Here is a 72,089-nt window from a genome sequence, read left to right on the forward strand (position 1 = left end):
TTGACACTAGGTAAAAACAGCCAACGAGTTCGACAGATACAACACGGCGCGTAATGTGTCGGTCTCGTGGGCCTTGTTGGCTTAGTGTCAAACTCATAGGCTGTATGACTTGTGAGCTGTATAACTCATGGGCTGCATGACTTGTGAGCTGTATGACTCGTGGGCTGTATGACTCGTGGGTGTCGGTCTCGTGACGTGCACCCGATGGTTTGCGTGGGATACACATAACGGGAGATGATATTGTTTGGACCATCCAAACTTGATGGCTCAATATTCACCTCCTGGGAGATAAAAACTTGACTATCAAATGTCTCTTTGTCCCCACATTTCAAACAAGCAGAAATTGATGAAGATTGCTAGGCTTATCAAAGGATTGCCCAATCCCCAAATAAAAGAGAAAATAAGTACACAATAATCCCAGCAGAAAACAGTAGGCCTATATTCTCATTCCCATTAAAGTAAAACACGATCTATTCGCGGCATGAAAATTTTGCGAATTGGAGCCGACGGCCTTTCTCGCAGCATGAAATTTTCGCGACTTGCCACTGGCATCCAATGCATATTGTATAGGAAAAAACTTTCGCGTGCATTTTAATTTCGCGAATGTTGCCACTTGCGAAATTCACGAAATTAAAATGCACGCGAACATTCCTCGTTTGACAGTATTTGACATGGTATAAGTAGAAATATGACATAAAAAGGGCTTTCAATTTGTCTTCAGATATTGCAGGGCTACTTCTCTAGTTCTCAGTTGTGAACAGATCTAACTGTCTAGATACTTGTTGATTCTTGTACAGGAACCCCAGGCCCCCCCCCCCCAAGCTTAGACAAATCAATGTCATGAATACATTCTATTTGCAAATGGTAATTGTAATTTCATGCGCTATTCTAGCCAATGAACACTCTAAATGCATAACTAGTCCTTGTACAATTCCATTTCACCTCAGCCTCCAACCTCAGTGAAATAAAACTGCACTTGAGCTAATTATTGTAAAACGAGGAATGTTCGTGTGCATTTTAATTTCGCGAATTTCGCGAGCCAAGATTCATGAAATTAAAACGCACATGAAAGTTCTTGTTTACACTACTGCATTGAATATTAGAGGCAACTCGCGAAAATTTCATGCCGTGAAAAGGGCCATCAGCTCCAATTCGCAATAATTTCATGCTGCGAAAATATCATTCTTGTTTTACAGTATATATTTGTCATACAAGTAAACTAGTATGGTGCACTCAAGATCACATACTACAAAATGTATACAGTAAATCTTGTGCAAGTCCTCAAGCACAAGCCCATAGAAATTGGTTAACTTCTGTGAATGTTGACGCTTCAAACTACATGTATGTTGATTTGCAGAGTACTAGTAAGTCAACACCACATAGATCTGAACCACACTGCCTATGATCTAGCATTCATGTTGTCATGTTTTCTATTGTCAGTTACCACAGAGAAAATACCTAATCAGGAGGTTGTAGGTTTGAATCCTGCTCAAGTACGTACACCGATGTATGGCAATTTGTCAATCAGTTGCAATAACAAGAACTTGATGCAAGAATTTCATCTACCTGCTGACTATGCTAGGCAATTGTATAGACGACTACCTTTAATTTAAAAAAATAAATAAAAAATGTCCTGGGACCAACAGTTATCAAAATTTTGCTACAGCCAAACTAAATACAGGTGTATAAAGACATAAAGATAATTTGGGGACATGAAATTTCACTTCATAGTAACAAAATTTCGCCACATTTGTTGTACCAGGAGTGTACTGTATTCACACAGGCATATAAACATTTCAACATTCATCTCCCTTCCTATATTTCTCGATATTTAAGAAGAGAGTTAAATCTAGAAAAAGATTCATCATAGACAGAGAAATAAATGAAGATGAACAACAAGTCTTAACGATCCAATCCACTGATATCTTTATTACTTCTCGTGGAGTAAATCAAACAAAAGACAATTTAAATAAGACCAGCAATGAGAGCTAGCATGACAAAGACATTACAGGGACTCATGGTAGACAGATATGTGTTTAAGCGATATATCAAACTTGGAGAAATCCCTCATAATCCAATTCCCATTAAATCCTCTGCAGTAAGAGCAGTGTGGTGACGAGTCACAGTTGTGCTTTATTCACCTATCATTTGAATATGGCTGCTTTTATGTAAAGCAATTCCTTTATGCCACGTTAACGCCATGTTTGCGGCAGCCACAGCAATCACATTTCAGGTCACCGTGGACAAAACGGGATGGACATGAGACAACTTGGTGAAATGGGATGGGCAAACGTGATAGCTGTGATTGCCGTACGTGGATGTCCTGTCAGATTTTTATACTGTTAAAAATATTGTCAGTGCAGAAACATTACTGTGCTCATGTGAAACCCAGTAGTATAGCCTGATTAGGTATTATGAGAACAGCATCTAATAGCTACATGTTCACTGGAGAGAGAAATGGAACGAAAAAGACAGAGGAAAAAAAGACGAAGGAGAATATCTCACCTACCCATGATGCACTACATTTTGGGCAAGTGGGGCTGCCACGGCCGATGGATCGTGGTGTAAATGTAGCATTACATGGGTTAGATTCTCCCATGCCTACACATTTACAGGTGTAAGCATGGCATAAAGATCATGTGAATGATAAAAGTGTTGCTTCCATCACAAAACCCATTTATCTCATGTCATGGTTTAGCTATACATGATTACTACCAAACTTCTCATTGTCTCACAAGTACTTCTACTGTCGCACGTTTCACACACTTTCCTTCAAGATTGCATGAATGAAGCGTCTTTCTGCTGCTAAAAGTTATGTGGTTCAGCCAACAAGACTGGTGTAAGCTTGGATACAAACAAAGATGCCTCATAGTGGCAATCCTCCCCTGAGAAAAATTATTTGTTGAAACTTAACACATAGTGTCCACCTGTTTGAGGCAGTCAGCAAACCTCCTAGTACATCTCCTGTGGTCAATATTTCACCATGTCTAGCAGTCTCACAATTCGTAGTATTGCTTCTTCTTCTTTTTTGTAAGAGTTTTGTTTCTTTTTTTTTTGTAGGGGAGGGACAAGGCAAAACTAAAAACAAATATATAATAAATAGTCACTTCTTTGTGAGATATCAACTTCAGCAACGTCTCCCTTTTTTACACAATGTAAAAATGACAGAAATGCATTTGATAGGTATTAGAGATATTTATGTTGTAGAATGACACTGGTCACAAGCCTGTTTACAATGGCTAACCCCTTCCTATTTCCCTTGACTTGCCATGTCTTGCATGTTTGAGTACATTAAGGCTTTCCAGTCAGATATCTCTCCATCTTTACTTGGCAGGTGCTTGGTAGACTGAATTCACGTTTCCCACATGGCTTGCTGTAAGGGCAAGAATTTTAACAACAGTCTCACTACATCGGCACCAAGTTGTCCAGGGAACAGAATTGTAGTTTGCTGACATACGTTGTCACACACTCCCTCTATGAGATTTTCACAGTGGTAGCAATGACAATCCGCCATTCCGGGGCTGTTTTCCATAGTCACCATGGCAACTTGGCCTTTGGTTGCTCACCCTGTGTGCCATGGTAACTTTGTGATGGCATTGTTTTTGGCACCAGTTACCATAGGTTATTTGCTTTTCATGCAGCTCCATATGGTTGCTTGCATCAAGTCAAAATGCTTGACAGTTACAGAGCTCATGAGGTTGCCGTGGCAACTAACACTGACACACCCATCAACAGTGGGCAGAGACCGCTGGGTGCTTGATCTGTCCTTACATGGTGTAACATCCTTTACTCTGTGTGTGACTGAAGCATACTAAGCAGGGAACTCCCAAGCACCTCTTCCTGCAAAGAAGGAAAACGAAAACAAAAGAACGAGGGATGAGAAGTTCCTATCTGAAAAGGGCATCTTTTATCATACTTCAGTTAAAGAAACATGACCACCATCAATCTCTGGGTATAATTGAACTAGAATCATCAGTGAAAGCAATTACTCGTCTAAATTCATTCCAAAAGATTTGTTTGCTTTGCATTCAAATACATCGACATTATATTGCCATGGCGACACATTTGACATTAAACATAAGACATCTTTCAAAACTCTACATTGCAGCAATCACGTGTTAAATCCCAAGTCAACTTCTCAAAAATTGAGACAGAATTTGATTTACAATATTTGTATAAACATGCTATTGCCATGGCAACATACTTCTGGACAAATCATCCATATGAAAAGAAAACCATTAATAAATTGCAATCTATCTAGTGTGAGTAAAAAGATAAAGATTAAATATATAAGCTAATTAAAATGAACCACAGTTTGTTTATTTGTTTGTTTGTTTGTTTGCTTGTTTGATTGATTGATTCTTTGTTTGTTTGGGGAAAATATTATACAAGATGAAAAGGTGTGATTAGCCACAAACCCACATACCTGGTATGGCCAAGAGACTAAAAGATCCAGTGTCTCATCTGACTCTCCAGACATCTGAAAGGAAGATGGAGAAACACTTCCCTCATGAACCTCAGCTAGTGTTATTGGTACATTTCAACAAAAAACATGCAATCTTCTCAAATGAAGACCAGAACTGAGACCACATAAAATTTCCTGGGATTTCCTGGGAAATTGATTGCTGATTATCCTCTGTATTATTTGGTTTGTATTTCGTTACAATGCCTATGTAATTTGCCTTTATACCACATTTCAAATAATTTCGATGTATCAACTTCAATACTTGATGCTTGTTGGCATGATTATAAAAGATATTTTTTGCATGTACATGTTCATCAACATGAAATATGAAAAGAAAAATTGAAATCTTGCTAACGCCATAAAAGCTGCTTAATATCATTAAGGTGTAAATATGACATAAAGTAAATTTTCAAGCTTGTAACCATATTTTCAATTCCATAACAAGAAGTTTTGAAAAAGAAATATCTACATGCATGACATTATATATGACACCAAATATCTTTCTCCCTGATTATCCACACAATGGAGAGTTTATATGGCCATCACATCATGTCATAACAACAGAGTATCATCATCATCATCATCATCATCATCATCATCATCACCATCATCATCATCATCACAATCACCATCACCACCGTGATGGTGGTGATCATCATCACCATGATCACCATGATCATTATCATCATCATCATCATCATCACCATCATCATCATCACAATCACCATCACCACCGTGATGGTGGTGATCATCATAACCATGATCACCATGATGATCATCATCATCATCATCATCATCATCATCATCATTTTACCTTCAGCAGAATGGATCCAATCATGATGGAGTCATCTGGCATCAGCTGCACAGACTCATGAGGGAACTTCCTGTGGGGTCAAAGGTCAAGCTGACTCAGTAAGTGGGTTTGACGTTACCTTACACATCGATCACTACATTTCATGGTGTGGTCAACAGCAGAGGGAGACAGACAATTCCATACCAGAAATCATGACAATGTTCAATGCATCATTCAATAGTATTACAGCTCCTTATCAACAAGGAAAAGTAGAAATTACGTGGTGTGTAATATATGTCCCCGCCGGAAGTAGCATTTTGTAACAAAATGTGCAATATAGGTAAAAAATCAAGGTCAAAGGTCAAAGAAGTCAAAGGTCAAAATTCTGTGTAGAAGTTTTGAAGCCCTCGCCTAGTGCCATCACATAAAGCAAATGGAATCGAAATTGGGTTAGAAATGGCAAAGGAGTAGCATTTTGTAGCCAATGTACAATATAGGTCAAAAATCAAGGTCAAAGGTCAAAGAAGACAAAGGTCAAAATTCTGTGTAGAAGTTTTGAAGCCCTCACCTAGTGCTATCACATAAAGCAAACGGAATCAAAATCGGGTTAGAAATGGCGAAGGAGTAGCATTTTGTAGCAAAATGCACAATATAGGTCAAAAATCGAGGTCAAAGGTCAAAGAAGTCAAAGGTCAAAATTCTGTGTAGAAGTTTTGAAGCCCTCAACTAGTGCCATCATATAAAGCAAACGGAATCGAAATCAGGTTAGAAATGGCGAAGGAGTAGCATTTTGTAGCAAAATGTACAATATAAGTAAAAAATCACGGTCAAAGGTCAAAGAAGTCAAAGGTCAAAATTCTGTGTAGAAGTTTTGAAGCCCTCACCTAAAGCAAACGGAATCGAAATCGGGTTAGAAATGGCGAAGGAGTAGCATTTTGTAGCAAAATGTACAATATAGGTCAAAGGTCAAGGTCAAAGGTCACAACTGAAATTCTGTGTAGAAGTTTTAAAGCTCCAATGTAGTGCTATCATATAAAGCAAACAGAATCAAAATTGGCTCATAAATGACAGAGAAGTAGCAAATTGAACATTTTGATCACACACGGACGCACACACGGACGGACGCACGGACGTACGCACGGACAGACGGACGGACGCACGGACGCACAGACGCACGGACACACACACGTACGGAGCCCGTTTCATAGTCCCCTGCTCGAACTCGTTCGGCGGGGACAATAACACATGGTCTACATCAAGAGCTACAGCTCAGATAGGATAAACTGTAAGTCTCTTCTTGGACAGGACACACTCTGCTCCCCAGTGACCCCACCACACCCCACTCTCCAGTGACTCCATGGCATCCCATCCCACTATGCCCTATATCCCAGTAACCACATCACATTCTACTCCCAGGTGACCCTATCACACCACATTCCCTAGTGACCCCATCACACACCTTCTGTAGTGACCCCACCACACCCCACTCCCGGTGTAACCCCACCACACCCTACTCCTCGGTAACCCCACCACACCCTACTCCTCGGTGACCCAACCACACCCCACTCCCCAGTGACACCACCACACCCCACTCCCCCGTGACCCCGCCACACCCCCCTCCCCAGTGACACCACCACACCCCACTCCCCAGTGACCCCACCACACCCCACTCCCCGATGACCCCACCACACCCCACCCCACTCTTCTGTGACTCCACCACATCCCATCCAACTATGCTCTATATCCTAGTAACCACATCACATTCTACTCCCAGTGACCCCATCACACCACATTCCCTAGTGACCCCCACCACACCCCCCTCCCCAGTGACCCCATGACATCCCATCCTCGGTGACCCCACCACACCCCACTCCATAGTTACCCCATCACACCTCTTCAGCTTCTTGGTAAGTGCCTCCATGGATGATGCTGAGGTGGAGACGGTGGAGGTGAACCTGATGTCGTGTTCTGTCAGACCAAGCTGCTGCATCACCTTTGATGGTTCCTCTATCTGTAATTTCTGTCCCTAGAATCATACAAACAAACAAAAGCAATCCAAATGTAAACTTAAATAAATCATTTCAATCGCTAAACAAAATGTCATTATTCCGGGACATGTCACTTTTATTTGCAGTGTGGCCACCCAGAGTTTACAGAGATGGTTGTCAAACTGAATCAAAGATGTATAAGGTATTCACAGGAACAGTCCTCAAGAAGAAGTACTGAAGGAACATGAAAAAGATAAGGGCAAGGAGGATTGTAAGTGCTAGCAGTACAAGTTAATTCCAAGCTCTGAAGGGGCTGGTCTTTAAATCCAACATATGGACCATGCTTGATTTTAGTTAACAAAATGCAGCAGAGAGAGTCACTGGCTTTGTTGAAATGATGAAGCTATAATGTAAATAAAAATTAAAAAAAAAATCTTTGAAATATTGCAGGCTAAAAACTGCAAGTCATGAAAAAAAAAGCACCCCCCCCCCCACACACACAATTGCAAATCAGAGTCTGTGACTCTTCAAAAATTCTTTCTGCCATTATATTTTGTTTCTTTTAATCAACTTGAGCATGGGTCATGGTACTTATCTGAATTACACAGAGGTTGTACCTATGTCACAGACTTTGAAACCTATAAAAATGTATCACATTAAAATTCATTTAAAACTCATTAAATCTATTAGAATTTATTATATCAAAATTCACATACAACATCAAATTTATTAATATCCATTGAAAATTCTCACAACTCTTTGCAATGAAATCAAATTTTCTCATTTATTCAAGTATGAAACCATTCTGGGAATAAGACAACCATGTTAACTTGTTGGCAAGATAACACTACTGCTTTGTAAATTCGACACTTAACCCGTTGAGGATGGACTGATTTTGTTATAACACATTTCCTATAGACACCTGTCCGAGTATACCCGGGACTCATCTTCAATGGGTTAATGAGGGGTATAGAGGCCTGTACTGTGTTCAGGTATTGTGGTTGCTAGCCACCTTACCTCCTGTCTGATGACTAAGGCTCCATGCATGGTTAGAGGCTTCTTGACATCTGGAGCTCCTTGGGGAAATCCTACAAACGAATGGTGAGATTATACCACTCTTTTTAGTCTATACATCAAGCTGTGTGTTTGACCTTACAAAAGACATTCTGTTTAAATAGGACAGAATTGTGACAGAATCAACATACAATGTATCTTTTGGTTGTGCTTTATTCTTTCACATTCCACTACATAAGGCCACATACAATATGATGTAGCTTTTTCTGATACTTAAAGACAGTAATGGATCAAGGAACTAATGACAACACTAGAGATTGTAATTTGTCATCACTGACAAATTAAGGTGATCCGATCTTTTTTTTAATCAATGATTCAAGTCCTCATCGCAATAGGCATGACCATGCAGGTTTCATCTGTGGTCAGAGACACTGGCCGTCTGATGTTTGGATTCTCATTTAGAAAAGGGAGTCATATCTGCTATCTTTGGTACCAAATCTGTATACACTATAACGAAGATACAACAACAAGTACATATGACCTTTGACCCCACTTTGCACAACCTAGATGGCATCTGAGCAAACAGTGGTTATTTTGTGAAATGATTCTTGTAACATGATCTTTGCGTGTGCAAAATATGGGAAAGATAAGACATGTATTCACCAAGATACAGGATGAAACATTTGTGACCTTTGACCCTAATTTACATACCCAAGATGTTGTCCGATCAAGTAGTTGTTATTTTATGAAATAATGTACGTGACATGAACTAAACATGTGCAAAATATGGGAGTGATAGGGGCTGTTTTTCTTGAGTTATTGCAAAGAAAGTTGCAGAAACATAGAAATATCTCAATACATCGAAGATAAGCTTCAATTTCAACCAAGTTTTTTAACATGATTCCGACATTGTATGAAGAAAGGAAGGCATACATTCGATAGCGCACAGTCTCAGCTACAATATATTAAAATCGAGGAGAAATTCACCGAAGGGTAAGTGAGCTAGTGCTCGATAAAGACAATCATGTTAATTTTCACATTTAAAAAAATTCCCTCCCATAGAGATACCACGTCATAACGAAGATAAAGAAAGAAGTACATATGACCTTTGACCCAACTTTGCATAGACAAGATGGCATCTGAGCAAGAAGTAGTTATTTTGTGAAATGATCCTTGTAACATGGTCTTTACGTGTGCAAAATATGGGAAAGATAGGACATGTATTCACCAAGATACAGGATGAAACATTCATGACCTTTGACCCTAATTTACATACCCAAGATGGCGTCTGATCAAGTAGTTGTTATTTTATGAAATAATGTTCGTGACATGAACTAAACATGTGCAAAATATGGTGGTGATAGGGTATGTTTTTCTTGAGTTATTGCATATAAAGTTGCAAAAAGAAAGAAATATTTCAATTTTATGTTTTTCTTGAGTTATTGCATATAAAGTTGCAAAAAGAAAGAAATATTTCAATACATCGAAGATAAACTTTAATTTCAACCAAGTTTTTTGACGTGATCCCGACAACGTATGAAAAAACGAAGGGCACACTTACGATAGCCCAAAGTCTCAGCTACAACATATTAAAATCTTGTAGAAATTGACCCAAGCATAAGTGAGCTAGTGCTCAATAAAGATAGTAATGTCAATTTTCATTTCCAGAAAAACTGCACTGCCATAGAGATTACACGTAAACTGGTCAAATTTGACAAGGTTACTTTCAATCCATTTTTACGAGGTGATGCCGTCATTAAATCAAAATTGTCTTTTACATTTATGAAAGAACATTTCATAAGCTACAACATATTGAAATTTGGGTGAAAAATGGCAAAGGATAAGTGAGATACGCTCGAGTAAACTTGGAATTTGATGACGTCATTTTGAAAATTTACTTTTTTGACTTTATTAAGAAATTTGATATCTTTTAATCATTTTGTCAGCATAGCCAACCCATGGAATAACATGTACAACTCATCAGCTTTCAGAATATGTCAAGAAAATGGGGGGTCACCGTCTATCCTGACAAGTAAAATCCGATTTAAGATTGGCGGTTGTTTGGCATAGTTGCACTGTGTATCCCCATTGACGCACGCGCGGAATTTTGAGTTTGACGGGCCCGTATGACGTCATATTGAGTCGGATCAACTTGAAACTTGGTAGAAATATTCCTTGACATTTTGGACATCCCATCCGTGTAAAAAAACTGAAAATTTCTATTGCATACTAGCTGTGCGTGCGAATATGTGCGCGCGTACGCGTCCGTCCAATTTTTTCAATTTTTCAAAAAATGCTCCAAATGATCTGAAACGTGTGCAAAAAAATTTTGAGCTCGATTTGAGCATACAAATATTTCAACGCGCGCGTACGCGCGTTTTAAGATAAATATGAATTTTTGAGAAAATGAGTAGAACCCGCTTGACTTGAAATATATGTGACGTAATTTACATTAAAAAATTCCATTCCATTTATGAGATATGCATGAAAATGTGTTTTCATATAATGACGTCATAGTGACGTCACGGTCGACTGATCCCTATGATTTTACTTGCGCTGTCGTCTTTGCGACATGATACATATATGGTATAAGTTTGACATTGATAGGCAATGCACTTTCTGAGCCAACTCTTGCACAACTTTTGTGGAGAAATAAAGAAATAAAGAAAGAAGAATAAAGAATCAGTACAGATACAGAAGGTGATCCGAGAGGATACTCGGATCACCTAATAAAAAGAAAAAATCAAATTTACGTCTCGTTGTTCTCAAACTTAGCTAACCCATTTCTGGAGACTGCTTCCTGTTTTCTTGATGACATCTATTTTTTTTCTCTCCCACTGCTTTCTTGATACAGCTATCAAATCATTTTTTCCATGATCTTGCTCATGACAGATCAAAGGTGCAGCATTTGAACATCTCCTCCATGTTTCACATGTCTTTTGTTTAGTGTTTTCAACCTTCACACAAGTCAATCTGCTGCTATTCTTCTTTTTCTTTTTTTTTCTTTTTTTCCCCAGTAAACTCCAGAAGGAAACCAACCTGCTAAGGCAGAGCTTCTCTTGAGGAGTCCCAGGGACACATCTGCCATCAGATTGGTCTTGGTTGCTATGGAGACTGTTTCCCCATTGGCTGGCATGAAGCACTTGATTTCTGGAAGTCAAAGGAGACACATAACAGAAAACTTGACATCACAACTTTGCAGTCTTCACTCTCCATGTATCTATTATCTCCTCTTCACTTCAATCCACATCTCTTGACAGGTCAGAATGGGCTTCCTTTTCATCACAACCAGGAAGATACGATCATGGGTTTTAAAATGAAGATAAAAATTACATTACAAAATTACAGTCCTTGGTTCAGGCGACCTTAAGAGTAAAATGCTGTACAAGTTAAGTGATGGAACTTACTGAATTCCCCAGAGATTTTTTCTTTGAGAAACTCCATCTTTTTTGCCTCCCCGTGGACCAGGATGACATTTTGAGGTTCACACATCCTCACCAGCTGCATGATTCCCTTGGCATCAGCATGGGCACTGTACACACCAACCAAAGATAAAATAAGGGAGCTACTAAAATGACTATCAGAATGGAAGGGAACAAGAAACAAACTCTTTTATTGGGAAGGTATGGGGTAAGGGTAAAAGATACTGGAGGGATTGCACAATTGAATCCAACCTAGATGTGCTGATGTTCACTGTACATGTATTTTTAAAGCAAAGAAGTTATGTCACATCCATGGATTAATCTTGCATTTACAGGACAAGTCTACCTTCATAGACATGTGGGTTGAGTGAATGCAGCAATATTAGTAGAGCACATCACTGAGAGTTTGAGGAAAATTGGACAATCCGTTCAAAAGTTATGAATTTTTTAAGTTTCTGCTCAGTCATGGCTGGATGAGAAGACTACTATAGCTTGTGATGTCACATGAGTACAACGATATAAAGAAAGTATAAAGAAAATTCAACATATTTTCACTTTTCTCGCATAACAAAACTCGACTTCTCTCTTTCAGAAGGCAAGGGGAATAATATTTCCCTTAACATACGTCAGTAACGAGTCGAAGAAATGTGCACTTTATTAAAAAAACAAAGTTTTGTGAAATTCTCTTTTTATTTTCCTTACACAGTTGTACGCATGTGACATCATACACTCTAGCAGTTTCCTCATTCAGCAGTGATTGCGCAGATGCTTTAAAAATTCATAACTTCTGAGCGGATTGTCGAATTTTCCCCAAACTTTCCCTGTTGTGTTCTTCTAATATTGTTGCATTCACTCAATCCATATGTATATGAAGGTGGACTTGTCCTTTAAGTTTTCATAAGAAAAAGTCCTAACAACATACTTTGGTCACATATTCTGTGTAACACTCGGCAAGATGACAAGATGGTGCGATTACATTTTAACAGGTAATTGAGATTGTAGCTATGCAGTCATAATTTGACAGTTGCCTTCTAAACGACACTCAAGTGTTCTTTTTTATGTGTGCTCATTCATTCATTTAAAAAAAACAGTTTCTAAAATGCAAAGCATTAATTAGAAAACGAACTAAAATTGAAGAAATTTTGGAAGGCTATGTGAATAGAACAGTAGATGTGGAAGGTTCACAAACATGACAGATTGTAAATGCTAAAGGAATAAATGGGTTCAAGATGATACCTACCAGTTTCTAACCACCACAATGTACCACATAATTTCTCCACTTTGCTAAATCTTCACAGATCCCTTGCGTTTTCTATTACACATTAAAAAAAAAAAAAATCACATTTGTTGAGGTCCCTACCCTTTCAAAAACTGTACTATCAAGAAATCAAATCTTTAGGCCATACCAGATTTATAATCTAATTTCTAAAAACAAACTAGGAGGATGTTTGGTAGATAAGTACATAATGTGTGATTCCTTTAGCACCAAAGGTTTGAAATAACACCTCTATGAAGATGGAGAGAGGCATGGACATAAAGACCATTCAAATGTGATGCACTCTTACCTGAATGACATGTACTGCACTCTTACCTGAATGACATGTACTGCACGGAGAGCTTGACATCAATCTTTGGAGGAAAATGAAAAAAAAAATGAAGGGAAAAATTGATACGAGAGATTTAATGCATGTCAATCTCATACTGTGACTGCCTATATCAACGTTTCACTGTTAGCACATGTAATAACAGAAGACTGAGAGAGAGACAACTTCCTTTTCTGTGACTGACAGGATAACTGAACTCTTAGTGTGCTTCAGCTGCCGACTAGCACACATGCACACACAAAAAACAACAACAAAACAAACAAGCAAACAAACCCATAGCATTGTACATGCTGTCCAAGGTCCCTGGCACAGAAAGGGCTAACTATCTGTTGAAATTAAGCCTACAATTTAACCACAATGAATGTAACATTTCAGGTAAAGTGCTGATAAAGGTTAATGTTTGGCTCAATAGCCCTGTGTGTAGTCTCTTGCCACCTGTCAGCCTGGTTGGTGTTAAGCTCTACAAATTGAAAAAAATGTGGTCTATCCAGCTCTAGTTGGTCAAGCCATACCAATCACACCTCCTGAGCAACCTTTAAAAATCTAGGTACAATACAGCAGCAGCATTGCTTACCTCATTTTATTTGTGATTCATGGAATTTTTACAGGACATAATTTTCTGTAAGTGATGCATTAATTCCTCACTGAAAGACAATGTGGCTTGAACTCACAACTATTGAGATGCCTTGTCTCTCTAATGTACAGGCTATCCAAACTACATTGTGGTTAGGCTCATGGAAGCTTCTTCCAATTAAATTCCACTACATTTCTTTTATCTTTTTTCAACAAGAATAAAAGTCGATTGACAAATTGCCCTACATCGATGTAAATAAGCACTGAATTGATCAGTGTTTTAGTAGTAGCCATGATAAAGAAAATCATGGGCGTATGTACTCGAGGATCAGAGCGCGCTCATCAGAATTACAAACTGGATTGTCAGTTTAGAACAGTCAAAAACACACAAGGCAAAGCTGTGTGTGTTTTGGACTGTTCTAAATTTACAGAGGTTGGACAAATTTATTAACACCCAATCACAAAATGTGCATTATTTGCCTTATGAAATGATGACAAGATTTGAAATTCCACAGCAGCCATCTACAGAAAACTCCCAGGTCAGTCTGTACTAGCTCTGTGATACTTGAAGGCACACAGAAACAATTGCACTGCATTTGCAAAGCAGCTGAGAGCAGACAAGTAGCTACAACGTATCAGTAACCCTTATTAGTATACCCTTGCTAGTGAAAAGTTAAGTTGGGCCATAAGACAAAATAAAATACTGGTCGCATGATAGTTCTCAGCCAATCATTTGACATGGATCCATATCACCATTTTACGAGAGGTATCAAGAGTCAAAGCCAAATGAACTCACTGTTTGTCTGTTCTCCATCTCAATCTTCTTCTGCCCACTGAGCACCTTGTGGCCGACAGTCCCCGCCACACAATAACCCGGCATGATGACCATGTTCTTCTCACCGGACGCCCACTGTTTGAAGATCTGAAGGGACAGGCCAGAGTGAAGCATCCCGGGTGTGGCAAACACCACCATGGGGCCTGGGTTGTTGATGTACGCTCGGTCAAAGGCCTACAGGAAACAACAAAAGAACTCATCCAGTACAGCCCTTAAGTTTGTGCTTTTTATACTGTTGGTGATTTTGCTTGAAGAATAATCAAATCCTTATAATAGCTATATATATTTATTTATAACAGGCCCTTAAACTGGCAGCACATTTTTGAAGATTGAAAAAAAAAAAAAATCTTTCGTAAAATGGATTTTATTTTTTTCTGATTTCATGCAGCTTTATTCAATCTTACCACTTCTTTTTATTTCTCTAACATAAGATACATAGTGAAATCCATTGTTGCCAATCTAATAACATGAGATACAGCCTGAAATCCAACATTGCCAATTTAATGACAAGATGATCTATTCTGCAGCAGAATCAGGACTTGATGGGCCAACATGAACCTACTGAAAAGTTTGCTCTCAAAAAATGCATACACATTTTCACCTACCTTGATGTGCTGGAAGTCAAACAGGTTTCTGTTCACAAATGTCTTCTTAATCTTCTGATTGGTCCATGTGATGAAGAGCTTGTAGTAATGGTTTGCCTGCAGAAGAATAACAGACACAAGTATTCAGCCAACTGTAACATGCCATCATTGATTTTGGAGATAAAGGCTTTTTTTTTTAAGTGAGAATGAGGAGCAATGCAGAGACTTACTGCCATAACAATCTACTAGAGCAATTGCCATGACATGATGAAGGAATCATTTAGTTATAATTAGACTGTATGTTTGAGAGGGCTAAAGATTTTGTCACAGCCATGCAATATATCAAATATATTTTAGTCTACCAACTCAAAGAAACTACAGTTTTGCCGGTCAGAATTTATTCTTTTCATCTTACTTGAACTTCATATTATTCACTACTATTACATAAAATGATGGAATTAATATCTTCATTTCAGCAAGATACCTTGCAGTTGTAGATTTATCAAAAGCCTTTCAAATCACTACATTTATAACTACTCCTTATATTGGCAACAGGCTTTATAAGAAGATGACAGTTAAATGTTTCTATCTCCTTTTAATGTGGAAAATGAGAATGGGTAGAGTCTCCCAGGCAGTGTAATACCACAAGGGATGGAATTGTGTTGCCTTACCCTTTCTGTCAAACCAGTGGAGAAGTAGATGGGAGCCTCAATGTTCATTCTTTCCCTGTAGTAAACAATCCACAGAGTCAGTGTCAAGAACATTTCAGATAAACAATACACAAATAAAAAATAAACAATAAACAAAACTAGATTTGAATCATGATTTGTCTCACATCTCCAAGGAGGAGTAACGAATACGTGCAAACAAGTGACCATGAAGCTGTGAATGGTTTTGAGTCCCTCCAGTGAGCTTGGCAAGAGAAATGAAGTGGTTTGCCTATGGGCACACCCACTGCTTCCACGGGATTTGAACCAGAGACTGCACGATTGATAGCCTGTGGTCATTACCACAGAGCCACTACAGCTCCTCTTTAGATACATTTTACATGTAAATTGTGTTTACTCTTGTAACTGCATATTCTGTAGAATTTCCTTTTTTTAGTGCATAGGACACATACATGTACTCTATGTGTTATGTGCTGATACCTATGCAATTGTTGCTCATCATCATCATTATTAACATACCTAATAATTAAGTAATTTACATTTCTTACTACTTTTCTGTCTGTAAAATTTAGATAAATCAAATTTTAAGGATAAGAGTTAATTCAAATACGTCAGAAGAGAATGGAATACTCTTTTTTTAAATATTATGCACATTTCACCATTACATTTGTCTTGATTTAACTGTAGATGTACAGTATGTGCATCACAGCATGCTTGGAGCTACAGTTGGCCAACAGTTTGAACAGATTCTCCTTCTATTACTGCTGAGGCTCAGATGGAGCTGTTGTGGTACACTGGATATTAAGACCACAGACTGTCATTCTGAGGTCTGTGGTTTGAGACCCCTGGATGTGGTGGTTGTGACACTAGGCAAGAAATTTATCCCAACTGGTTACTGTCAGAGTGGATATTTTTGCCTGAGTAATTTTTTGTGCTCTGCCGAGTAAGAGGAATTTGCCATTTTAATTTTGCAGATCAAGACATTACACAGTGAGTGATACATACAGTACAACAAGCAAAACATCTCTTGTGCTTTTATTTTCACGCCAGTTTCTGATCATGCTAAATGCATGAAAATTTCCATTTTTACAGTCATCCTTCGAAGGGCCTTACAGCTGCCAGTCTCACAGTTGCTTGCTTACAAGCATTCATTGCTTCCTTAGCAGCCACATAAAGCAAATCTTGATCTATTACACTACAAACTATTGCAAAGGTTCGTATCATTTTTGAACCATTTTTGAAAAACAACATTAATGTTGACATCAAATCATAACGGAAAATTGTTTTGGACTTCATGAATAATCATTCTCTTTTAAGACTCAAATTAATACTTTTTACACTAAAAACTGAGTTAGGGGGTATTTTGATATTTATGCCAATAGAGATGTGAGCTCTTGTCACCCCAGGGACAATACATAGTTTACAAAGGCATTTACATCACAGCTGTCACTTCAGTTTAGGGAGACATGTTGACATCATCACTGTTGTTGTCATGACAACACCTACCAGTATGTTTCCAGGAGGATGCAGAGCTCCTGTGCCCTTCCCAGAGCAAAGACTGGAATGAGAACCTTGCCACCATTAGTCACACAGTCATGCACCTTCTTCAGGAAGTCTCTCTCTCGACACCTGTGAGTGGGGAGAAAGACAGAGAGTGATTCCATGTTTAGTGGTATTGCTGGTGGCAGTGCTAATTGAAACTGTAACACCTACAACGCTGACCAGCAAAAAGTTTTGTATCAGATCCATCATCCTAGGGATGCTGCCTGCTAAGTCTGGTGGAAATATGCCATGGCATTTTCAAGAAGGAGCTAAAAAATGCACAGCAGACAATGATTGACTGCACCGGTTACTAAGGCTCTGGTGAGCTAAAAACATAAACCTTCACTTCCTACATGTTTGTACTGCCCATTATGAATATGTGCATTTGAACGTTATCTGTGTCAGTACCAAAAAGTACTACGTGCATTTAGTTTTATCTGACACATTTAAGAATGTAAATAAATGTGAATAATTACCTGTAATTATTTTATCATTATGCCAAAAAAAATTAAAATGACTAAAGGAAAATGGGCTGTTCAGACCATCATTACATACTAAATGTTTTTGGTGTATGCACAACTTTACATTTACACATAATTTTACACTTTACACGTAGATTTAGTTTCAAAATGACCAAAATCCTTGCTCTGAATACGACACATTTCTGACTATCTACAAAGGATATAAATAAATAATGACAACTCAAAGCAACTGACATATGAAGCTTTCCATCCTCTCACCGTTTGGAGTCCCTGATGGTGGTAGCATAGGTGGACTCTGAGATGAGAATGGAAGGACGACACTTGTCAATCCAGGCAGCCCTGGGGTGGAGCAGAAGACAAACAATCAAAAGGAAGGCGTTGACTCATTACATAGTGTGTCAGTAGTGATCTCACTCCAGGCGTAGCACTACAAAACAAACCAGCTTTCAATATTTCATGAACATCTACTTCTCCTGGTATTTCTCCTAGCACTACAATTAAAACAAGGAAAAGTAGAAATTACGCGGTGCGTAATATATGTCCCCGCCGGAAGTAGCATTTTGTAGCAAAATGTGCAATATAGGTAAAAAATCAAGGTCAAAGGTCAAAGAAGTCAAAGGTCAAAATTCTGTGTAAAAGTTTTGAAGCCCTCACCTAGTGCCATCACATAAAGCAAACGGAATCGAAATCGGGTTAGAAATGGCGAAGGAGTAGCATTTTATAGCCCATGTACAATACAGGTCAAAAATCAAGGTCAAAGGTCAAAGAAGGCAAAGGTCAAAATTCTGTGTAAAGTTTTGAAGCCCTCACCTAGTGCCATCACATAAATCACACGGAATCGAAATCGGGTTAGAAATGGCGAAGGAGTAGCATTTTGTAGCCAATGTACAATACAGGTCAAAAATCAAGGTCAAAGGTCAAAGAAGGCAAAGGTCAAAATTCTGTGTACAAGTTTTGAAGCCCTCACCTAGTGCCATCACATAAAGCAAACGGAATCGAAATCGGGTTAGAAATGGCGAAGGAGTAGCATTTTGTAGCAAAATGTACAATACAGGTCAAAAATCAAGGTCAAAGGTCAAAGAAGGCAAAGGTCAAAATTCTGTGTACAAGTTTTGAAGCCCTCACCTAGTGCCATCACATAAAGCAAACGGAATCGAAATCGGGTTAGAAATGGCGAAGGAGTAGCATTTTGTAGCAAAATGTACAATATAGGTCAAAAATCAAGGTCAAAGGTCAAAGAAGGCAAAGGTCAAAATTCTGTGTACAAGTTTTGAAGCCCTCACCTAGTGCCATCACATAAAGCAAACGGAATCGAAATCGGGTTAGAAATGGCGAAGGAGTAGCATTTTGTAGCAAAATGTACAATATAGGTCAAAAATCAAGGTCAAAGGTCAAAGAAGTCAAAGGTCAAAATTCTGTGTAGAAGTTTTGAAGCCCTCACCTAGTGCCATCATATAAAGCAAACGGAATCGAAATCGGGTTAGAAATGGCGAAGGAGTAGCATTTTGTAGCAAAATGTACAATATAGGTCAAAGGTCAAGGTCAAAGGTCACGACTGAAATTCTGTGTACAAGTTTCAAAGCTCCCATGTAGTGCTATCATATAAAGCAAACAGAATCAAAATTGGCTCATAAATGACAGAGAAGTAGCAAATTGAAGATTTTGATCACACACGGACGCACACACGGACACACGGACACACGGACGGACACACGGACGGACGGACACACACACGTACGGAGCCCGTTTCATAGTCCCCTGCTCGAACTCGTTCGGCGGGGACAACTACTGGTAACAACAATAACCTGCATTACATACTAACATGAGAATATAAAACTTACATCTTTTATAGAAGGTTTTTTGATCATGTGGGGTGATAGTACTTGGGTCAGTACGGATCAGTTGCCATCACTTCAAGTCATACTCACTTTTTCTACTGCACCTTGAGCACATTAGTTATGTGGAATTGGCACATTATAAGTACCCTGTATTATTATTACTAGTATTATTATCACTTAATAGACAGCCCCAACTGAGTAAGTTTGTCTCCCAGCTTCTCAAAATTCAGCAAATGCAATTACAAGCATGATATATAACAACATTTCTCTAGGATAGATGACGAGGATTATTATCATTTTTGTCCTTCTCCTTTATATATTCCAATTATCATTACTAATATCATTGTGATCATTACAACTTGTTATATCATTATTATTAGTAGTAGTATCATTATTATTATTATTATCATCATTATCATTATTAGTAGTAGTATCATTATCATTATTATCATTAATATCATTATCATTATCATTATTATTATTATCATTAATATTATTATTATTATTATCATCATCATCATCATCATCATCATCATCATCATCATCATTATTATTATCTAATATTATTATCACTACTCTCATCAAGCTCATCTGCCAGATTTTTCTATAGTTTCCAAACATGTATCATATTCATGACACTATGCTAACATGCTGAAGCAATCAACTACAAAGCAGATATCTACCAGATTTAAATTTCGCTGATTTTACTTCTCCCTAGCCACAGATAAAGACATCTGGTAATTAGACATGGCATACACCATGAAACCAACACTGTGGTGGGCAGTGAAAATAACATCACATCAGAGTTACACCAAAATTTACCAGTAAGTTAGAATTACAGTTTCATTGGAATTACACCGGACACTGGAATTACACCAGAAGCACAGCTTACCCTAGATGTCTGTCTGGTGTCATGTTGTAATCTCCCTGAGGGAAAAAAAGAAACATCAAAATATTTCTCATGAAGCCTTCAGTATCCCTGGAATAATTCACACCCAGCTTTAAGCACAGATTGCCAACAAAGACTCAATCAAGTCTAGACAGGCCAGTCATTTGTTACAAGCAGACAGCAGACACAGTTGTCCCTTTCAAACCTGAATGATTAGTCTGTGGGATAAACAACACGCTTGCTTTGCACCACTCTGGGCACAACTGCTTGCTTACTAACCGTTACTTTGGCACAAATACAAGAACAAAACATACCAACATGCTTTCTTCTGGATAACTGTACTATATTCACTCACATTAAAGCAAACATAATGATTACTAATTACAACTTTCTAGTGTTCTATCGATTGGAGAAAAATAGGAAAATTACACAAAGTCGACTAGTATTGGATGTTACAGGCACCACTCACATTTGGCCTCCACAAACATTGATATGGCAGTCTGAAGGTTACAGTGCAAAGCAATTAGTTACAGGCTGACAGCTGTGTGTTTCCCATGTGACACAAAATGTTTTAATATGCCACCTCCCTACTCGATCTGCCCTTGACTACATATATTGTCGCTGGGGTGACAAGACCTTGTATCTGCAATTTTGGTGAAAATTACTTTTTTGAATTAATGGTCAAATAATGGGATAAGTGATGTCCTGTCCAAATCCCAAGTGTCTTACTTCAAAAATGAAGCCACCACAGCATGTCAAAGGAAAGGCTTTCCCATTTGCTATAGTGCTTTGGCCGCCATGTTTTTTGGCTCTCCTGAACATTTGACATTTTGCAGATACGAGGTCTTGTCGCCCCAGCGATGATATGAGTCTTCTCTCAAGATGTTCAAACTACAAATTTAAAACACCAGAAATTATCACTGGAGATTAATAATACCATCCTCAGTTTGCTTTGGATTTCCATGACAGCCATCAAAACCACCACAGCCAATATTGATAAGACCTTGCACACACTCTGGCAAGCTACTGGGTTTTCATGTTTACCCAAAACAAAGGAAACATACAACTTTAACTTAGAGAAGTACTCTACAACACTGGGCTTGAATCAGAGCTTTAGATGAAAAGTGAACTCACCGTGTAGACAACAGACTGCTGGCCAACTTTGATATGAAACATGGCTGCTCCAAGAACATGTCCAGCATAATATGCCTTAATCTCCAGCTCCTCATCAACCTAAACAAACAGTGAAATGACAGGTGTGTGTCAGACATATTGCCATGACCAAAAAAGGGATAGCTTTGTATTTCATAAGCTTTTGCAAAGTTATGATGGAAACAGATAGTTTGAGGAAATTTTAATCTCTTACTGCAAAGACAGAATTCACTTATTGCTTACCTCACCATGAAGCATTACAGAAAATGTTTTGCAATGCGGGAAAATAAAAACAAGCAGAATCACACTTTCAAAGCACTGATCATAGTACCAGTACTGCATAAAGTGGAAATTTTCATGCATTTCATGTGACCAGATACTAGCACAGAAATAAAAGCACTCAAATATTTTTGCTTGTTATAATGTTCAACTAATCAATGTGGCTGACTCAACAGAATCAAAGACACACAAAATTCATCTCAATCGGCCCAGCGCGTAAAATTACTCCCGCTAAAATTTCCACTTTTACAGTATACATCCTACTAGTAGGACAATCTAGTCGCCATCACATAGTCTACATTTTCAGCCCCCTGAGAAATTGGCAGTATTGTGTCACACTACTGAATGCATTGAAAATCACTATTCTGATAAAGAAAAAAAAAAACGTTTCTTGAAAAACAGTCAAACAAACTTAGGGGACCCAGGAAATTTTGTACATTACAAATGCTTCATAACACAAATTGAAAACAATTGCCTAAAGTGAAAATCTTGACAAATTAGTAGAGTCAGCTAAATACCTGAATAATTTGATGAAGGTTGACAACGACAACTTTCTTCATGCAGTCTTTGATCATCTGGAGACACAATCAATGACAAGACAAAAACAATGATGAGACACATAAATATTTTCTGTTTGATTTTACTTAAATTGTTGAAAAGTACCACAATCATTGCACCTGACAGTATATTGGTAACACATACTGTATATGCAATGAGCTTTTGGTATTTAAAGATTGCAATGGACAGTCAAAGAAAACATTAAACTACTCAAGGTCAGAGATAAACTATAGGCATCACAACTCTACATCTTCATTATAGATATTGCAGGCATGCCTTGACTGTATTAAAATTCCAGCACAACTGGTTTTGAGACTAACAGGAGGTGCAAGTCTGGAGCTAAAATCACAGAGGACAAGTTCTGAGCCAAACTGTGATCTTTGAAATAAGCTGAGCTGGCATAACTTTTTCTCATTGAGTGCCCCAAGTAATGGGCCACAAATACAAATTGTATGAACAAATTTTAGATCCCTGCTGTAAGAATGCCTAGGGATTTGTGTCTCAAGCAAGGCATTAGTACATAATGATATAATCTGCAATGTCAAGAAATTGTTGAAAATGAATGCTCCAAAACTTTTTACTCACAGCTGATGTGAAGAAGTTGGTTTCACCCTTCCGCTCAACTTGGATTTTCCTGTAGTCCTCCTAAAAGAGTGACATGGACCAAGTCACACAAAAAAAAACAACAGTCATTATTAGTTTGATGCTATATCCGTGTATTGTCAGGTATCTCATTTGCAGCATGTTGATACATTGGACTATTCTGTGGTTATGTATCAAATACTAAACTAACTTATTCTAAGATCATGTAATGTGAGGTGATATAAACAGCAGCAATTTCATCAACTAATCACTTTCATCATTTCAGGGTTTTACAGTTCAATATAACTGTGAATTCTTCAGCAAATTGCTCTTTCTTGTAACATTAGCATTCCAGTGTTTGGTTGAGTGCTAACTATCTGCAAATAAACTTAGATATATATTTGTGGTTTCCCATTCATATCCTCAACAATATTAACAATGAATGTTCAATTACACGCATATCTTCCCTCATACATTCAACTTCACTAATGCCCCAAAATAGATAAACTGTAATCTGCACAAAATTGCTTGTGACTGCTTTACGTATCTTGACAATTATGGAAGAAGCCTACTTCAGCACTGTTCCTCCATCACAACAAAGTTTTGATTTTTTTCACAACGATTTAATACTGACCAATATATAAACATAAGTGGTATTTATATCATCACCTTACAATGACATGAATTCATTTCTGCACAATTGCTGCTAAAGGTCAGCCTCACAGATTCTATAAATCTCACATTTATATGAACCACCCTTGACTCTTTGGACTGGAAAAATGAAGTTCAGTATGGTGGACCAAATGAGTAGCTACAATGTAAGTGTAAATCAGTGTAGTTAGAGAGCAATCTGGAAAATATCACAAACTTTAAACTTACCAAGAGTATAGGACAGATGGCCTTGGTAGGTTGTGTCATGTAGATAGGTCCATCATAACCAACTATTTCTGTCATGTGTGGTAAGGCCCCACAGTGGTCCAGATGGAAGTGACTGATAAGAAACAGGGAAACACCTTCATTCGATACTCATGAGTCAATAGAAGATATATTCTTGCCTCTGTGTCTAGCTGCTTAAACACATATTTGTCCCGTTTTCTGTTTATAGATCAATTTTCACAAAACCAACACATTCTGACAAAGGAAACTTGCAGGGACTATGACTGATGAAAGCTTAAGACATTGGAATGTTCTTGTGTGAAACTTCATTAAAAAACAAAAATCAGCCAAGGTTTTTTTTCACACAACGCAAAAGTCCAACATCACCAACAAAAGCATAACAGTACATGTAAGACTAGTTCTTAATAACTAAGGATTGTATGCCCCATGTATCCTAATACTCAATCCATCTATCCAGTATGTTACCTACAATAGGGTAAATTATTGGGGAAAAAAAGAAAAGAAAAAGCATGTGAAATGGTCTTGCATGTACACTTTTCCCAGTCATTCCACGGCAAATATGCCATCTACATTGCATCATGATAATCTGTCAAATCATTATTATGGTTTTATTCCCAACACACAAAAATATGATGGCAATATTATATAGATGATGACTGGCGGGGGAGGGAACATACCGAATGTTCCACCCGAAGGGTTTGAAATGCTATTGAGGGAGGTTATAAGTCCCGAGATCGACGAAGTCGAGGGACTTATAGTCTCCCGAAGTAGCATTTCAAACCCTGAGGGTGGAGCGTTTGGTACATGTTCCCGACAACAAAAGTTATCATCTTGCAACTGATTGACAAATTCCCCTACATCGACGTAAATAAGCACTGAATTGATCAGTGTTTTTAGTAGCCATGATAAAAAATCATGGGCATACATACTTGAGCAGGATTCGAACCTACGACCTCCTGATCACCGGACAAGCGTTATCTCCACTAGACCACCGAGCTTTCGCCCGACAGCAAGTGTTGGTTCTAATCCTTATAGCATGCAGCGGGTACTGCTTTTATTATTCAAATTAGTGAAATTCTTCCGTCAAGATGTTTTTCATTGCAACTGATTGACAAATTGCCCTACATCGACGTAAACATACCTGCCAACATTTCAAGATGAAATATCTTACTCGTGGATTGCAAAAATCTTATTTTATATGCAAACTGAAGTTAAAAATCTTACTTTCAGTCAAATCTTCAGAAAATACACATGAAAGGTATATCTAAATATTTTTTAAAAATCTGATTTCTCTGACAGAAAATCTGATTTTGCTATTTTTAACATAAAAAATCTTACTGAATCTGATAAAATCTTACTAGTTGGCAAGTATGCGTAAATAAGCACTGAATTGACCAGTGTTTCCGTAGTAGCCATGATAAAAAATCATGGGCGTACATACTCGAGCAGGATTCGAACCTTCGAACCTAGATATGCATGTAATTGAATATTCAAGAAAAAGCAATTTGCTGAAGAATTCACCTTTATATTGAACTGTAAAACCCTGAAATGATGAAAGTGATTAGTTGATAAAATCGCTGCCATTTCTATCACCTCACATTACATGATCTTAGAATAAGTTAGTTTAGTATTTGATACATTACCACAGAATAGTCCAATGTATCTACGTGCTGCAAGGATAGTTATAGGAAGGAAAGTTATCATCTGTTATATTATATGGGTTAGTCAAATACGTCAAATATGTCAACGTCAACCACCAGCACAATGTACTCGATCGCTCGCGCAGAGCCAAATTCACTGTGCGCACGCAGTCTAGGCCTTCTGTCATTTGTTATGTGAAAATGTTTTCCCATGGGAGAACATAACAAAGAATGTTCTCCCATGGAAAGAACATAACGAATGTGCCTCCATTACGTGACTGTGTTTAACAAATCATTAACTGGTATTTGACTAACCCATGTAATATACAATAATATTGCCTGTTTTGAATGCATAGTGCCTGGCCTAAACGACACTCTCTGGTATCTCACCTGATAATGACTGCATCCAGGTGATCTGTCAGCCTTCCATTCCTGTTGATGTAGGAGAAATCTGGAAACCGCCTCTGTGTCCAGGTTTTAAAATATCAACCATAATCAGTGTCATACAGATACAACATAATTCTAGCACTTACAAACATTGTCAAGCACAAGCATCCTTCTTGTGCAAACTATGTTATACTCTGAGAAAATCATTCATAGATCTCTTAATATTTGGAACAATGAGCTTTTTGGTAGATAGTTTGAAGGCTACAGGACTGAATTAGCATTGCGTTTACACATGAATCAATCTTCTGGGAGGAGTTAGGGGCTGTCAACATGTGCCTGGCCTATATATGATAGCAGAGCTGCCAACATTTACACATAAGCTCAAAATCAGCTGAGATTCCACAATGCTTTCATGGAGATACTGAAGTGCTTTACTTGCAATTCACTAGGCAAAACTAATTCCAAAATCAAGGATACTTCAATACTTCTTCTTCATCATCTAGAGATATTTTTTTATTTTTCAATGAGATTACCGCAGACAAAGGTAGACTTGGCAGATCAGCCATACATTGTAACATCAGACCTCCTAACCTTTCTTACTGAAAACTAGGGATGATCTGGCTCAAAAGTAGGAAAGAAAGAGCAGTTCCCATAGGAGTGTGTAGTAAAAATATCAAAAAAAAATAAAAAACTCCTATTGATATATATGACTCGAGAATGACCAAAATTCATATTCTTTCCCCACAATTCAAAACGGTTGGGAGGTCTATAGCATGATCTTGTCTAATGCTCTCAGTACATTTGTACCTCATCATTGAAACCCATGTGCATGCCACAGTCCAGCATGATGTTCTTGCTTCCAATCGTCAACAGGATGCAGCTGCGACCTACATCTTGCCCAGCCCCTGCAAACAGTACATACATTTCTACATTAAAGGCATAATTTACCATTTGCTGGTGAAACAAATATCCAGCATCAGTGCTTCAAAATAGTTCTAAAATGTGAATTAGGGATAGGAACAACCAATATAAAAATTTGAATCAGTATAATTGAATCGATGTAAGTATTGTTAAATAAACAAAATGTGAACAATAGTTATATGTTAAAAATGTTTCCAGACTGAACCATCTACAGTTATGGTTTATTATTATTATTATTATTATTTATTCGGCAATTCAATATACAATGTACAATACAAGCTGATATAAAATACAAACAGAAAATCGTAAATACATGATATAAAAATTGTGGTGGTTCCAGGTGCATGCTGCTGGTTGCCAGGGGAGGAAAAGGCAAACTTAATCACCGAGGCTCGAGACCTTCCTCCCCGACCAGTGCATGTACCCAGAATCAGCTATATCAATGTAAAACATATGGAAGAGATAGGACATGTATTCACTAAGATACAGAATGAAACATTTATAACCTTTGACCCTAATTGACATACCCAAAATGGTGTCTGATCAAAAAGTTGTTATTTTATGAAATAATGTATGTGACATGAACTAAGCATGTGCAAAATTTAATGGTGATAAAAGCTGTTTTTCTTGAGTTATTGCAAAGAAAGTTGCAGAAAGAAAGAAACATCTCAATACATTGCAGATAAGCTTTAAATTCAACCAATTTTTTTAACGTAATCCCGACATCGTATGAAAAAAACGAAGGGTACATTCACGATAGTCCAAGATCTCAGCTACAACATATTAAAATCTGAGAGAAATTCATTGAAGCATAAATGAGCTAGTGCTCGAAAAAGATAATCATGTCAATTTTCATTTGCAGAAAAACTGCACTCCCATAGAGATAACACGTCGTAACGAAGATACAGAATGAAGTACATGTATATTTGACCATTGACCCAACTTTGCACAGACATGGTGGCATCTGAGCAAAAAGTGGTTATCTTGTGAAAAGATTCTTATAACATAGTCTTTGCGTGTGCAAAATATGGGAGAAATAAGACATGGATTCACTAAGATACAGAATGAAACATTTATGACCTTTGACCCTAATTAACATACCCAAAATGATGTCCGATCAATAGTTGTTATCTTATAAAATAATGTACGTGACATGAACTAAACATGTGCAAAATTTGGGGGTGATAGGGGCTGTTTTTCTTGAGTTATTGCAAAGAAAGTTGCAGAAAGATAAAAACATCTCAGTACATTACAGATAAGCTTTAAAGTCAACCAAGTTTTTTACATAATCCCGACATCGTTTAAAAAAGGAAGGGTATATTCACGATAGCCCAAAGTCACAGCTACAACATATTAAAATCTGGGAGAAATTCATTGAAGCAGAAGTGAGCTAGTGCGTAGTCATATCAATTTTCATTTGCAGAAAAACTGCACTCCCATAGAAATAACACGTCATAACGAAGATACAGAATGAAATATATTTCACCATTGACCCAACTATGCGCAGACATAATGGCATCTGAGCAAAAAAGTGGTTATCTTGTGAAAAGATTATTGTAGCATGGTCTTGCGTGTGCAAAATATGGGAGAGATAGGACATGTATTCACTAAAATACAGGATGAAACATTTATGACCTTTGACCCTAATTTACATACCCAAGATGGTGTCCGATCAAATGGTTGTTATCTTATAAAATAATGTACGTAACATAGACTAAACATGTGCAAAATTTTGGGGTGATAAAGGCTGTTTTTCTTGAGTTATTGCAAAGAAAGTTGCAGAAAGAAAGAAACATCTCAATACATCAAAGATAAGCTTTAATTTCAAACAAGCTTTTTAACGTAATCCCGACATCGTATGAAAAAATGAAGGACACACTCACGATAGCCCAAACTCTCAGCTACACAAAAATGCTCTGGATTCAAACACATACGCAAATTTGCCATACACACAACAACTATAATGGGATATTGACAAAAACAAAACAACAACAACAAATGTCCTGCACATCCACTCATAGTAATCGTAACAGTCACACATGGCAAATTCTTGGTAAACTGCTAGAACAAAAATAAGATTAAGACAGCAGTTCGAGCCACAACGGTGCATGATTTTGTGTGTGTGTGTGTGTGTGTGTGTGTGTGTGTGTGTGTGTGAAACTTGACCGTTACTATGGTGGTAAGGCACTGCTCCATACAGACGAAGAACTTTCACAACAGAGCAGGTTATACATATTCAAAAGATAGAACACAGGAGCGAAGTTGGTTTTGCCATTCGATGAACAAAAACTGGTAAGAATAAGATCATTACGTAGAGATAATGGCAGGCTGTCCCATAATATCGGGAACATGTAAATAGCAGAGTTTGCCAGCCTCTGGGTGCGAGCTCTCAAATGTTGGAATCTAAGATCGTCTTCACGTCGTGCCACCACGTTAATTGCAGAGGTGACATCATCACACAAAACCAAATTATATAAACTTGAGAAAAATACTGATATCTCCTTATATTTTACGCTTTATAACGAAAATTTTATATGGTACAATGTTTTGTGATACAACTATCCTACACATATGCATTAAATGCGATATCTTGAATATTTTTCAAATCACTGCTCCCAAAGGTAAACAAGTTGGTGAAGGCTTTAGCATAAACTGGTTCTCCATTGTTACATCGTGTACAAATATGCACAGAGCTCAGGTTCTGTCATTATCATGAATATATCATGGTATGTGTTTGAACACTGACAACACAGTGGTTCTCTTGATGGAGCAATCCTGGCTATCAGACTTCTTGTACGCAGTTTTGATGTTAGTTGCTTTCCTCAAATTTCATTTCTTATTCAAATTAGCATTGAAAGCTGATGAAGGGTTGGTATCTGCCCTACAAACTGGAAATTTTCTTTCAAAAATAAGACCATAGAAAAATATCACAGCAAAAAAAATCAAAGATAATAACATATATATAGAAAACATTCTTGAGAAATATTTCACAAACCATACTGTGGCACAGGGAGACACTGCAAAACATAGCAACAAACAGATTTTATTTGTGCATGTGAAAACAACCTCAACCAACAGCACCCCAGCATCCAGTTCACCATGGAGATAGAACAAGACAGCTCAATCCCCTTCCTAGATGTCCGTGTCAAGAAGACTCCTTCCAGCTTCCCATCCAACCAAGTTTACCGCAAGCCCACACACACTGACCGCTACCTCCACTACCACTCCCACCACCATCCATCCGTTCGACAATCAGTGCACAACACCCTTATCAGACGAGCCTACCAACTCAGTGACCAGAACATCTACACAAGGAACTCAAACATGTCACCCACGCCCTCACCACCGTAGTACCCCGACGGAAGATCCACACACAACCACCAACCAAGAAGACCACTGACAGCTAGAGTGTGTTTGTGCATGTTTGGAGATCATTTGACAAACAGGTGCGAAAGAACACGTGTCACTAGAGCCCCTCAACTAATACTATACCATCCCTTTTAATAAGAAACACAGTTCACACAGGCAGCTCTCGCTGCACTCACAACTCACTTCTCACCTCCTAACTATACACAGCCCTGTCGCTGTACACAAGTGTAAGTCGCGAAAGGGCTGTACCGCTGGACGCTACGTAATCTTATAATTCTGGGGCGCCGATTCTATTTTGAATTTACTGCACCATATTTGTTACTCAGACTACATAAGATGAAAACTTTACCTATTTAGCTACTGTCTTCAGCTATCAACAGTGACATACATATTTCACAACTTACCAAAAATGACACCTTTTTCAATCCTGTACGCCGCAGAAATCATAGAAATTGCAGAAATGATTCAAAATGTCGGCACAGCACTGCAAAATGATGGGCAAAGGGGGTGCTGTTGACCGCCCGGGCGTACAAACTCTAGCAGCGATATTTGTATTGTTCGAAGCTGGGAAAGATTTATTCTGAATTGCCCAGCGATGATCACAGCATTCCGGGGTAAGACTGGACTTTTTGCTCAGTGTATGTTGTGTGAGGGCTCACTATGGACTGATATACCATGCTCATAGTCCAAGCATCTCAATTCACATGAGTGATTCTTAAAATTTGTGATAACAATGTAGGAATTTTCAGGAACAGTTTTGTTGTTGTGTGGCCGTGTTCGAGGGGTTTAGTAGATTGGTGTATCACAGACCGTCAGATGCCATGCTAGCGCATGGCGTCTGGTCGGGCTACCCACCTCCCTGCTCAAACACACCTGAATGTGACTCGTGGTCTCTGGAGTCCTCTCTGGAGTCGGAGCCCATACTCTAGGCTTTATCCCAACACTATCCGCACACTTATGGAATACTTCCTGTCTTCCTGGAGTGACCATATATACAATGTATATCACATACCATGGTAACAAAAACCATGATTGCAAAACTCGACCAAGCGCCAACACACCTCTTCAAGCCGATCATTGGTCTACCCCTGTCAGCGGCAGATGAAAGTATTTCTCCTCACCTGCCTACACCCAATCTCACAACGAATTGATCATGAAAAACTCCTACTGCTTGGCCAAACCCTCAACCCAGACCACACAAGGTTTGAGCGCGTACCTTTCTCCATGCAGTAAGCTGCAACACCCCTAACTATACACAGCCCAGTCGCTGTACGTACGTAGCGTGACAGGGCTGTACCAGCGGAGCTCCAAACACGAAGAGAGTTCAACGATCGCATGCGATCGCTTTGAATTTTGATACTTCAGATCATTTTTTGTCACCTCAACCTCATCTGACAAACAAAATAATAATGAGACTTCATATCTATGCTATCAGCATTGAAATTTGAATTTAAAAACTTACCTAAAATGATGGTTATATGCAGCATGTGTGAACGGTTAGCGAACGGTACATCGTCTTTCATGCCAGGCTATTCCGATCGGGAGGTAGGTAACATGATCTGAATGCCCTTTCAAAAGGTCGCGCTGTCGACTGTGCTGCTACACCAATACTCAAGCAGCGCATCGCACGCACGCAAAAGATATCTCCGCAGAGATCAAGGCGCCATTTTGAATTCTGCAACGATGAACCCCGACGGTGTCAGGGAATCCGCCAGAAAGTGTCATTTTTTGGTTCCACGGACTTATCACGAGGGCTGTCAATGGACTTACCAACCTTCTGTAATACAAGTATGCACTTAAGGTGAGTAACGTTTGGTACAGTTGGTAACGTGTACAGTGTTTATAAAGAACGTATAAATTTTCATAAGTTTTGTAGTTGTGTTGTGGTTCCCCACTTTGAAGGTGCCCGCTCGCTGGTCAGACGCTGTATTCGCATAGCGTATTAACAGCGTCTGGTCGGGCTACAACACCCCATTCATCTCTACTCTGAAGACCACTCTATCAAAATACAACCTTCCATAGCTCAATGACCTCATGAACCATTTCATGCCATACCCCCAATGGAAACACCTCATAAGAAATATAATCTCTACAGCAACACAAAAGGACCTAACAGAAAAATTAAACTTTAATATCAAACCCTCACTTGCATTTTGGACACACGGGCAGGACTCACAACAACCCAAGGATACTCTATCCCTTAAACCCTCCATCTCATATCGTTGCCGGTCACACGAACCGACGAATCACTCGATTTTGGGTCAAATTTTCGATTTTGAGATTTTCACTCATTTCGATAGTAGACATTCCATACTACATTTTCTGAAATTCTCAGTGTGTAATTCGGTGTAATTTTTACGTAGTTATCACTTTTGTAGAAGTATGTAATTCCATTTGTGAAAATTATTTGTTTTCCCCATAGACGCATATGTTAAACAATCAGGCGATTCGACGGTTCGGTGACCGCGCGTACTAGTACGCGCGGTCACCGAACCGACGAATCAGTGCGCATTGACTTGCGTGTAGTTTCTGAGATTCAACAGTTCATTGACCGCGCGCACAGTGCGCGTACTATGTAATACATGCGTTGACAATGTGACAACGCTCAATGTACATGTACATATGGACACACATGGAAAATGACAACGTTCTTTGCAGACCGAAAATACATGCATGCAGCTCTTTGACGATTTCCCGCTTATTTGTTAACAATACAATTCGATGAAAACTTCACAAGTTAGAGCAAGAATTGAAGTCTGATGTACTACAAAAATAATTGGAAATCATAGACATGAAAGTGTAGCAACCATAAGTCAAAAATGGGTTAACTTCAAACGCGATATTCTCGAATTGTCATTCTTACGCAAACCTGAGGGATTCGTCGGTTCGTGTGACCGGCGACGATATAATCTGTTAGGCCCTGACAGCAAGAGCTCAACTCCTAATACATCCACATACTGTACCTGCCAGTGCTACAAACAAGACTACACAAGATAAAGAAGGATGAGGACCCAAAATGCCTCCTTATATGCAAAGAGGAAGATGAGACCATAGTACACTTTTGTTGCTACAATTGTACTTGCCGTCACACCGCTGGAATCCACCAAGAATCTATCAAACAGAACAGGAAGTGCCTGCTGGACTATCCCTCTCCATCCAAGTTCCAACGACTATTGCACCCAGAGTGCACTCCAGTTTAATACGCCACAACCATATGAAGACCCTAACCTTGCACAGCACAGTCTGCCAATATTATGACAAAATCCTGCTAGGTTCCCTTCACTTACAAACTCCATATTAACCTACTGGACATCAATCTCTCCAACTCTGCTGCCCCCTGATATCACCTATCTAACAGGAAGGTGACTATTTCTGAACACCTCTCTGCGATCCACGCTCGTCAATCTCCGACATTAACGGAGGGAGGAAAAGAAGAAGAAAAGAAGGTCGGTATAGTGAGGTGCCCGCACCTCGTCAGGGGCCCGAATACCGTCACCGGTCACCCCGCTTAACTAAAATTGCTACATAATATTAGATACAAGCGCGCTAAACAAAAATTTAAGCCCGCGACTATGTTCAGTACACTTGAAACTTGACAGGGCCAGGGCTACCACAACCACACAAATTGTGGTGAAAACCGATTAACCGAACAGTTTTTCGCAAAAATCTGAAATTTTATGAGGAATACAACATTAGATCTACGTGTCTTTATAGATTCTAAGTATCATCAGACATCAGTCATCACGGTCACCCGCACGCACACACCTTTTACGTGTATGTCTATGGGAGCATCACGTCATCTTTTATGTGCTCTGTCTATAATCACAAATGGGAGCGCCGGGGACGAGTTGCGGGCCCCTTCGCTTCCTTAGCGCACAACTATTCCAAGTCGTTTGCGTTTGGCGACGATAGCTGCAAATTTTCGATATCGATCAGTGAACTTGTGATTCCATTGGAATCTTCAGCATTGTTCCTGTAATACGGCTGTATGTGAGTGGGATTTCATAGAATTTCAGCGACGAAATGTGATTCAAATATGCACAAACATTAACTATGACGAGGTGCGGCTGCGGCATGCGGGTCACCCAAGCCTGTAGTGTTCTACGTACATTGTATAGAACACTAGACCTAGGCCTAGGCCTACTCGGAGGTAAGTCAGAGAATAAGCCTCACACGTGAAAATATACACATGGGACTACGCAAACCGCCAGTGTCAACAATAACTTTCGTATAGCATGAGCAGTGTCCCGACCCTCCTATCTTAATGTAAATGCTCTAAAATGACTGTTACCACGTCTGCTTACCTAACGGAACCACCTTTATGTCCGTCATCTTCTGGCTAGACTTTGTTCGGCTTCGTGTTTCCCGCGTGAAAATAATTCGGTACCGCAGTGGTACAAGCACCTTGAACTAGAAGTTGATACGAATTATGGTATCCTCAAAAAGTCTAATTGGGAAGAAAACTTTCGTGAGAACCGAATGTAATCGATCCCTCACGTTTCATGTTATACTTCTATTCCATTTTGTAAAAGACGAATATGAACCATGGTCGTAAATCCCGGGAGGGAGGGGGATGGGGGGAGGGATGCACCCCCCCCCCCCCCGAAATGGAGGGGGTGGCCTGTACAATCATCCCTGAAATTTGCAGAGAAAAAAAATGGAAGAAGCAGAAATGGGATTGTACCAATTTTGGCATATTGCATAATGTTCTTACGCCCGCCTCCAGAGGAAATGTACACAAAATTTTCTCAAGCGCTCGTTCGCTTCGCTCGCGAAAAAAAGCAATATCATGTTAACATGCTATAACGCGCACAACTCCTTACCATCTGAAAATTTTAATATGTACGAAAAAAAAAAAAAAAAAAAACTTAATACCGGTACTGCCATAATTGAACCACCCTCTATTTTCTGAATCATTCAGCAAACTCTGATGACTCTGATGACTCAGTCAGGATACACTATGGACAAATACAGGGATGATCAGGGGCATCGATCCTATGGGGGGGGGGGTGTGCAAAGGGGTATCTACCCCTCCCCAGTGAAAATGTTGAGGGGCAGACAAATCATTTGTCCCCAATCAATTTTCGATATGAGGACAAGATTAATCTCGAACTTTCTTTATGGAAAATTGTCCAAGTACCGCCAGAACTATGCACCTATATCGCTGAATTGCAATGATAAATAATATGCAAAAGCTCCACCACTGGGTCCCTTTCGATAGACTTTACTTCTGGCATTGACGTGTTTCCGAATACCATCAAGGAGTGTGCAGCAGATCTTTTACTTACAAAAGCTCCCTCATATGCAGAGGCGTCAATGGGAGGGGGGGGGGGAGGGAGATGAAAGTATTGGGGACAAACATCATTTTGCTCCTCCTCGTAACATGTGGACATTTTCTTGATTTTTTTTTTTTATAGAAAACTGTATACAACATATTTCACCAAAAGTCGGCCGAAATTCAATTCTGAAAATACAAAATCTCTCTCGCGTGAGAGCTAGGGGATATAGGCCTACCCCCTTCCATACCCTCCCTGAGATCGGTCCTTTCTACTTAATACACTTTTAAATTGACAGATATTCAAATCAAATGTTTCGTCTAAAGTGTGCACCAGGTCTGTCACTTCGGGGTTGTTTTTTTTTAAAAGCAAAAGTTCAAAAAAATGAATAAATGTTGTGATGGGGCAAAACGAGTCCCCCCCCCCCAAAAAAAAAAAAAACAACAACAACAACAACAACAACAACAACAACAAATGTCAATTTCATAACTGAAAATGCGAAACTTATGCTCCAAAACACTAATACTATCTATACAGTATGAGTAAATTTAGTGTATGTAGGCTAGTGTGTTAGTGCATTACGTTCTCCAGTGTGCCCCCTGAAACATACCTTCAGTAAACCCTTAGCGGTATAAGAATAATTTTCATTGCTCCAAGAATGATGCAATCACGTTTAAGCTTTTAATGAATACATGTATACATTTCAGACGAATTACGGCAAAGTGAAAGGAGCTTCTCGCTCTGCCTAAAATGAGTAAATTGAATAGTTTTCATAAGTTATGATAACAAACGCCTATTAACGAACGTCTAGGTATAGGGAATTTGTGTGTTTCGGAATAACGAACCTTCGGAATAACAAACAGCACCCACATTTAGTACACTTCTGGGCATGCTGGGATTGAAATTATCCCCGGTTACATAATGAAATAAACGAAATATTTCCATCTGAAATCTAAAAAAAAAAAAATGCAAAAGCACCCTCGTATGCAGGGGCGTCTATCCTTGAGGACGGGGGGGGGGGCAAACATATTATTTTGTTCTCCAATGATTCCCGAAATGAGGAAATATTTTTACGTTTTTGATAAAAAAACTTATCCAAAGTGTACACCAGATTGCTGAATTTCAATTCTAAAAATGCAAGATCTCTCTCGCGTGGGAGGGGATACCCCCTCTCACACCCTCTCCATAGTTCGTTCCTTTTCCTATAGACTTAGTACATTTTTAGGCTGACATATTTTCATAATTATTTTTCATCTAAAGTGTGCACCAGGTCTGTCACTTCAGTTACATAAAAAAAAAGATATACCCACAAAAGTTCTACTGGGTGGGAGGGGATATCTTCCTTCAATCAACCCTTTTTCTCGCTTGGTTTCCCATTAAAAACTTTAGTGCCCTGGGGATTGAGAGCTTTCCAAATTCTATCAAAACTTTCCATTTGTATTTTTATTCTATAAGAATACAAAAGCCCACTCGTAATCAGGGACGTCGATCCTGGAGAACGAGGGGGAGGGGTCAAACATGTCATTTATCCCCCAATAATTCCCGAAATGAGCAAAAATTTCTTGCATATTGTCCAAATATCTTTTCCAAAGTTTAAGCTGAATTTAAATTCTGAAAATATACCCCTCCCACCCCTCCCCCGTTCGGTCCTTTTCCTATAGACTTTGTACAGATTTAAAATGACAGATTTCAAAATGTTTCATTTAAGTGAGCATCAGATCTAGATGTATTACTTAAATTCTAATAATATAAAAATTCCTACATCCTCTTTTAATTTACCCCCACCCCCCCCCCCCCCCCCCCCCCCTCGGGCTCGGTTCCTATCCATTGATTTAGACTCTGTACACTTTGAGGATTTACATTTTTCCGAATATTCCACAAAAGTGCACAGACCGTTCTATGTCAATCGAAAAAATGCAAAAGCTCCGTCGAGTGGGAGGTGGATACCCCCCCCCCCCACCCTCCCCCTGATAACTTCCATGTATTATTTAGTAAGCCTACCGAATGATGTCACTCGCGCGGAGCAATAGCTGAAATACATAGTCCTTCTATTATCTATAGTTAGAACATTTCTTTTTCTTACTTTTTATAGGAAAAAATCCAAAATTTCAACAAAAGTGTGCAACAGATTGCTGAATTTCACGTCTTAAAATCCAAAATCTTCCTCGTGTGTGTGTGTGTGTGTGGGGGGGGGGGGTGCGGGGATACCCTCTCCCACACCCTCTCCCCGCTCGGTCGCTCCGCTCCGTCGAACAGAATCTGATATTCCAACTCCAAGTCCATCCCCCATCCGCTATAACGGAACGATGCCCCTGGGAATGGTTGCTTTATTGACTTGAATCACGAACATTGAAAAATACCATAGCTATAGGGAAATATCTACTACATTATTTCATACAAAGAAATGGAGATCCATATTACCATTTTATTGATGTTATTTGGACATTAATCAGGGCGACGCTACGTTTTTGAAAGGAGGGGTCAAAATCACGTGTCAAGCAGAAAGAAAAAGAAAAGAAAAGAGAAACAACACAAACGGAACGATGCCCCTGGGGATGATTGCTTTATTGACTTGAATCAAGAACACTGAAAAATACAATAGCTAAAGGGAAATATCTACTACATTATTTCATACAAAGAAATGGAGATCCATTATCTCCATTTTATTGATTTTATGTGGACATTATTCAGATCGACGCTACGTTTTTGAAATGGGGGGGGGGGTCAAAATCGCATATTAAGCAGAAAGAAAAACAAAAGATAAGAGAAACAACAACAAAAAAGTATTCATACTTTTAAGGTGTCATTTCCGCCAGAAGTCGGCTGGCTAGCAAAAACAAAACAAAAAAACAACACAAAAAAGTCTTCATATTAATTTTTTGCTGCCACTTTCCTCGCACTTTATACTCCATGCAAAAGAGTGGGGGATACAAACATTCGATCCCTGTAAAGTGTGTGTGTGCCACATGTGTTGGGGGGGGGGGGGGGACATTCCCCATCAAGTTTCTCCTCCCAACTCTGGTCCGGTTATAACCGTGGTGATGGTGACTATCGCCGATCATTCCCCTCCCCTCCCCCCCCCCCCCCCCCCCATTCCTCAGTACGGATTTACGACGTTGATTTGGAGAGTTCTTGTTTTTGTTTTTTTTAGTGTTTTGTGGATTTCTGTTTTTATGTGTTTGTTTGTTTGTTTGTTTGTTTCTTGCTCAAAATCTGTTTTACAGAAATTAAAAAGATCAAGTAATACTCGCTTGAACTAATGCATGCAAAGTAGATTCCAAGTATAGGCCTAATATTCAATTGCCTGCCATTTTAGATTAATGGAATTAAGTCTTATTACCAGGCATCGAGGAAAGCACGCATAAATTTGACTACAGTAGCCGTCTTCACCTTATTTATCTTCTGTAGAGGCGGATCCGCAGGATTCTCGAATCGGCGGGGGGGGGGGGGGGGGCAGACCGTGGAAAATTGCTCACAGCACGGCCATCAATGTGAATCTTTGTCGGAACTAATTTCCCCCCGCCAACATGGGCGTCGGGAGTGGGGGCACATTCATCACGTGTGGAGCACGGACGGCCTTACCCACTTTGTCAGAATAATGTCGTCCCGGCCTTAACGCCCCCCCACCCAACCATGCAGCATGCAGATCTGCAATTAAACTAGCTTTATTAACTGCAGAATTATATTTGGTCGACGTACGTCCAGGAATGAACTTTGAGAAATACAGTAATGTCTAATGCAAAGGAGGAAAAACAATCAGACGAAAACAGAAAGCCGTGATGCCGACTGAGGCTTTTCAGTGGAGAAGTAAAAGTTTTAATTCCTCAAGTGTCAGTTTTGATACATTGCCGGTTGCTGCTGTAGATCATAGATATGGTACCTATAGTAGTGAATACTTTTTTCCCCTTTACACCCAAACACATAGCTAGCTATGTTCAATCATTACTGGACTATGTTTTCCACGCAGTGCATGATCCCATCCACACACAATGCACAAGACAACCGCGGCCGATCCTCTCCTCCTAGTTCCCATTTCTAGCCAGCCCATGCAGCCCTCGGCCAAACCCCATCCCACAACTAGAGCTCCCGCACCCCTCATCCTCTGCACTGTCACTCTTTGACCTCATTTGTATACAATGTATATCTCGTGCCAGGAAATTATTTCCTAACTTCAAAACCAAGGGCGCCGGAAGCGGGGGGGCAGGGGTGGCACTTGCCCCCCAAACAAAATGTTGGGGGGGCAAAACGAGTTTTTGCCCCCCAAAGTGCCCCCTGTAACAAATAATTAATCACTGATTTAAAGACCAAAATGAACAATAAAGGCGTATTTCTTGTCTAAATGTTATAATTTCATAACTGAAAATGCAAAAATTTTCGCCCCTAACGGGGCGAAAGTGCACTAACAACATACATTATTGTATCTATACACTATTAGTAACTTATGAGTAAATTTTGTGTATAGATGGTAGCCTCGTGTCCTCGAGTGTGCCCGCTGAAACATACCTTTAGTAAACTTTACATATTTCATTTTCTTCTTTGCTTTCTAGTAGTATAAGAATATTTTTTATTGTTCGAACGATGCGATCACGTTTAAGCTTTTAATGAGTACATTTCAGATAAATTGCAAAATGAAAGTGGCTCGCTCTATAAAAGCGACTTTTATACTCTGTTTGTACAAAAAGTCCCTACCGTGGGAGGGGGTATCCCCCTCCCACACCCTCCCCCGCTCGGTCGCTTCGCTCCCTCGACAAGGATCTCACAACATCACATAATATACCCCCGTATGTTAAGATCATGGTCCTTCCAACTGATTTTTTTCAATATGTTAATTCCATAGAAATTTGCTTTTAAATGTTCTATAAAGGCGACTTTTATACTCTGTTTTTACAAAAAGTCCCTACCGTGGGAGGGGGTATCCCCCCTCCCACACCCTCCCCCCGCTCGGTCGCTTCGCTCCCTCGACGAGGATCTCGCACCATCACATTATTAATGTACTCCCGTATGTTATGATCATAGTCCTTCCAACTGATTTTTTCAACATGTTAATTCCCCAGAAATTTGCTTTAAATTCTCTATAAACGCGACTTTTATACTGTGTTTTTACAAAAAGTCCCCACCGTGGGAGGGGGTATCCCCCCTCCCACACCCTCCCCCTGCTCGGTCGCTTCGCTCCCTCGCCGAGGATCTCACACCATCACATTATTATGTACTCCCGTATGTAATAATCACAGTCCTTCGCACTGATTATTTTCACCATGTTTAATACCTTAGAAATTTGGTCTATAAACGCGACTTTTGTACCCTGTTTTTACAAAAGCTCCCTACAGTGGTGGGGGGGGGGATTCCCCTTTCCACCCCCCCCCCCCCCGCTCACGCGCCGAGGATCTCACATCGTCACAATGTGCCCCCGTTGAGATTTTGCCCCCCCAAAACCAGAAGTGTTCCGGCGCGCTTGTTCAAAACCATCCGCGTTTTCCTGAGAAGGTATTGCCCAATACCATATGCTATGTTTTAGATGTGTTGTAATGCCTTGGAAGTACATGGTATTCATATGTAATCTTTCAGAAACGTGTGGTTTTATTTACCTCTTTCTTCTTTATTTGGTAACATGCTATAACAGTTTAAGTATATTCTTTTTGGCAATTAATGTCGGTATATGGTATAATTTAGAGAAAGCATTAATACAGACAAAATTATTATTGGACCCTATCAATTCGGCAACGCGGTTTTTCCATTATAGCAGAGAGAGGAAACGTAATTTTTTTAGTCGAAAATTACGGAAAAGGAGATTGCTATAAGCTGTAATGGTATTTTAATTATGGCCAGGGGTTATTGCCAGGGAGCAGTATAATAAATAATTGTTCTGATCATTAGACCTTCATTATAATTCCTTGCTCTCCAAATGTGCATTTTCACTTCGCCCCTGCAAAAAAATGGATTAATCCTTTTCCTGCATCATCGCATCATCCCATAAAGTCATAACGTCAAATAGAAACTGTGGATGGACACCGAAATAATTATTTTCTTTCTTCACAGCGAGCCAGCAGCCGTGTATGCAAGGAGTTCTCTATCTCCAGTGTTGAAAGTGAGTAAATAACTTTATTAACAAACGTTCCGATAAAATGAAGAAGGGGTTTCTTTTACTTGCAGGGTTTGATTGTTGTTTGTACATATAATATACTCAGTACATCCTCGACGGATCAAAATACTCATCCGAAAGACTTCTGCAATGAGGACTTTCCTGAAGTTTTAGGGGCGTCACTGCCAGGTTAGGAATCGAACTGTGGGCGTGGTTCCTTTGTCTGCAGTCTAACTACCATACTATCCACTAGGCCACAAACTTTCCTCATGTTTACCAACAGATTACTTCCAACAAGTATTGTAGAGTCGTCCACGCTTAAATTGCTACTAAAGATATTGATAAATTTACAAAATAATGTGGCTCCGGTTATATATCTGTGAGCTGAGGTATAGATTTAATTAGCACATACAATACTATGAATAACTCCAAGCTATCACAAAACTGATTTTCATTTCTCAAATTCTCCTTTTCAACAGCAAGTCAGCCTCATGCACGTCCCTTGACGCATCTATCATTTAAGGTGAGTATAGATTCTCGTCTCTTGCTTTACCGTAACGCTTTGCAAGTTAATTGTTCTTAATCAAAATTAATGAGTTACTCCATTTGTAATCGTTTATCGGTGTATTTTATCTATTCATCAATATTTATTTATTTATTTACTCCCTTACTTTTTTAGTTAATTATTGGTCATTATGTGACCAGGTGCGCGGTAAACAGTTTTTGATAATTGTAAGGTTGTGTAAAGCCAGGTGCGAAGGAAACAGTTTCGGATGGCCTTTATGGTATAAAGGTCTAATCGCGGCTCGGTGCGCCGCATCCGCATGGGCATAACTTTTCTTCCTCTTCTTCTTTTCTTTTTCTTTTTTTTTTTATGTTTTATCCCCAATTTTGGGTATGGTAAAAATTTTGAGCAGTAAGCAAAAGAATTAGAAATAGAAGACGAAGAAGAAGAAGACGATAAAAAGAAGAATAAGACAGCAAGAAAAAGGAGAAACAGGAGGAATTCATGAAAATTATGAGTGAAATCTTACCTAAATCGGGAGAAAATAAAGAAAGTTAAAAAGAACAAATGAGCGAAGCAATGATGCCATCGCCTCACTATATTTCTAGTGATTTTGTTTACAAAAATAACAGAAAAAGATGATAATGTATTGCATGACAACATCCATGCTGTATAATTTTTAAAGTAGTGGATCTTATAAACCCCGGGTTTTAAAGGGGGTCGCTAGTAACTGATCAGTGGGAATCAGTTGGAATCCTTGTGGGATTCACTTAAGAGTACATGATATATATATTGTTGTGTGAAAATTATTTGCTTCAGAATGGTCTCATATTCAAGTAATGTGCAATTCAATGTTTCCGTGCCTGTACAGTGACGGGGCGCTCGTTAACGAGCCATTAAACATACTATAAGCAACATGTAATTATACATGTACAGATGTATTACCGTTTACGGCAAAACCCGTCTGACCCTATTCCAATTCAGACCGGTTCAGGGTTCTTGGGAAATTCCCACTTGCGACTGTGTCGAGCCCTGACCTATTAGTAGAGGCTACTATGTAATCCCGTGAGATTTTGTGCCAAAATTGATTTTTTTTCTTTTGGCTAACTTTGTCAATTTTGGGGTGCTGAATCCAAAAAACTTTGGGTCCATTTTTTCCGACCACGTCTTCAGTCGCCATTTTGAATTTCAAAATGGCCACCATAGCAAACTGTATTTCTATCCATATCTCATTAAGTGAGCATTGTAGAAGCTTCAAATTTGGTGCAAAATGCATGGTTGTGATGTGAGACATTCTGGTTTATCTTTTTCTAATAGTGTGGATTGTTTTGATACAGTTTGTAGGCTGCCATCTTGAATTTCAAAATGGGCACCATAGCAAACAGTATTTTGAACCATATCTCATTCAGTGAGCATGGTAGAAGCTTCAAATTTGGTGCAGAATGCATGGTTGTGATGTCAGACACTCTGATATATCATTTTCTGATTTTGTGGATTGTTCTGATACAATTTATAGGCTGCCATCTTGAAATTCAAAATGGTCGCCACAGCATTTTTACCCATATCTCATGTTGGAATTATTGTAGGAGCATCAAATTTTCAGTAATGCACATGCTTGTGGTTTTCAACGTTCCAGTACAGCTGTTTCCTATTGTGGACCATTAGATAGGCCACCATCTTGAAATTCAAGATGGTGGCCATAGAAAAACATACAATACTTTTGTAAGCGCCTTAGATGAATTTGCCAAAATTGTCCTAGTTAGACCGAATTCATTTTCATGTCATGCAGAACAGCCATCTCTTAATACAAAATGGCCGCCATATATTCAGACTGTAAGGACGAGGTTCCAATGACGTCATCAAGCCATCCCGAGGGGCAAACACTGCGTGGGGGGGGGGGGGGGGGAGGGGTCCCATACCATTTCCCATAAGTTTGGGCAAGCGTGTAAGCGTTACATCCCACATCTTATAATAGCCAAGCGGGTATGTGGTTCGCCTACATGTGATTTGTTTTTGCCTCTCAGGCAAAACAGTATTTGCTGTCGTGGAACTTCGTTAATAGTTCTATTTAATCCCAGTTTTTTAATATTATGTACAAAAGCAAGCATTGATACGATTAAAGGTGATCTCAAAAACTTGATGCTGCCTCGAGAGAATGAAAACAAACAAGGAAAAGTCTCGCAATTGCAAGAAATGCCATGGTCACCCTACCAGGCATCCCATTCAAGCTTGTTTGTTGACTACAAAATGAAACAACTCATCAGGGAGCTCATAACTGCTGGATGTATTTCTGGAATAACACAGAATGAATAAGGAATGCCAATGAGTAGAAGGTTTCTTCTGATTGCCCTTGTGTGGGTCATCCTCAATTATCGAGACTTCCAAGATGCTTACTGCTGTACCGCCAATGATGCTAAAACTACAAAGGAACAATAATAGCTCAGTTCTGTGGCATTTTAGATGCATCAGAATTCCTCAACAATTTAGAACACCATCACACGAGGGTAATCTCAGAAATTGTCACTGCAAACTGGTGAATGTGGTGTTTGGCAAACAGTTATCGGACACATTCAAGGAGGATATTCTAGAAAGAGATGAAAAGGGAAGTTTTCATGTTCTGTACTAAGAATTTGTATCTGAAAGAATTTCAAAATATATATTTAAAAAAAAATCTGTCTATGATAATATGAGAAAGGCCAGACATTCAGTTCTTGCAATTGAAATACACCGTGTAAGATTGGATCAAAAGTCATTAAGCTTAAGAGGACTACTATACCTTCTTATAACACTTCTACCGGTACAACAGTCTGATAGACCTGTCATTATCCAGTCATTACTGGACGATACAATGATAGGAAGTTATAAGTTCTATACTGTTCTAAGTAATTCCACAATCACTCTTCATCTCACATTTTTATGGCCTTCTCCTCATTCTCTCAAACAGGTTCATGTTTCATACCCATGCCTTAGAAACCTACAAAACTGAGCCAAATAATCAGCCTGAAAGTTGAAATACTTCTTAGTCAATTCCATCTGACACAGAACGGGGAAAAAACGAAACAAAGGGTTCATCAAAGATACCATGGGAGCTGTCACCCGTCACAACGAGGAAGCAGATATCCTCATTCCATTGCATGTATTGGATGCTACTTCAAGAGCAACAGGGAATTTCAGAGATATGGATGATTATTACGTATAGACACTGACATTTTCATTCTCCTAATGGATCTTTGCTTTACTTTTGATACTGCATAGCTTGTTGTTTGCTCCATTACTGGAAACAGAGATGATAAGGTACAATCGATATTGTTGAGAGATCATGTTCTGCAAGTTGTTGCGAAAAACAAAGGTCTGCTTGGTTATGCCTTTTATGGCGCAGGCTGAAGTTGACAATCTGAGGATGTCTCAAAGAGCAGATGGATGAAGAATTATTTAAGCCTTGAATCATGCAGAATGTGCAATGACACAGTCCATGCCTTCAAGAAGTTGGGCGTGGATGACTTCAACCTGGACAATCTCCCGCTTTGCTCTCGTAGAGTCTTGATACAACACATCCAGAGAACAAACTTCGTAAACCTTCACAACCTATTTTGTGCCTCTACTCACAGGGGGATGTGGTACATTGTAGTTATTTCCAGCGGATATACATAAACTGTGCAATTAAATGCTTTGAGCTTCCTACACCAACGGTAGCCACAGAATTCATTATCATGTTCATATGGCAAGAAATGCAGAAGTCATTGTTTTTGAAGAATTTAGAACCAATTCTCCAGTGTGTACAGCCCTGTACAAGTGCTGTGACTTTAAAAACACATGCAGGGAATGAGCCTAGAAGAATTAACTAAGTAAATTTCCGATAAATTTTCTAGCACACGGCTAATATTGTTTTATTCAAACTCTACAACCAAGTCGTCTAAATGGGGGCATCTAGATCACTCAGACACAGTTATTGAGGCACTTTTGAAAGTCATTTGCTTTGACACCAGAATCACATGATCTCCCATTCACAAGTTTTACCCAAATGCAATGCTCTTAAAGGAATGTTTCCCATGGCAACCATTTTACATTTCAACTTGGCAGTGTACCTACAGGAAGCAGTCCAGCCTATGCAATAATAACACTATTTATTGAAGTAATTGACTTACGTATATATATATAGGTCCTACATGAAAGTTCTCCAGCATGCTCGAGTTTGCAGGGTAAAGATTCTACAGCACCAAATATGGGTGGAAATCCATCTTGAATTTCAAAAGTGGTAGCCAATGCGAATAATCCATTATTACAGAATGTATATAATTATGTGTATATGTCTGTGTTTGTAAAAGAATGTACAATGTACACCACCATAAACATTTATATACCTGAAAGTTGCTTGTAACCACAGATATTAGCTGAAAAGCAGCCATTTCGAATGATAAAATGGCAGCCTCAAAAATGATCTGCAATTTTAGGGAGGAGATCAAAGTGCATCTGAATGTTCAACATCATGAGACCAGTTTATGCCTGAAATGTGAACTTTCTGTATTGTTTACAACATGAAATATGGGTCAAAATAATGTTACATTCTGGTATGGTGGCCATTTTGAATTTCAAGATGGCCACTTACAATTCAAAATGGACCATCATTTCAGAAAAAGACCTTTCAGAAAGTCTGATAGCATACGCATGCTCTTTGCCCCAAGTTAGAACCTTACACACTGCATACGATATGAGATATAGGCCCAATTATATTTGCTATGGTGGCCATTTTGAATTTCAAGATGGCCGCCAACCAAAATGATTCATCATTTAACACAAAAATGTATATATTAGCATGTCTGATATCATAAGCATGCTTTTTCCCCCAGATTTATACTTTCCATAATGCTTACAACCTGAGATACAGGTAAAAATACATTAAGCTATGGCGGCCATTTTGAATTTCAAGATGGCAGCCCTCAATTTGTATTAAAACAATCTACAATATCAGGAAATGGGGTATCAGAATGTCTGACATCATAAACATGCTTTTTGCATCAAATTTGAACCTTCTATGATGCTCACATTATGAGAACTGGGTCAAAATACAGTTTGCTGTGGTGGCCATTTTGAAATTCAAAATGGCGGCTGAAAACGTGGTCGAAAAAAATGGAACCAAAGTTTTTTTTTGGATTCAGCACCCCCAAATTGACCAAGTTAGCTAAAAAAATCCATTTTGGCACGAAAATCTCACCGGATCCAATATTTCGACATAGTAGCCCGTACTATATGGTTTTTCACTTCAACTTTACTTTCGCCTCAACTTTCGGCCGAGCAAATTTTCGCTACACAGCTCGCTGTCGAGTTACTAAAATCTCCATTCTCCAGTAAAGTGTTGGTATATATGATTGAGGAAATTTCTGTCAAATTTTAAAAATTGCATTCTCCTAACACTCCAAACACCACGAAATAAAATCAAACACACCTGGAGATACTGTTAATGACAAAAATTGAGTCATATCAAGGGACAACCACAAGAGGGAGCCCTGTAAGCAAACCTGTGGTAAAAATCTCGGGGCATCAAGGGCGGCGGAGCGAATTTTCTTTTTGGGGGGCCGAGACAATAAAAAAAGGCACTTTGTACTCGGAAAAGGGCATTTTTTCAAATTTTGGATTTTTTGGGGGAGAAGTGCATATGCCCCCCCCCCCTTCCGCCGCCCTTGTGGGGCATGATCACGAGATTTTGCAGTTTTTGCTAATGTTACCAAAATCTGATAGTTTTGGAGAAAAAAAATCACAGGGCTGTTAGAAACTCATGAAGCTTTGTCAATAAAGCCAGTCAGGTATTTTTACTGGCAATTTTTACGGCTTATCAAAAACTGTGCTTAGGTTTTAAAGCCAAAGTACAGTTTTGGAAATCCCTAAAAATGATAAAATCCCTAATTGGTTTTATTTTACAGAGCTTTATGAGCTCCGACAGGCCTGTGAATTACTTTCATTCAAAACCATCAATTTTGAGGAATATTCGCAAAAATGTGATATCTCTGGGGTAGGCCTAACACGAGATTTGTACCATACCAAAGGATTATGTACACAGTTCCCTCTAGTGATTGATTACCCCAAATCAGTCATTAATAGCAACTTTAGATGTGTTTAATTTTATTTTCTGGTGTCTGGAGTGGGAATCCTCAAGTTTTCAAAAGATTGATAAAACCATCCCCCTTCAAACCAAAACTATAAATGGGCTTTAAAACCCTATGAGGCCTACATAGTTTTAGTATGATTTAGGAAATGATTTTTTTTTTAACCGGAAATTATCACTCTAGACACAGGGAAATAAAGTCAAACACACCTAAAGTTAATGTTAAGGACAGATTTTGAATCAACAATGAACAATCCCTTAAGGGAGCTCTGTCCACAATCCCATGGTAAAAATCCGAGATATTACATTTTTGCGAATATTCCAAAAAGAAAATGGTTTTGGAGAAAATAGTTCACAGGGCTGCTCGAGGTTGTATAGCTCTATTAATAAATTCAAATAGGAATTTTATTATTATTTTCGTATTTTTATCGAATTCCAAAACTTTACTTTAAATTGGCTGTAACTCCGGCATTATTCAATTGGTGATAAACCGTTATCATGGTATTCAAGATCTGATACAACGGTTTATACTTAAATGATCGGGTAAATTTCATGTCATTTGCTCGTAAATGTCTGAATTAAGTTATCAACTTATAGGATCTTTAATTAAAAGAAAACAAAAATCTCTGAAAATGGTAAAAGCTTCACACGCTATAGGCGATTATTACCCGAAACCGTCAGACCGTTTAGCATGCATGCACAAGCCGCCTAGTCTCATCGTCACAAGCAGTGCTGCAGACATGGTTTGACTGTGCGCAGCTGGCCCAAGCAACTATTTGGCCCGCTCTAATCCCATTCAGCGTCACGGCAACCATTTGGTATTATGGGGGAGCAGCGTTGGTGTGACGTTTGGAAACACGCTGGTGACGGACGTGTGTCTTTAAGAGAGGTGGTTTGCTGCATTGGGATGATTTCTGTAAAAGGCCCAGTGTAAATAATGATAATGTTAATGATAATAATCACAATAATGATAATAATACAGGTTATTGGTATACCACTGTTCGCACCAATATCACAGCTCTGACAATATATGAGCAAAACAAGAAAATATAAGCATTTCAGATTTTACATAGTAACTAACTATCTATTCATTAAAAAAAAAAGGTGTATAAAGATGTTTCTTAGAAGTGTCAATATTTGTAATTTGTCTAATGGGTAAGGATAAGATACTCCATGCCAATGACGCTGCAATTGTGAATAGTTTATCAATAGACACAAACTGGGATCTGGGAATTTCAAGTCTTAATGTGTCTTGTATAGAACGGACGTTATTTGTTTGTTCGTTTGTTTGTTTGTTTTTTGCTTGTTTGTTGTTGTTTTGGTTGTTTTTTTTGGGGGGAGGGGTAATTGAGGTACGAAAAAGAACTAAAAAGAAGAAGGCGGGGGAGGGGGTTGATGAGTAAAATGCCAGTGAATTCTATCAATCGTTTTAAACCACGGTGTATCTGCTCTCTGATTCGCAGAATTTACGATGGACATCCTTTGTGTTGGTGTTAAGCGAGATCCTCCGATTCCCCAGGCAACGTGTCGACAGAAGCTCTCACAAGACCTCCTCATAGCTCTCTTTCTCCTCCTCCTGGTTTGTGGAGATGTGGAATCAAATCCTGGACCTAACACCGACGTAAGAGCATTTTTGGGGGTTAAGCAATGACAATACCCAGTTCCAGTTTGGGCCATGTCAGTTACAAGTTACTTTTGATACAAAGAGAAAATGTTTAGAAGAACAACCGTGGTAATTTGATCCGCATCGGACAAAGATAGAGAAGTTATGAAAATCGGAAGTTTTTATAAATTTCGCAAACTATAGTTCGTGAACATTGACTTTGAATATGCAAGTGAGTGAGTTGATGACATGCATGCGCCTTACAATTTCAATAGGTAGGCCTACTGTACCCAAAGAAAATCACAAAAATTCCACATTTCTGCCATAAGAATCCATTCTAAAACACCGCTCACACTGAATAAGAAATTAGTGGTAGGTCAAACATATTAGGATCTTTAACCCCGGGGACAAATTTTATTTGAGAGAAAAAATCAGAATTTTCATAACTTTTTCAAGACATATAAATTCAATGGAAAACTGGGAGGTGATGACATCTTCAGACCACAAATTTGCATGCGATATTATCACCACTCAAAGAAATTTTTATGAAAATTATGTAAAATTCACAATTATATTATTTCTTTATTAGTTGTCCTTTTTTGATGAACATTTTCACTTTGTTCTCGTCAACTTTTACTCTTTGTTTTAAAAGTCATTTAAAAGGACCCGAACTTGTCCTTTAAAATCTGATGTCACGCACTCCCGAGCACACATTGCTCATACTACATTTCTTAAATGGGATCAGGCACTGTCGCGTTATAAGGTAATAAATTTACAGTGTTTTGTATGACTATATTGATTTATTGATCCGCAATTACTGCTGATTAACAATCATTATCGGAGCAATTTTTCTGTATTCGCCAACTATGATCGCCAACTTGGATGTAAAATGGGCTCCAAGTAGAGGTCTAGGGGACACATTTTCTCTATGTATTGAAAAACTATAAAAGCTTCATGACCATTTCAACGATCACACCTCAATTTTGTTAATAAGCAAGTAATATGACCTTCCCATCAAAGATCCTTAGAGGCCGTAAATCTGAATTACAAATGATAATAATAATAATTATTATCATTATTATTATTCAAAATGGCCGCCGATTGGGATTATGGAAGTTAAACTCATAAAATGTGCTGACATGCAAATCCAATGGTTTTTTTTTTTTTCAACCTTTGGGAGTCAGGGAGCACGTTGGATTTGATTTCATCGATACTTATCTAAACGTGAATATATACCTTGGGTGTTGCGTCATAGACAGCGCTCTTAAAAAGAAAACGATTTGAAGATGTATAGGTTAGTCGTGTAGGCTATTCTTAGCTACCGAAGATAATGATGATCATCAGCATCGTATCACTATCGTGAACATTGCATCAGAATGGATTCGGCTTAAAGACAATAATAAATTTTCCTCACTACTCCCCATCCCTTCTTCCCCATTCCTTTCTGGAGCCCCTTTCCATTCCTTTTCCCCTTCTTTGTTTTGTCCTTGTGGTGCGATTATAGTGCGGTTATATGGCTTGTGTGTGTGTGTGTGTGTGACTGTGTGTGTGTGTGGGCGTGTGTGTACATTTGGGTTTTGCGTGTATGTATGCACATTAGCATAAGTGTGATTGGTGGTGTTTATGCAACATGTGAGTGGGTGTGTGTTGTTAGTGCTTCTGAGATTACTGATTGCTTGTTTACTTTTTTCCACAGAGGCCTACAGATCACCAGCTCTGGCTTCAATGTGGGCCTCTGTATGGATCCAAACATCGTTTTGTTTTCGATTCTTATAACAACTGACAACTTAATGAACGTTATATTGTCTATGAGTATGATGTACATTCTGTTTTCTTTTTCTTGTTCACACAACCTTTTGAAACTTTAGTATGCATGTATTTGATTTCCGATTGTGTAAAATCTTAAACTCATAATGATTTGTTATTGCTTTTATATATGTCAATTCATTGTTGCGTTCTATATATGTTTTGTTTGGAAATGGAAAAAAAAATAGAAGTGAAAACGAAATATAGCGCATAACGCATAGGCATAATTGCATGTCTCTATGCGCTTGAATAATCATATCCTGCCTGTAGCTCCTGCAGCCACTTTACTAGCACTGGAGAATTTGAGGAAAATCCTATCAGGTACCCATTTACTAAACCTGGAAGAGAAAAAATTGTGGATAAACTCGTTGTCTAGGGGTATACGCATTAGGCTGGGATCGAACCACCGACCCAATTATTATGAGGGCGAGAGCACGATTATGCCACAGGACTCTCACAATTTAATAACCGATTTAAAAGATTCTCAAACTAAGCTACATGACCTGTACAATTATGATCAGATAAATGAAAATACTTCAAAGGAAGTAAAAATAACGAAGAACATGAATTAATTAAGATATGTATGAATTTGCTTAACTGATATATACCACCAGTTAAGCAAGCACAGCATTCTATGGAGGTGTTATTTTAGGTTTTAACTTTTGGAAGCATTAAAATAATGATAACCATGAAGGATACTTATTCACATGTTCATTTTTACACCCCATGACATATTCTGATGGCATGGAGGGCCATGAAGATCAGTTTTCTGAAATCAGAAAAATGTTAACTTATGTCTTTAACTAAAAACTAGCAATGAAGTCAAGTTGAATTTGGACCATGACGTAAATTACAGGGCCCGAATCTCTGTTTGATTCCCATGGCATTAACATGTCAGCAATATCCTAATTTGCGGCAATTTGCATTCCTAAGTTACAGACCTTTTTGAAATTTTTTGATTTCACCCAAGAGTAATATTTTTGTTTCGTTTCTAAGATTATGACGTTACTGACCAACAACGAGAGGTCTAAGCTCCTTTTAGGCCAAAGTTTACAATAATAGTCAAAAGTGCACACTTAGGCCTAATAGTAGCAGGCACTTGTCTTCCATTATACAGAATATCGATGTGTGTATTACATCAAAAACGCGTCATAAGATAATTCTTTTACCTGATTTCAAACCTGATTTCAATTTAAAACACGATTCAACATAAATATAAAAGGTCAAATCATTATATTCGTACATACCAGTCTTCAGTGCAATAACTGAAGTAAAAATTATGCAAAGTTGTGTTCATATTCATGTAAAACAAAAATAAGGACCAAACAAAAACATAACAACCTATATGAAATGGTATATTTACCATAGTTTTAAAAGTGTAATCTCTTTCTCTATTAAGGGACAAACTAGAGAAGACAAGATGATGGAGCTGCCCGCTCTCGGTCGACCGATGCAGCTTGGAATGCTCTACGACTGTCGTGATGATACGCTTATTCCTGGCTTCACGCTGTGGGACCCGGAAGTATTGAAGAACGACCGTGACGTCCGTAGCCAACAAGGGACACACTTCAACATCATTACGTCAGACAGCATCGATAACAAGTCGTCGGCCTTGAACATTGAGGCTTCTCTGAAAGTGAGCTTCATGGCCGGCCTGGTTGAGGTGAGTGGTTCTGCCGAATACATCAACGACAAGAAGACGACTAGTCGACAGTCCCGCCTTACACTTCAATACAAGACCACGACTAGGTTTGAAAAGCTGACAATGAAACATCTAGGAAGACACAATGTGCAACATCCGTATGTATTTGATCAAGGTATAGGTACGCATGTTGTAACAGGCATTTTGTACGGGGCACAAGCTTTCTTTGTATTTGACAGGTATCTGACGAATGACGAGAGCGACCAGCATGCGCACGGGCACGTAAATGCCATCATCAAGAAAATTCCGAGCTTCAGCATGAAAGGCGAAGGTGACCTGAAACTCACAGAAAACGAGAAAGAAGAAGCTGACAAGCTCCAGTGCAAGTTCTATGGCGATTTTGCGCCCAAGAGCAACCCTGTAAGCTACGAGGAGGCTGTGGTGATCTATACTCAGCTGCCATCAATGCTGGGAGATAACGGAGAGTTCGCTGTTCCTCTGACGGTATGGCTGTATCCTTTGTCGAAGTTGGACAGCAAGGCAGCAAAACTGTTCAGAGAAATCAGTGTGAACATTATCGGACAAGTCCAGAACATTCTAGAGGGGTTCGATCAGTGGAAAATGAGATGTGACGACTTGGTCAAAAATTACATCTGCACGGACTTTCCGAAGTTCACCGAGAAGCTGGACCTGTTCAGAAAGTTGCTACTCGAATTCAAGCAAGGTTTCCAGCAAAAGATTGCTCGAGCACTACCAAAAGTTCGTGGAGGTGAAGCAGTAGAACAAGTACTAACAGACATAATTTCTGATTGTGAGAAATCTCCCTTTCATTCGCGACTGGTAGAACACTGGCTGAAATGCAGAGAAAAGGAGATGAACATCGTGAAAACCTTCATGAAAGGTTTGGACTCCTTCAGAATCATTCGCTCTCGGGAAGACCTGGATGAACTGTTATTGGATTTTTCAATCGAACACGTAGTGGCGTTTTCTTTCAACTCATTGGGGCTAGAAGATGATTACCTCAAGGTCCTTTCACGGTTCATCAGGACACAAACAGAAGAGTCTTACACACCACAGAAAGAATGGTTTGACACTGTGGCAACGTCGAAGAAAATGAGAATGAAAGCCAAACAGTTCAAAGACTTTGCCAGTGTGAACAGTACCTCAGAGGAGACCACATTTGTCATAATGGGGTTCAATGATGGCGAAGAATCGACCCCCGATGGTGGCTCACTCTTTCACTACGAGCATGGCGTCCTCACCACAAAAGACTTTGAACCTCCTGGTATACCTGGAAAACCAGAAATTGTTAAGACGTATCATGATTCTGCGATACTGAAATGGACCGCGCCACAGACTGGGCTTGCATGCATCCAATCTTACCTTGTAAAGTACAGGGAGACGTCACCAACACAGGATCCTGAATGGCACGAGTTCAGGACAGATAGTACAGCTACTCTTGCAGCCGTACCGGAAATAAAGCCAAACATCACATACGAATTCTCAGTGGCAGCGATTTGTGAGATGGGGCATTCCCAGGGTGGCGCAGTGAGTAAAGTTGCTACAACCCTACCTTCGAGCCCTCCACATAATGTGCGACAGAACCAAGTTTCTAGGGCTGGCATCACGGTGGTGTGGAATAAGCCTGATATGCTAGGGGAAGGCGTTAGAGTGATGAGATACAGAGCGAGGTACGTCCCGACAGTTGACACAGATCCAGATCGCGTATTGCTGACTGAAACCAAGGAAGATGTTTGTTTGTGCACAATAGATGACCTTGACCCAGGAACTACCTACAACGTATCAGTCTCTGCTTTGTGTAGAACAGCAAATGACAGCGCTTTTTCCGAACCCGTAGAAATAACTTCAGTTTCTGCAGTAAACGAACGCACGAAAAACTTCAGAGAGCTGATAGCACAGTGTGATACCCTGAAGGAAGGAGATCATTCCAAAGGAGAACCATCTTTGTACAAGCTTCCCCTGACTACAGAAAGACATTTTGCACGCAATAAATACCAGACCTACTACTTCGGTCCAAGGAATGAAGCAAAACGACATTTGGTTGCAATGGTCGTCGGAGCGACAGGTGCAGGAAAGAGCACTCTGATCAACGGCATGGTCAACTATGTCTTTAACGTTGAATGGAATGACAACTTTCGTTTCAAGATCATTGCTGAGGAGGGAGAGAACAAGGCTGGCGGCCAGGCACAGAGCCAGACTCAGATGATCACCTCGTACACCATTAATCCAACAAAGTGGTCACATCTCGAATTCAGACTGACGATAATTGACACACCAGGATTCGGTGACACGAGAGGTATCGCACGAGACAAAGCCATCTTTGACCAGATTCGTGACTTCTTCGCAGATTCACCTCTCCATCACGTGGACCACATAAATGCCATTGGCTTTGTCGCTCAAGCATCCCAAGCAAGGTTAACCCACACTCAGAGGTATGTGTTTGACTCCGTCTTGGCAATCTTCGGCAAGGACATCGAACAAAACATTATGATGCTTGTGACATTTGCCGATGGACAGAAACCTCCCGTCCTAGACGCTATCAAAGCAGCGAACATTCCGTGCTCTAACAACATCTTCAAATTCAACAATTCTGCTTTGTTTGCTAATAAAACTGATGTTGATCAACCTTCAGGTGGCAAGAGAAGCAACGATATCGTGGGAAAAAACGTCAACGACGTGGAAGAAGAAAACGCAGATTGCTTTGACAAAATGTTCTGGAAGATGGGGGTCCAGAGCATGCGGCAGTTCTTCTCCGCTTTGAGTCAGATAGAGCCAAAAAGTCTTTCGCTTACACAAGAAGTCCTGAAGGAACGTCAGCGCTTGGAAGCAGCAGTGGAAGGTCTACAGCCACAGATCCAGATGGGATGTGGTAAGCTTGATGAATTGCAAGAGGAGCAGAGGATCCTGGAGCAGCATGAGGCGGAAATTGAAGCGAATAAGGAGTTTGTGTACGTGGTGGAAGTTCAGAAGAGTCGGAAAATCGACATTACCGGACATTACATCACTAACTGTACCCGTTGCCACTTTACATGTCATTATCCATGTTATATCGCAGATGACAATGAGAAAGCGGACTGTGCGGCCATGACAGGAGATGGAACATGTGGCGTATGTCCTGGAAGATGTGTTTGGAATGTTCACTTTAATCAGGCTTACAGATTTGAGTATTACACTGAGAAAGAGACTCGGACTTATGCGGAGCTCGAAAGTCGTTACAATGACGCAACTGGCAAGAAGCTAACTGTAGAACAAGTTGTCAAGAAACATCAAGAAGAATTCGCGATCGTTCAGGAATGCGTGTATCAACTAATCACTGACTCATACAGTAGCCTCAAACGGCTGGAAGAAATCGCGTTGAGGCCAAACCCTCTCAGTACTCTGGACTACGTGGATCTCTTGATTAAGGCGGAACAACAGGAAGCAAAAGCAGGATGGAGAAGTCGTGTTAATGCTCTCCAGGGTGTGCGCAAGGAGGCAGAAATCCTGTCCCAAATCAAGCAAGCGAATTACGATCCCTTTCAGCAGTACCAGCAGCACTTCAGTGGAAATGGAAGGAAGAAGAAAGGAGTATTTGAAAGCTTTTACGATTTTGTTTCTGGCCCATTTCGAAGTGGCAGTGGTAGTCACAGCAGTGTTTGACTTCTCTGAGTAAATTCACCTGTATCAAAGATGTCCTGCATAAAACAATCGGGTACAGACTTAAACTGAAAACATGTTAATGAAAGCTGAGCAGTGCTCATCTACTGCTTTGTTTAACTCTCCTTTGTTTTTGTTGATTCTTGGTCGAAACAATTTTTAGATTTTCTTGAGTATATTTTAATGTTTATATGAAATAATCGTATAGGTGTTAGATTAAGATTTGTTGGTCACAAGAATCTTTGAAAGTAAAAGTTTACTTGCTCGTAATCTACTCGTGCAAATTACTCAAACAAGGAAGCCATTTGTATTTCACTATTTTACAAATGGTGTTGAAGTTTTATCATGTATAAGAGCAAAACGTGTTTTTTTTTTATGATAGGAAATATACAGAAACACACAATTAGCTAATTGTCTTCCAAAGAGGCAACGATAGCAGAGACCTCCTTCCCCTAACGGCTCTAGGGCTGAAATTTAAATCAGATGATTTCGGTGGCTTTGAGCTAAGAGATGCAACAAGGAGTTTACTACGCAAATGATTGACGTCTTTAGGAAGAATTAAACGCCCTTCTCCCTACCCATAAATGATTTACCCTGCAAAACGAAAGCAACACTAGTTTTTCAAAGATATGGTTAATAATGGAGATAACAGAGCTGTTGCATTCTTTTTGTACTATTCTTCTTTACAATGATGGTACTTTCGAAGCAACACAATTTGTACAATTTTATGCTGTACAGATTGTTCATCATTGGCGTTCATAACTGAACTTGCTTTTGGCAAGAAATATATTGCACAGATCTTTGCTCTGAATGAAAATAATGGTCAAATCAGTCGACTTGTAAATGTCATAATTAGTTTGACCGGTCTGGTTGCGCCAGCTGATATAACATCAGGAATAAGAAATGTCATTAAAACCACAAATGTGGGCTGCGTATAGTGTGCACGTGGATGGGTTAAAAAGGTGTTAACAATGACATTTTTGTATCTCATTAGAAGACAGCATATAACACAAAGATTCCAAAAGGCTGTTTAGTTTTTGTAGTTTTTCTGTGATTATTCTTTGGTGTCTTTATATGTGTCCCATATATATTGTTTTATACTACTGTTCTTCAACCTTAGTCGTATTTGAATTCGAGTTTTCACGATTTGTAATTGTAATATCCACCAAGTTTTTACAATGTATTCTGAATTTCATTAATGGTATGTTTATGAACATTCCAGAAATCTATCAGATATAATACATCAGAATTTTTTCATATTTTCGAATAATGCAAAATTAATAATGAAATAGGGTACGCCTGGAGATAAAAACTTTGTGAAATTGGTCATGATATTTTATGTAAAACTTCTATGGTAGCTTTCTTTATTTACAAGGTTGATGTTCGTTTTATTGGTGTATAAGTTTTGCTGATAGACGCAACACATTTCCTGCTTGAGAGTAAATCAAAATATTACAATCATTATAAAAAAGAAAACAATTTTACCCTGCCTCTGCGAATTCTTTCCTAACAGTTTACTCATTGTATATACACATGTAAACGCTGTAGAGTCGATTACAATTGTATTACATCATCGGAAATTCACTCTTTTTTATAAAATGCAAGGGGAAAATGACGTTATACCTGCATGTATAATACGCGTAGAGAAGAAATGTGGTCAAATTGGACTTAATCTTATTTGAAATTACAATGGAAGATTGCAATGCAAGGTTTGTTACGTTTCATTCGTGTGTTTTGTTAATATGTATACTCCACATATTTAATTTCTGATTGTAAATTGAACAAAGACAGTGTTTTTGTCAAGTTCTGCAAATATTCTTTTGATTTGTCATGAACATTATGAAGACTTGTTATAAGGAGTCAAACTTGGTGAATCTAATCTTTGGTACCATTCGCTAGGTTCTCAACTTGTTAACTTTGAAGTTGAAATTATGTTTAGAAATTCATTAATTTCTGTTCGAGGCAACGTCAAATCTCAATGTAAACGCTCCATGATAAGGGGAGTACATACTGCTCAGTATAAAACTTGGTTGTCTGGGAAGTATTTTTGTGTATTCGATGGAGAACCATTGGTAAATTCTACGATTTTTTATTTGTTTCGGGACGCCAAGTTTCATGCATTTCATGAGAAAAAAAAAACAGTTCAGTATAATCATGAATATTATTCTTTTTTTTTAATCATAGACGGTAGAACTGTTCCTTTATAATTCGTAAAATCAATGCATTGAAATGTTAACTTGCTCATTTTACATTGTTTTAAGTGACTTTGCTCAAAGCTGAACAATAAATTAATTTGAGATCTTTGAAAATAAGCCAGTTCAGTGAATACCTGTTTGCAATGACTCCAACATCACAGACCACTGAAACTACATGTTCCTTACTAATCAGTGTAAGAATGATATAAAAGCATCTGTCAACTTTATTTACGACGGGCCTTCAGCTCTTATTTCATGGCTGAGATTTCATGGATGCTCAATCCATTTCCAAAATCAACGACAATTCTATCGTCTATTCTGCAATGACCGTGATCTGCACATGCGCAGACTTTAAATTTGAACTGGCTTATTGGACAGGTAATAGGACATTGACTTCAGCTATTTGACATATTGCGAACAGTAGATGACGATCTATTCCCGCTAGGATGAAAATGTGGGCACTCCAGACAATATCTCGATGAATAATTGTAAAGTTCCTTTATTTTCAAAATAAGTGACTTTTTTCGAAAGTCAGATCTCATTTTGTCATGTATTTAGAATACAGTTGTCCATGCCATTTCGAATTCAGGGAGGGAGATTACACGGGCGAGAAATTAAAACAATCAAAAAGTGAAAACATGTATTATCTATACGAAAGAAAACGGATGTATAAAAACGGAGAGCTGGTGTGAATTTAAAATTTGATTTTTATAACCACCAATTAATGCTTCAGGTCTTGCAAAATTTCTTAAAGCAGAAGACTAAAGGAAACGCATATTTTGTTGGATTATTCCCCCATTTCAAGCATAGAGCATGTTAAACACAGCGGCCTTTAATTCATCCATTTAGAAAATTGCGTTTTGGAGAACGGCTGCTTAGAAAAATTGTATCCTGAATCATGCTCAATCGGAAGATCCGTGGTTATTTTGGGGGCGTGTCCATGACGTCATGGGATGAAAGGCAAACCCGGAAGTATCACACAACAGCCTAAGCTTACCTATGTATGCTCTCGATGAGAGCGTGATGTCGAGGCTCATACCCCGAAATCCCAAGACAGTTTTAATCAGAATGTCACAAAAAATGAAATAAATTTGTTTTCTACTTCAAGTCTCCTGTGAAATCACACATTTCCTCGTTTAAAAAGTGTCTGTTACGTGTTATTTAGGCCACGAATACGGAAGCTGTCAGGCCTAGTGCCTGTACGATGGTGCTTCGTAGTCGATCAGTCACATGCATGCGCCCATCACCGGCCGCGTACTAGTATGTCGCAGTGCAGTAGCCTCCGTGTATCAAAGAGCGGAGAAGCCTGTGAGCTTCGTACCTCTTTGATACGTACAATGTATTATATTGGCAGTTCCTCGGTAGTACTACAGCTGTGTACGCCATATACATATTGTACATGTATTTAGCGAGTCTATTTTTTCGCGAATTGGGACTTGCCAATAATTTCGCGAGTGCTTAAATTCGTGGTTGTGGAGTACACCACGGAAGAAGGAAATATATACGGAAAGAGAGTTCACATTTTCTCGTGTTTTTAAATTCGCAAAAAGCACATTAAGTCAGCACTAAGCTCTGTTCATTTTCAGATCAGAATTTAAAAAAAAAAACTCTTACCCATCTAAATTTTGAAGTCTACCTGGTATTGGTCCTGCGTCACCAACATTGTCCCCTGGCCTGCCGTGTGGCAAGGGCTCGTACTGCCAATCTCCACTAAGTCCGTCCGCTTCAACCGGACCGTCTTGGGCCTTCCCCACTAGCTCGCCCGTAGCGTCTCCCTCCTGCGCCCCGCCGTGCGGCTCGTCAGCAACATCTATCTCTCCAACCCTCACCAGGGTCATCATCACTAGTTTCATCATCGTTATCATCACTATAGTGTACTGTATCACTCAGTTCATCATTGCTCCCACATTTAAATTCCACCAAGAAATCATCCTGATCATCACTGCATGGCCTTAACGTACGATGTCGTGCATTATCGAAAAACAAACTTTTAAACTTTGTATGCAAATACTATCTACAACAACTTGTATGATACAATGCATGCATTATGCGGGCGGGGGCCTGCGGCGCTCGAGACCTTGCGCGATTCCTTTCATCCCATGACGTCATCGGCAAAGCCTCGAAATTTACGCTGTGACCTAGATTTCAGGGGGGTGACAGGTGTAAATTTTCAAAATCCTCTAACTCCACTTCAAAAAGGCCGTTTTAAACGATGTAAACGACAAATTGTTCTATGTGTCCCACTCTTTCACTTCAAATATAATTCTATTTCTTTAGTATTCCCCTTTAAGCAATATGATTAGGTAATAGGTACTTTGTTTTATTTAATAAAGGATAGTACGACAGCTGTCATGAGGGTTAAAATTCATTAGAATGCAAACGATTTCTTCCGATTCGATATTGTTAAAGGGTTTATTGCTTGGTCTATTCCCACTTGGTCTAATCACCAGTTGGGCTAACACCATTCGGGCTAAACCCATGTGGTCCACTTCTCACTTTGTCTACTTGCCACATGGTCTAATAACCAGTTGGTCTAATGACCACTAGGGCTAATCGTCACTTTGTCTAATTCCCATTTAGTCTAATTGCCACTTGGTCTAATGTACTCTCTAAAAAAATCGAGTGAAAATTTTCACTCTTAAAGGAGTGAATACAAAAAAGAGTGAATTTAGAGTGAAATTGGAGTGAATTTCAAGTGAAAATGTTCACATTCACTCATTTTGGAGTGACCTCAGGGATCACTCGAAGATTTTGGAGTGATCCCTGACGAGTTAGGTCTCTGGGCTGTCTCAAGACCTTTAAGAGTGAAAATTTTCACTCGATTTTTTTTAGAGAGTATTTTTTTTTTTTGCCACTAGGTCTAATTGCACTTGGTCTAAAATCAGTTCGTCTAATGTTCAGTTGGTCTAACACCAATTGGTCTTTTCCCACTTGGTCTAATAACCAGTTGGTCTAATAATCACTTGGGCTGATTCTCACTTGGTCTAATTTACACTTAGTGGATAGTCTAATAGCCACTTGATATTTCAAGTTCAATATTGCGTAAATAGGTGAAATGGTTAATGATCTTTTTTCTTGAAAGGGTCCGGGTGAAAGCCCACAATTTAAATGCGTATATTAATTGGGCTTGAATTATTTACTTTTATTCATTCATTTTTTTCCAATATTTAGTAGTAGGCCCTATAGCAACGGCGTAAATCTGTACTAAGGAGTGGGGGATGATCGGCGATAGTCACCATCACCACAATTACAAGCCCATATCCCGACCGGCGCACCGTGGGGGGGGGGGGGGGGGGGGGCTTGGTCCCCCTTCCCCCCCCCCCCCCCACACACACACACTTTACAGGGATCGAATGTCCTACTCTTTTGCATGAAATATATAGTATGAGGAAAGTGGCAGCAAAAATATGAAATATATGTTCACTTTTTTAATTTTGCTTGTCAGATGACTTTCGGTGGAAAATAAGACCTCAAAAGTATGATGACCTTTTTTCTTTTTGAAATATCTGTGCGAGGGAGAGGAGTGACCGAGCGGGGGGAGATTGTGGGAGGGGGATATCCGCCCCCCCCCCCTCCCACATGAGGAAGATTTTCCATTTCTAGACCTGAAATTAAGCGATCTGGTGCACACTATTGGTGAAATATTGGATTTTCTTTAAAAAAAAAATAAGTAAGAAATTGAAATATTAGTATATCATTGAATGAGTAAATCGTTGTATTTTAGCTCTTGCTCTGCCTGTGCGAGATTACTGTGAAGGCCTACTAATCAGTGGGCCCATCACCGGTGTAGCAAGAATTTGATCTTAGGGGGAGCGGTTAGATGCGAAGGAGCGAAGCAAGCGAGGTGGGGGGGGGGAGATGTGTGGGAGGGGGGATTCCCCTCCCACGGTGAGAACTGCGTGTTTTATCGACTTGAAACAGTCCCACATCATTGACATGATTAAGGTCGCTCAACATGTCCACCTGCCTGTCCACGCACAGAATTCTGTGCTCTACCCCTCATGGCTCCTACTAGGAAAACTCTTTGCTGTGTTGTTAGATGCATGGTCAGGCACGCAAGTGAAAGCTTGTACTTAAAACCGTATTCATTCTCATTGAGAAATTTGGTGAAAGAATTGCTAATGAGAGCTCCCTTTGTTAACAAACGTTGCAGCATCCTTTCAAATCTTGATGACCATTTATACTGTGCAACTTGATTTTGACATTCAAATTCTAAACTCTCCTTGCAATGAAAAAAAGAGGAAGATATAAACTTTATGATGATTATATACTATATGACATGAATTGTTCTATTTTACTGGGAAAATAACTGACAATTCCGGTTTCCTTTTTATTGGGACGCACTGTATATTTACGCCTGTGGTTCCGTCGAAAACATTTTATAAAGTGCAATTATATACCATTTTGGATGCTCTGAAATACAATAGTCTTGTAGATTTTTGAAAAATCCCTGGTGTAGGAAGGGGATACCCCCTCCCGCAATCTCCCCCCGCTCAACTCTGCAATGATCAGTTGTGTATTAGGTTGCTGTAAGATAAAAACACACGCATGTGTGTGTATCATAGTTGCATAATATATAACGGTTAACACTTCTTTTTTTTTTAAATCTATGGTTATGATTCTTATTAGTCCAGGCGCAGCGACCCAGAAAAAGTGACTTCGTTCAACCCACCCCGCAGAAAAGGTTTGTCTGCATGGGGTGGTCGGTTGGACCCTATGGAACACCCCTAGGTAGTATGTGATATCAGGGAGGTGAGACAATCAAATTGTGGTATCAATGAAATTTTACAGGCCATTTTAGTTGCGACATGACCATATTTTTCGAGGAAGCGTCTGCGCACACTAAGACTACTACACGTACCACTAGCACTGCTACAGGCGCCAATGCCAGTGGTGCGTGTTATATAGTCTTAGCGTACAAAGACTTTTTCCGCGACAAACATCGGTTTTTGCCTGCAAACTAACTTTTCACGCTAAGCTGGGGTCGGTGTAGTGTAGTTTCCAGACGTTTTTATTTCGTTTTTATTTCTCCGAGTTGAAGCAAGCCAAGTGAGAGTGCATACCCAGCGATTGTGACGCCCGAACCATTTTTTGTGGCAATCATTGAGCATGCACCCTCACTCGGCTTAGCGCAATACAGCGGGCTTCTGCACAACACACAAGCTGAAACTCAGAGAAATAAAGGCGAAATAAAAACAGCTAGAAATTAAGACTAGGGTCGGTAATGCTTGTCGCTATTGGGGCACTGAAAATGACAAAATTATCACAGTTTCGCATTTAATTCACGAAGGATTCATCGAAACGCCTTAAAACTATATATGTGCATGTTGCTAGAGATGTCAGCAATACAATGGGATACATTAGGTATAATATTGTGCATGGCTACCATGGTAACCGGATGCCTACAGGTGATTGGTAACTCCCAAAAATATCTGGAATTTAGACAGGTTTGTTTCTTTTGCCTTTCGTGCACATCACTCATTGTAGATGAGCTCTACACTGTAAAATTAGTCTGGATAAAAAGGGAAAAGACGCCCAAGATTTTTCCCTCATTCTCTCCTCAGCATTAATATTCATTACTGCACTTTTTGAATAAAATTTACATATCATGATATTTCATTTTATTCTATATATATGTATATATATATATATATATATATATATATATATATATATTACAATAGCTAACGAACACAAAAGTACGCTTAATTCTTTGATGGATAATCCAGCGCACGTGTATATTCCTTCTTTAGAAAGGAATTTATCGGTATTCTTGAATAAACTTCCTTTAAGAACATAAACAATCAATTGCTTTCCTCAGCTCTTTTCCAGGATTGTTTTGAATAACCATCGCTCTGTAAATACTCGAAAGAGCTACTATAGAATATTGGCTTTGCTTTCTGTATTCATCTTATTCTTAAGGGAAATTTGTGTCCATACATTATCAAAAGCTATATACATTTGCCTATGCTTTGAAGTCAAATTTGTGTTTAAAGTACGACGGATGCAACTTTTTCGTGCATTTTACTATTCGAGAATGATATCTTTCTTTCAATGGCCGTTTATTATGCCTTTGCTTACAAATTTTGCAGTAACTTGATAATGCTTCAAAATATTCTTCACATATACCTGATGTCTACACTTTATGCAGAAGGAAGGACATGCTTATTGAGCTTTATGAAATTATGGGCTTTAGTTTTTGAGTTATTGACAACTAAATTCTGATTGGATAATACTGGTTGCCATGGCAACAGGGAAAACTTTTTAATTGAAAATCAATTTAAAAAATTGTGTTTTTTTTTATTGCATCTATAAGATTAAAAAAAAAACAATGTTTGCAGCAGCAGGAGGCATTTTGGGGGTTACCAGTCACCTTTAGGCATCCGGTTACCATGGTAACCATGCACAATATTATACCTTACAATGAATCCCACTGAATGGATGACATCCCTAGCAACATGTACATATATAGTTTTATGCAGTTTTGATGAATTCTTCTTGAAATAAATCCAAAAACTGTGTGAGTTTGTCGTTTTCAGTGCCCCAAATAGCGACAAGCGTTTACCGACCCTAGTCTTAATTTCTGGTCATTTTTTCGTCTTTATTTCTCTGAGTTGCAGCTTATGTATTATGCAGAAGCCCGCTGTATATATTGCGCTAAGTGGAGTGAGAGCACACACCCAGTGATTGCGATTCGGTCGTCACAATCACCAGGTATGCGCTCTCACTCGGCGTGCTTGAACTCTTGAAATAAAGACGAAATAAAAAACGGCTAGAAACTACACTACACCGAACCCGGCTTGGCGTGAAAAGTTAGTTTGCAGGCAAAACCCTTGTTTATCGAAGAAAAAGTATGCGGGCACTGGCGCCTGTAGCAGTGCTAGTGGTGCGTGTAATAGTCTTGGCGTGCGCAGACTCTTTTACGTTTGTTCCAACAAATCATGATGAAAAGTGGCCAGTAAAATTCCACTGACACCACAATTTGGAACCACATACTACCTGGGGATGTTCATAGAGGTCCCATCTACCACCTTGTCTGGTCAAACCTTTTCTGCTCGGTGGGTTGAACGAACTCCTTAATTAAGCCTCTTACAGGAATTAGCGCCTTGACTATATTCAGACCAAGTGGCATTAGACATTGCTCATAGTGAAAATTAGACGAAATGGAAATTAGAGCAAGTGACGATTAGCCCAAGTGGTAATTAGACTAAGTGGTGATTAGACCAAATGACAATTAGACGAAATGGAAGTTGGACTAAGTGATATGTAGACCAAGTGGTAATAGCCGAAATGGGTGTAGCCCAAATGAATATTAGATCAAGTAGCATGTAGACGAAGTGAATGTTAGACCATGTGGAAATTAGACCAAGTGGTGTTAGACTAACTGAGAATTAGACTAAGTGGTAGTAGCCGAACTAGTCATTAGGCGAACTGGATATTAGACCAAGTGGAAATTAGACGAAATGGTAAATAGACGAAGTGGTTGTAGCCCAGTTGGGTTTAGCCCGAATGGTGTTAGCCCACCTGGTGATTAGACAAAGTGGTAATAGCCCAACCGATAATTTACCTGTTAAAGCACAGTCTTTTTGTGACGCCCCGTAGAAAGCTATCCCGCTATGTAAACTTATTGGTGATAAAAGAATAAAAATGTAATAGCGTATCCTAGGAGAAGCCATGATGGAAGGTATAGAATGCATAATCTGTGGAAACCACCTTTTATTATAAATAATGAACAGTTTTGCTACTATAATGACTATCCTACAGGTTGACCCTCACCTGGAACGCTCTTGAGTTTTGATTACTGTAAACAGATTATTCTTTTAAGCCAAAATTACTTGTAATTGCATTTCAGCTTGTGAATTATTTGAGGGTGTAAATCCCTTTGTAGGTTTCATTGCTAGTTATATAAAAAGATCATTTGTGATGTATGAAAGTGCATTGACATTATGTTACAATATGACATATTTTGTTGTTCATCTTTGATGATGATCATTAAAATAATAGTAATTGTACTGTATTAAGTGTAATGACTCTTGATGCGTTTGGTATTCTTACAGCACTTTAAAGCCACAGTTTAACAGTGTGTTGAACTGATTTGAAACATTCTAAATCTGAGCTTCTTGACTTGTATAATTATGTTCAGATGGATGAAAAACGACCAAGAATGCAAAAATAATAATCGTCTTATTACCAAGATATCCATGAATTTTCTTATTTGGTGGTATACCACCAAATAAGCTAACACAGTAATCTTTGGAGGTGATATTTCAGGTTTTCACTTTTTTGAAGCACTAAACGCTAACCATGAAGCATGATTTTTACACGGATTCATTTTTTACACCCCACCACACATTCTGATAGCATGTAGGACCATGCAACTTAGATTTTTTTTTAATTCTGAAAATGTTAAATTATGCCTTTAAATACATTATGGACACTATTGACACACAATGGATAAATGCTAAAAAGTCATCATAATAATATTTTGATATTATTCACTTAATCATTTAACTGACAGCAGGGTCATCTACTTTCAGGGTAAGGCATTTTTAATCTGGGGTTGTTCGTGTGGGTTACGGTTCTTAATTCCGTGAAGATTAATTAGACCATTGGTTCGCAGTTCTGAATTTAACTTCGTTATTTTCATTTCATACCTACAAACCCCTACAATAGTGAACTTTGTTCGTTTTGGGATTTTAGAACCTGCGGAAAGAAGAACCTTTTTCTTTTTCTTTTTTGGAGAAAGAACCTATGGAATATGTTCGGTGCGAACATTACAAAGGAACGTATGAAAGACAAGCATGTGCAACTTCCTGGACATGACCTGCGTGGTTCCTGGAAAAACTGAAAAAGATTTTTTTTTTAAGCAATAACCGTAAAATCAAAAGTGCTGAACCAACTTTAATAATCTTGAAGTCATTTTCTTTGGAAGGATAAATTATGCTTTAGTTTATCAGATGCAATCAAAATATGTGACATTTTATATTCGCAATGTATCGAAAATTGACCGTTCCGCTTTTATTGGTACAACCAGTATATAATGATATATGCTCAGTATCAAAGTTAAGTACTTGCGTGTGTGTGCGTATACTACCGTATGTATACATGGTTGTGTTTCTGTACCAGGGGTATTGATCTGTGTTCATGATGGAAGGGGGATGACCGTCGGAGAGGGAGCGCGTTTGAGCGGAGCGACCAAATGGGGGAAGGCTGTTGGCAGTGGCGTATCTAGGGGGGGGCAAGGGGGGCACGTGCCCCGGGCGCCACTCCTTGGGGGCGCAAAAAAACGGAAAAAAAACGAAGAAGAAGAAGGAAAAAAAGGAAAAAAAAAAACGAAGAAGGAGAAGAAAAAAAAAAAGAAAAGGAGAAGAATAAGAAAAAAAAAAAAAAAAAACTCGCCCGGAAGGGGGGAGGGAGAAGGGGGGGGGGGGCAGAAAACCAAATCAAACAAGATAAAAACAAAACATGATGATGACGCGGACAAAATGACAATGTTTATTGTGTTCACACAAAAATTCCATGTTCTGTGAGCTGAAATACAAAAATTTTCGGCTCGCTCGCAGCGCTCGCTCGCCAAAATCTATATAAAAAAGAAGGTAAGAACAAAACGTGATGATGACAAAATGACAGTGTCTATTGTGTTCACACATGTCATTTTACATCTAGCAGGCAAAATATTTCACGGAGCAGCGGCTGCAATTTCGTTCTGAAGCGATCGCCAATTAGATCAAAAGAAGGCGCCAACGGTTTCGAACATACGGGGGGGGGGGGCGCAAAAAAACCCGAATCAAACAAGATAACAACAAAACGTAATGATGACGGGGAAATATACAAATTTCGGCTCACTCGCTCGTACTAATTTAGAGTATTTTTTTCAAGTCCTCATTTTGTTGGTATAAATCGTTATCTATAAGGCCGTCACTATATCTTGATTAGAATTGTAAGATTTAATAAGCAAAAAATGACAAGAGTTTCATGATTTGTAAGCTGATATACAAAAATTTTCGGCTCGCTCGCTGCGCTCGCTCGCCAAAATTTGTATAAAAAAAGAGAAGAAGATAAGAACAAAACGTGACGATGACGCGGACAAAATGATAATGTCTATTGTGTTCACTCATGTCATTTTATACTTAGCAGGAAAAATGTTACACGGAGCAGCGACTGCAATTTCATTCGTTCTGAAGCGATCGCCGATTGGATCAAAAGAGGACGCCAACGGTTTCGAACATATACGGGGGAGGGGGACGCAAAAAAAGATCAATAAAGATAAGATAAAAAACGTAATGATGACGCAGAAATATACAAATTTCGGCTCACTCGCTCGTACTAATTTAGAGTATTTTTTTCAAGTCCTCATTTTGTTGGTATAAATCGTTATCTATAAGGCCGTCACTATATCTTGATTAGAATTGTAAGATTTAATAAGCAAAAAATGACAAGAGTTTCATGATTTGTAAGCTGATATACAAAAATTTTCGGCTCGCTCGCTGCGCTCGCTCGCCAAAATTTGTATAAAAAAAAGAGAAGAAGATAAGAACAAAACGTGACGATGACGCGGACAAAATGATAATGTCTATTGTGTTCACTCATGTCATTTTATACTTAGCAGGAAAAATGTTACACGGAGCAGCGACTGCAATTTCATTCGTTCTGAAGCGATCGCCGATTGGATCAAAAGAGGACGCCAACGGTTTCGAACATACGGGGGAGGGGGGCGCAAAAAAAAATCAAAAAAGATAAGAAAAAAACGTAATGATGACGCAGAAATATACAAATTTCGGCTCACTCGCTCGTACTAATTTAGAGTATTTTTTCAAGTCCTTAGTTTGTTGGTATTAATCGTTATCTATAAGGTCGTCACTATAATTGTGAGGTTTAATAAGCAAAAGAATGACAAGGATTCCATGTTTTAAGAGCTGAAATACAAAAATTTTCCGCTCGCTCGCTGCGCTCGCTCGCCAGAATTTATATAAAAAAGATAAGAACAATACGTGATGATGACGAGGATATATACAAATTTCAGCTCACTCGCACGCACTAATTTATAGTATCTTTTAAAGTCCTCAGTTTTTTGGTATAAATCGTTATCTATATGGCCGTCACTATATCTTAATCAGAATTGTAAGATTTGGTAAGCAAAAAATGACAAGAATTCCATGTTTTGTAAGCTGAAATACAAAAGTTTTCAGCTCGCTCGCCAAAATCCCTTTTAAGTGCTTGAAAAAGCATCATATTGTGGACTTTGTTGAAAGTCCCTACCGGGATGGTGGTGGGGTTGAACACTTTTTCAGAAATTAGGGGCGCAATTTTCGTGCTTGCCCCGGGCGCCATTTTCCCTAGATACGCCACTGGCTGTTGGAGGGGGCTATCCCCATCCTACACCAGGGTTTTGAAAAATGTATGTATTAATTACATTTATAGAGCATCCACAATTACATCATTTTATATTGAATGAATTGATCAGTGTTTTAGTAGTAGTCATAATAAAAAAATCATGGGCGTACTTACTCGAGCAGGATTCGAACCCACGACCTCCTGATCTCCAGACAGGACGTCATCTCCACTAGACCTCCGAGCTTCCGTCCGACAGCAAGTGTCGGTTCTAATCATTTTAGCCTGCAGCGGGTACTGCTTAATTATTCAAATTCATGAAATTCTTCCGTCGAGGTGTTTTCATTGCAACTGACTGACAAATTGCCCTACATCGACGTAAATAAGCACTGAATTGATGAATGTCTTAGAAGTAGCCATGATAAAAAATCACGGACGTACTTTACTCGAGCAGGATTCGAATCTACGACCTCCAGTTGGGTAGGAAACTTTCGTGAGAATCGAATAATCGATCCTTCATGTTCCTACTGTATTTCTATTCATAAGGAGGAGCATGAATTAACTCTGTCTCCTATACACTAACTGCTGGTACATCTTTTAGAATGAAATAAATTACTTGAAATTACAAACCTTACAAATGATTTTTCAGACTTGGTGTGTTCAATTCAAATTTGATTTTTTTTCTTCTTTATGCATGACATCACAATGCTGCAATCGTCTCATCCTGTGATAGCTGCACCAAAATTTTAAAAATAAGAAAAAAAATGCAAGGATCTTTCATTCACTTTAAACTTCATAATGCATTCGACTAATACTGCTGCATTCCCTCATCCCACATTTTTCATTCTCCTTTGACTTTAGGTTCACACTGAAATAAGGCTGTACATTATAGTTAGCTAACTTTGATAATAACAGCGCCTCAAGTGCCTCTGAATTAAAATCAAAATTAACAAACTGTGTATCTTGTATGTATATATATATACATATGATATATGTAAAACACTCGCTCATTGGAATATTCATAAGGAGTCGTCAAGAAATGTTTTCCGAAAAAGTGAAAATTAGAATTGTCATGCATATATCTCCCTAAATCACCCGATTTTCACAATTTCTGCACCTTAAGGGGAAATTTGTTTCTTTCTTCTTGAATTATGTTAATTCTTGTCTGGAGTTCCCCTTTAAAATGCCATCGACTTGGCGACACTTGGCAAGATCACGTATCGCGCCATGCCAACATATAATTTTTTTTCATAAGTAAACTTCGCAAGAAAACGTACTTCGCCACTAAGACATAACTTTTTATAAGTCCACTTGGAAAGATAACGTATTTTGATCGTCATGTTGAGATATAACTTGTTATAAGTCGACTCAGCGAGATAACGTATCTCGCCATGTCGACATATAACTTTTTAT

The 72,089-nt window shown here is 38.9% G+C and overlaps 2 protein-coding genes across 2 annotated transcripts; one reads left to right on the top strand and one right to left on the bottom strand.

Moving 5' to 3' along the window:
• Positions 1 to 1,902: 1,902 nt before the first annotated feature.
• On the bottom strand, positions 1,903 to 34,865 carry LOC140226261 (integrator complex subunit 11-like). The gene is made up of 21 exons (XM_072306751.1): positions 34,787 to 34,865; positions 27,000 to 27,097; positions 26,196 to 26,269; positions 24,148 to 24,259; positions 23,272 to 23,331; positions 22,647 to 22,703; positions 21,832 to 21,930; positions 20,701 to 20,735; positions 18,229 to 18,309; positions 17,453 to 17,575; positions 15,950 to 16,004; positions 15,300 to 15,395; positions 14,656 to 14,868; positions 13,274 to 13,311; positions 11,668 to 11,792; positions 11,300 to 11,410; positions 8,264 to 8,334; positions 7,151 to 7,284; positions 5,280 to 5,349; positions 4,427 to 4,480; positions 1,903 to 3,840 (listed from the first exon to the last, which is right to left on the bottom strand). The coding sequence occupies exons 1-21, from the start codon at positions 34,812 to 34,814 to the stop codon at positions 3,787 to 3,789; spliced, it is 1,788 nt and encodes a 595-aa protein (XP_072162852.1). The 5' UTR covers positions 34,815 to 34,865; the 3' UTR covers positions 1,903 to 3,786.
• Positions 34,866 to 53,271: 18,406 nt separating this feature from the next.
• On the top strand, positions 53,272 to 57,153 carry LOC140246683 (uncharacterized). The gene has a single exon (XM_072326023.1). It carries the CDS (start codon positions 53,272 to 53,274, stop codon positions 57,151 to 57,153), a length of 3,882 nt encoding a protein of 1,293 aa, XP_072182124.1.
• Positions 57,154 to 72,089: the final 14,936 nt, after the last annotated feature.

This window comes from Diadema setosum, chromosome 3 (genome assembly GCF_964275005.1).
Source record: "Diadema setosum chromosome 3, eeDiaSeto1, whole genome shotgun sequence".
Taxonomy (NCBI): domain Eukaryota; kingdom Metazoa; phylum Echinodermata; class Echinoidea; order Diadematoida; family Diadematidae; genus Diadema; species Diadema setosum.

Excerpts from the sequence above, each read along its gene's own strand:
- LOC140246683 (XM_072326023.1), top strand. The coding sequence starts at position 53,272 with ATGATGGAGCTGCCCGCTCTCGGTCGACCGATGCAGCTTGGAATGCTC.
- LOC140226261 (XM_072306751.1), bottom strand. The coding sequence starts at position 34,814 with ATGACGGACATAAAGGTGGTTCCGTTAG. Across the intron at positions 23,332-24,147 it reads CCATCTGTCCTATACTCTTG|GAGGACTACAGGAAAATCCA; the intron begins GTAAGTTTAAAG and ends TCACTCTTTTAG. Across the intron at positions 14,869-15,299 it reads TTGACTTCCAGCACATCAAG|GCCTTTGACCGAGCGTACAT; the intron begins GTAGGTGAAAAT and ends TGTTTCCTGTAG.